Here is a 71579-nt window from a genome sequence, read left to right as displayed (position 1 = left end):
TCAGCAAGATACACCGTGCCAATGTCTCCGCAACCAAGCTTCTTCAATAAATTGAAGTGACTTAATCCTAAGAATCCATAGTGTTTTCTCACCTGATTGATAGCCTCCCACCTGCCATCTTTGGACATGTGTGGTCTATTCCCCGAAAAAGAGCCGCTTAGGTTGCTCTCTTCACTGATGGTTGTGCTAGTACTATAATCACCAATACTACTCTTTGAGCTCTGAGAAAATTCGCCTTGCTCCCTAGATTTTGATGTCTTGTTGAATTTCAAGACAGGGGGACCACTATTGTTATAACCATTAGCAGCACAGCTAGTGCTATTTTCACTAGCTCCAATGGTCATACATCCAGAGGTTTCCTTTGCAGGTTCCTCACTAGATTCCTTCCCCGCACCCTCGAGAGTGCACTGACATCTCTGGCAGATAAGTTGACTAGGAGATTCTGTTGGACCATTTATTTCGTAGCATAGATTAAAAGTGCCAGCTGCTAGTGCTACCTCCTCTTTCAATTTCTTCTTGAGAAGATATTTGTTTTTGACTGGAGGCTTAATGGAACGACTGGTGCTTTTTCTCGATTTGGACTCCTTGTTGCCTTTTACTACATTCGACGAAGGCACTGTCTGCGATCTGCCTTTCCGTCTCAGCTTTAGAGATGCTTTATTTGCTACTCTAAATGATGTAACCACATTTCTCTTCTGATTATCTGGCGATCTTTTTGGTCCAGACACCAATACGACATTACTAGACTCACATGAAGATGAGGAAGGAACTGCAGTTTGGGTTTTTTCCTTAGTTAATGCAGTTCCCAGTGGTTTGATCTCATGATGGTTTGATGCTTGTGCATTCTTAGTTTCCTGGAGGCTTGAAGTTGTAAACTGTAGAGCTTGTGCAGCTACCAACCTAGGAGACGAAATGGCACCCTGGTGTGGAGACTTCATGTGCTCTTGGTAATCAGGTATCATGTTGAAAAAACCAGAAATGCTTTCAGCGCCCCCTGTCCTCTTATTTTGCGCTACAACTGATTCTGCTTGCTTAGTTACTGGTTTATCACCAATACGAGGTGAAGAGAGAGCACTTTGGCTGGTTGATCTCATGTTGGCTTCTGGAGGCTGTAGAAAATCTTTTTTATGGTAGCCTGGTACATTTTCTGCTGACATTATTCTCTCAGATTGCCTGGATATGGACTCTGTACTCTTAATACTCGGTTTACTAGCATATCGTGGAGAAGAAAGCGCACTTTGACCTGGTGACTTTAACCTGGATTCTTGGATGTGCTGAGGCACAGAGCTGGACATGCTCTCTGATGGCACTACTCTCCCATTTTGACTCATGTTGAATGGCTTAATGGCAAATCGTGGAGAAGAATGGGGACTATGGTTTGCTGACTTAACATACCGTTCATGAGGGTTGTGAGACAGCTTGTGGAGACCTCCTGAAATGCTTTCATCTTGTAATAATCTTTCTGATCGAAGAAAACCAGATTCACTAGGACCTGCAAATCGGGAGGAACATGTAATTCTTCCAGGTTCTGAACCACTAGGAGAGCCAGGTGGCTTTGATAATCGCCTCATTGCAGCCATTTCAGCTGCCTGAGATATGCATAGACCCCGAAATGCCTGCTTTAGAGAAACTGGATCAGAAAACCCTGTTACCGGAGAGTTAGATCCACCACTCCTCATTGGCCTTTTTGAGGCATCTCTTCTTACATGATCTGTCAAATCCAGACTCTTTGATGTTCTTACATTGATTGATTCGAAAAGCTGATTGATGTCATCTCCTAAGTATTTACCGGCTCCTTTTCTAGCCAAAGGAGGCTTCTGCTGCTTCCTGTCCGGTTCGAGTACTTGATTAAACCTTCTCGAATGCTGGAACAATTCAGCCTCATCCTTCGACTCAACAATTTCACAATTACCACGAAACGAACCCATCACAATGGGCCTTGGCAGTAAGTAGACTAATCGGCAAGCACTTCAAAGGTAAATGGCTGACTCATAAAAGCCAAACACCTCGCTGACTATGCCTGAAACAGCATACATCACACTGAACCAAAAATTTCTGAGTTCTATCGAGTCTGGTCCGATTCAGTCATTTTGAAATCCATACTTGCCCCTGAAATGATTAATTAGAATTCCATATCAGGAAACCAAGCAACACCTGCTATCTTCCTAATAATCAGACTCATACATATCCTAAACCATAATAAATAAAAATATAGAAGAGGCAAATACTACCTCTTTGACTACCAATAACACAACAATAAAGAGATGAACGAACAAGCATTTCATGAAACAGAACCACAAGGCCTCAAGTTCCAATCCCAGTAAGACAAAAGCACTAGGTGATTTCTTTCCATTTGTCCTAGCCTTGGTAGATAGAGTTACCTAGTACATGTTGAGGGTATGAGGTGACAAGTATCTCGTGGAATTAGTCGAGGTGCACGCAAGCTAGCCCAGACGCCACAGATATAAAAAGAGTTCAAACTCTAACTCAAGAGCCCTTACTCAAGAGGGCTTCTCTTCCTCTTATTGTCAGAAGTCAAATGGTTAAGTCCAGTTGGGGCAACTGGGCTAATTCATGAACAAGAGAATGCAATTGAAAATCTCAAAAACTCAAGTTAGGTGAAATTTTCCAATAAATTTTGTAAAGGAACATAATGTAATGACCTCAATAAAGCATTCACAATAGTTTGAGATCCAACATTGTATGAACAATAAAAGTAAATCTTTTGATGCCATGATATCTGTTTAAACAATGTAATGGATATTGTAAAGTACATATATTGCTTGATTTTTTAGTTGTCATCCTTTCTTCACTACCGTTTTTCCTTTCCATTACTACTTTGATTTGCTTCACTTGAGTCGAGAGTTTTTCAGAAACAACTTCTCTACCTCCACGAGTTAGGGGTAAGGTCTGCTTACACTCTACACCTCCCCAAACCTCACTTTGTGAGATTTCACCGAATATACTGTTGTTGTATATATTGCTTGATTTCCTATAAGAAGTATCCCATAAAATCACACAACCCTAAATGAGGTATATAAATCCACCCATTTTATTACCAAGCATCAACTTCTTGAACTTCATACCTTAAGCCAAACCCAACTATGGAGATACACTATGTTCAAACATAGATCCATTTCAATTAAAACAACCCCATTACTCATAAACATCAAAGATTCCAACTTCAAAGGAAAAACAAGAGATTTGAAGTGAGATATTTCAAATTTCTCCATTTCAATAAAAACAACCCCATTACTAAAAAATAACAAAGACTACAACTTCAAAGCAAAAACAAGAGATTTGAAGTGAGATTTTTCAAATTTCTCCATTTCAACTAAAACAATCCCATTTACTCAAAAATAACAAAGATTACAACTTTAAAGGAAAAGCAAGAGATTTGAAGTGGTATTTCCCAAATTCCTCCATCATATCTCCCAACTTCCTAAAAAGTTGCAATTTTTTTTAGTATAAACACAAAAAAAAAACCTTTAAAAAACAAATAAAAAACTCATGAAACTATAAACAACAAGAATAAGAGATTGAGTAACTTAAAAGTCATTGCAATGAAGTTAAGAAAAACCCCATTAAGATTGAACACATAGTGACCATCAATAATGAGCAAAACTTCACAGCAAAACACAACAGCAAATCAAGAAAATGTATAAAAGAAAAGCATATTTACCTTAAAAAAAAATGATGAAAACAGAGATCTAAAGCTCTGTATTTTCACAAACTATACTCTGAACAAATGCTTGAGAGAGAGAGAGAGAGTTTTTTCATTTCTCTGTATATTTTTTGTAACATCAATGGTTCTTTCTTGGATTGTATAGAGGACATGTGGGCTTCCACTCCATAGGAGTGAAATGGGTCCCACACTATATATTTTTCTAATTTAGAATTTCCTTATAAAGTGATTTTTCAAAATATAATTTTATAGCAAGAATAATAAAACACAATATTTTTATGTAGTGTAAAAATTATGAAAGTTGTAGAAAATACAACTACTAATGTTATAAAACAAATTTAGAAAAGTTAAGATAGACCAGGTAAATTAGGATAGCAAATATATAATTTTGGAAGGATTATGCTACTAAAAATATATATAATATAACTTTTTTAACGAGGATTCGCCCCTCATTGCATATTAAGAAAAAAAATCAAGAATAGCAAGATTTTGCTTAATCAAGAAACTTAGCAACAGTTTGATTCAAAATGTAGCATTTGTAGCTGAATAGATTATGTATGCATATGTAATGATAGTGAAATGCATTATTTATGCGCTTAATAAGTATATAATATCTCTAACTAATTATATTTGCGTGAGTCATAAGTGTATCTAATTAAGGGACTAAATTTATCGTGTCACATCATTTTTCCTTAAATAATTAACCTTTTTTTTTTATTGAAATTTAATTTATAAAATTGATATTTTTCTCATGCAATGTTGGGCTGGGGACAATGCACGTCTTTACAACGTGCTTAACCTGTAACATCTTGCCTAAAAAATTAATAACTACAAATCTTACTTGCTTTGGATTCTTCAATTGCTTTCTTTAACTTTTTTAAGTTAATTATTTATGTTATGTTCAATGTACTTTTTATGTTTATTTTGTTAACTAAAAATTAAGTCTTTTCTCAATCATTATCTATTAAGAAGTTTCATACAATTTTATTTTCTTTATTTCATATCATTATCAAATTTTGACTTTTCGTTAGGAGGTTTTACACCTGGATAGAACATTATTTAACTCGAGATCTCTTGTTAAAAATAAAATAAAATTATGACGTAAAAAAATTCATACTTTTTAGTGTTTTGATATTTTTATCAAACTTAATTTTTATAGGTTTAATAATGTATATTAGGTTCATGTTTTGAGTTTAATCTACTTTAAAAAAGAATGTCATTTTTTTTATTTAGTAACTATTTTATTCAAATATCTTACTTAATATGTTTAAATTCATAAGACTCAAGGATATTTTGATAAATTAAGTAACTCTTTAGTTTAAATTTGTAAATTTCAAAAGTTATTTTTACTTTTTAAAATTTCATATACACGGAGAAAGAAACCACCAAAGTATATATTAAAACTTACTAAAAAAATTTATTAGTTTCTTGCCTGACAATTACTTCTTTTCACAAGTAACAATTTTTTTAGTTTTTTAATTCAAAGAATTAATCAACTTTACTTTTGATGGGAAATATGATACTTTCACTTAAATAAGTGCAGAATAGACAATACTTTTACTCAGAGACCTAACAATTATTGGACTGAGAAAAAGCAATTATTGAGCATTTCAAAATATTACAATTATACTGTAGATTGAGACTACCCTCACATCTTTGGTTTTTTTTTTCTTCCCAGAATTTGAGAATACAAAAAATAATAATAGAAAAATAGAAAAAGTATAAGCTCAATAATAGAGAATAAATGGAGCTAGTAAACAATTCAATTATGAAAATGTACAAGAGCTTAAGCCTTTTTATTGTATATGTTTTTTTTTAGGGAATTGATATTGTTAAATTAAATTTCATTCTATTAGTATAAAATTTAGAAAATGGACGTAACATATCCTTGAGATGAAGGTAGGGAGGTCGAGAATTAGGATAATTAAGAGGTTAGCAAGTAGTCGAGTGTTGTCGCACTATATGTGGACTGGGTAAGGGGATAGCCTCCTCCTTCTTCCCGCTCTTCTCACTATTGGTAACATTGTTTAGTAATTGCGTTTTCTTTATCTTCTTATGTATATTACTATCTGTTATTTCATTTGCTTTTTATCTGGTTGTTATATTTTTCTTCTAATCATGCTTTGATAACATTTCATGACTTGAGCCGAGTCTATCCCATAAAGACAAAGGCAAAATTTACGTATATGTCTTATTTTTCTCAGATCTCGCATATGAAATAATACCGAATATTTCGGTGTTAGTAGTAGTAACATATCCTAGAGATATATTATTTTGGAGGATTAATTCGATTAAGATTAGTTTCTTGTTGAAATACTAGTTTTTTACTAAAAAGAAGTAGATTGAGTAATAATCACGTAGAATGTATAAAAAGGAAGAGTGCAAATCAATTGATAGCTACCTAAAATAACAACAATAATGATGATGAATGCTTTTGATTAATTAAGTTAATTAAAAAGATTAGGTGCTTAAGCTAGCACTGAAAAAATTAATTCTAAAAGTTGATAGATTGGAGCAATAGCATGGCAATATCTTCTATCAGGAGCAACATGATCATTTTAATACTAACTAACATTGTTCTTCGATTAATTCTGATTCGCGTTGAATAGATTCAGTAAGGAATGGAGGTGTAGAGTGCGGTCTTTACGAAAATAACATACCTCATCGCACAAGTACCGATATGCGTGGTGTAAAATGTTGCAATAAATTTTATAATATATAACTGAATTTTTAGAAAAATTTAGAATATTAACGAATAAACGACTTACGATATAGTGTCTTTTTTCCTCTTTTCTTTAACTCGAATCTTCACATTTATAAATAAATAAATAAATAAATAAATAAGAGATTTTAATATGTCACAATCACTTGACCTGAATTTAATTTCATATTAGGCCTTCTTTGACATTTATCTATCATTTTTTGAGACATGGAAAATGACCAAAACCTTACAATCACTTTAATTCAATAGAAAAAAAAAAAGACAACAATTTAAGAATGAAAGCTCAACTATGAACAAACTCTTTTCGACATTTTAATTTGTTTTAGTCGTGTAGGGAATTATGCATACATGAATACATAGGCCATTAAAAATATAAAAAAAAATAGACAGACAAAAGGAGTAAAGGTGCACTTATAATGACAGCTAAATATGATTATTTGAAGAAATACTTATCAAATCAATAATATTATAGCCTGCTTGACCAAATTTCTGAACGATATATATATACTTGTTAAGAAATTGAGGTGTTTGATTAAACTTTCAAGAAACAAATAGTGAATTTTAAATAGTAATAGAAGATATTTGTCTCTCTTTTTTTCGTTATGTTTGATTATTTTTTATTTATTTATTTTTTTAACTAAATACTTATTTTTGAGTCCAACTATTTAGGATTTAAATCTTAAAATCTCAATTTTGAAGTAAGATTCTTCTTATCAAAAACGTATTTCATTTACAAGGTTCGAACTGAGCAACCCAAACTTTTGATGTGATATATAAATGTCATTCAATGGACAATTATTTGACAAATAAGTTTTGGTATATTTGTCAAATTTGAAACTTTTAGTCTCACAGGATTGTCGGCAAAATGGGTCTGAAAAGAGGAAAAAACATTCCGTTACACAATTCATATTGTACAATTATTTTATTTTTTATTCTATTTATACCTTATTTTATGCAATTAAATGCAACAAACTGAAACTGGATTTCTTTAGTCATAAAATTTTCCAAATTTGTACTCCTATAATTTGCAAAATTACTATCATCATTTGTGAAGTAGTTGTTGGGTTCGAAAGTGATCTTGGCGTCATGCGTTAATTTATAATTGCAAATCATAGACATGATAAATCAGATAACAAAAGCTTATGGTAATGCTTTGATTTTTCTTCAAGAGAAAAATAAATTTCAAATAAAATAAAAAAATCAGGCAAAATCCTGGGATCGTTTGGTGTGAGAAATAAGAATATATAGTTCTGGGATAAAAAATTGGTGTCTTGTTTGGTTGACATGTTTGGAATAACTTATGCCACCATTTATACAATAATGATGGGATAAGTTATCCCATATACAGGGTGGGATAAGTTATCCCAAGATAACTAACCCCAGGATAATTAATCCAGGGATAACTAGTTCCCAACCAAACGACCCCTAACGGTAGTAATATCACAAACTAAAAAACCTGGAAATTATTATAGTTTTATAATAAAGTTAAACTTCACTGATATATTGAACATTTAATCAAATGTTTCGAATTTGAATTCTGAATTTTATTTTGTTTTTTGATACATAGCACTTTTTTTTGGCACAACGCGACTGAGTTTTCAAATCAAATTGTATGAATTATTAGTCTATGAGTCAATAATTTTAAAGGATTCAAATTTAAATGGCATAAACTTCAAATTCTAGCGTCGTCTCTGATTACTCACGTCTAATCCAATATTTGAACAGTTTTTAGGGACCTCTGGGATTCTGCTTGAGAAGGACATATACATTTATACATACCCTACTACTTTCAATTTACTGGCGCAGTGCGACTTTCCAATTTCATAATTATTTCAAACATTAAAAGAAAATATCTAACTTTAGAAAGAAAAAAACATGATTTAGAGTATTCTTTGTAAAGAGTCTGATTGAATCGACTTATTTTAGATATTTTAAATATTTTTATACTGTTTAAATAAGTCATAAGTTAACAAGTTCATCAAAATATACCCATATAGACAATAAATATATAAGCTTCATATAAATTCACGTAGAAATTCATATATGTTAAATGTTAATTTTTTTTAGTCCCATTCATATATGTTAAATGTTATCATTTGTATACGGACAACAACAATAATAACAATAACATATCTCGTGTAATTCCTTAAATAAAGTCGAAAAAAGATAGGATATTTACCTATTTTATCTTTACTTTTGTGTAATACAGAAGTTGTTTCCGATAGCATTTTTATAAGAGGACGAAATTTAATAATTCATTTTACTGTTTTTTTTTTTTGTTGGTACCTCATTGTCCAGGAGTATCATAATATAAAAATTTATGGGGAAAAAATCCCATACAAGTAATTTTAATGTAGTAAATGAGTGGTTCATAAAATTTAAATGAGTTTAATTTGACATAAATAAATATGAAAGGGACCATGTGGGAAGTAGCAGCTGAGGTGTCTGTCAGATTTCAGAAACAATTTATTTTTGGACTATTATTAGGCATTGAAAGTGACCTTTAGATGTGTATTCCCATAGACTCTCAAAAATCCAAAAGAATTAATAAATATTCAAACAAAAATTTATACAATATGATATCGATGTGCCATAATTCTGCAATACCATTTAAATATATATATATATATATATATTATTCATTTTGTCAACTAGTAAGTTAATAATATTCTAATTTAAGAGATCTATGAACATATATAGGCATGAATAAAATAAATAGAAAAAAGTAACATTTATAGTCTATTCTCCATAATAATATGTCTATGTTGTTACATTAGTGACTAAAGGATAATTTCTAGTCAGAAATGTATCTGCAAGGATATGAATGAGTTAAATTTTTATGGAAAAGATAAAATTAAACCTTTTTCACTCGTTTCAATAAGAATATATACAGATGATTCAAATTTTCAAAGAAGGATAAAATTAATTATTTTTTTCGTGAAATATTTTAACAAATTTGTACCTTTTCCTAAGCATGTGGAATTATGGACCAAAGGTAAGTTTTAAAATTAAAATTGCTTCCTACTACCAATAATGTTGTTGCCTCCTCCATATATATAATTCCTAACATACAAAAATCATGGGTTTTCTCATATACATAGCAAAATCAAAAACATCTTTTTATGATTTTGGTTTACTAAAATATCTTCTTTTCCATATCCAATTGGAGTCTACATTTGCTCCCTCACCTCTAAGTTTTGTTTCCATTTTTTGGGCATGTGTTAAAGTATGGGGAAGAACATGGCACTCAGGTTACACTTAAACAAAAAAGATTTTTTAGCGGTAATTAATTAACGACAATAACTTAATTATCATTAAATATATATTTTTAGCGGCAATTAGCACTCTTTGTAAATGTTCCCATAGCTCATAGCGATATTGAATCCAATGACAATTAACTAATGTCAATAAATTAAAGACTTTAGCACTCTTTATTAATGTGTGTACCATTAAAATACATTTCATGATTATTGTTATATGAGTTCAAATTTTGTGCACTAATAATGTACATATGTATGCCTTTTAGGCATATCATCAGGCCAAATTACCTGCAATATTGACAAGTATTTTTTGATAACCTGAAAAATAGAGTAAATTACATGTTATATCAAGTTATATTGTAGTGTCAGTGTAAAAAATCCTTATATTATCAGTAGGAGATGAACTACAACATTAAGTACGGATTCAGACAATTCAACATATTTTATTCAGATTCTGTATTTGTATTAAAAAATTCATCATAAATATTTAATTTGAGCCAAATAATAAGCAAAATTATGTGAAAATGCTATCTGTAGGCAATAAAGGTTAATTCCTTGTGACAAAAATAACAGCTTTCATCAAAACAAAAAGATATTGCAGGAGTAAATTCCCCTTTTAAGTCCAGTGACTACATATATACCTCTTTATAAAAAAAAGATAGGGGAACTTTTTGAGCCACTAGTTCAATAATAAGGACAATTTTAAAGAGTTGAAAAAAGAAAGGTAGACACCAATAAACCATAAGAAAAGCTTATCCCCTATAACATTTTTTCCCTTTTTTTGAGACTATAACAAGAAAAAGAATTACAATGAGTAAACAAAAATGAAAAAATAAAAAATAAGAGAAGAAGTTGAAACCCCTAAAAGAAAAGAAACAACAATAAAACAACGGAAAAGGCTCAAAAATATCCCTAAACTATCGAAAATAGCTCAAATTTATCCTTAAACTATATTCCGGCTCAAAACTACCTTTCTCATCAAAGTATTGGGTCACACTTACCCTTCTAGTTAACAGAAGTATGTTAAGTGTCACGTGAACGCCACATAAGCGCCAAACATTTCCCACTTCCACGTAGACTAATAAGATCCCTAATATCTAATTTTTCCCTCAATACTATTTCACCCATTTCCCCTCATTTTCGCGGCTAGGGTAAGAAACGATTTCACATATTTCTTCATATCGCGGCTGGGTTTCGAAGTTGATTTCGCGGCTGGATTTCAAAGTGGATCTTCGCGGTTGTAGGTTAATAAATCCTTGTTCTTATTTTATCGCGAAATCAACTTTGAAACCCAGCCACGAAATGAAAAAATCTGTGAAATCATTTCTTACCCTAGCTGTGAAATGAGGGGAAAGGGGTGGGGTGAAATCGTTTCTAAGGGAAATGGAGAAATGATGGGAAAATTAGGGGAAATTGGTGAAATCGTATCTTAAGAGAAATGAGGGGAAAATTAGATATTAGGGATCTTATTAGTCTATGTAAAAGTGGGAAATGTTTGGCGCTTATGTGGCATCCACGTAGCACTTAACATACTTCTATTAACTAGAAGGGTAAGTGTGGCCCAATACTTTGACGGGAAGGGTAGTTTTAAACCGAAATATAGTCTAAGGATAAATCTGAGCTATTTCCAATAGTTTAGAGGTATTTTTGAGTCTTTTTCGATAAAACAAATATATCATTCGTGGAGTCTGAAAGGGAAGTGTGTAGTAGAGTAGCATATCATGTTTCTGTCTTGAAAAAAATAAAGAAATTATTTCTGATAAACCCTTGATGATCAAAAAGAAAGAAAAACGAACAACAATAAAACTATTGAAAAAATCTTTTTGGCTAGAAAATTTGGCCAAAATGATATTTTATCTATGCTATTTTACCTTTTAAAACATTTTTACCCTTATAACTATATATTTTTTTAACTAAAAAATGGAAAAAAGATTAGTTTATTTTAAAATTAAAAAAATATTATAGTTTTTAAATTTTCTGGCCATTTAGCACTTCCCAAAACTATTTGCCAAAAAAAAAACTTAATTGTGGATTAGAAAATTAATAAGATGGTGTTTCTTTTACTTTTACTTTTAGGAGTAATATTTTCCTCATAATTTGTGATCCCAAGGGAAGTCCGCGGCGCGGTGGCACAAATTTTAATGGATTAAAAATCAAGGTCAAATGTACATAGTTTCAAAATTCAAAATTACAAAAGCTCTACAAGTATATATTTATATTGAATTTATGGGGCTATGATCCATAAAAATATAAGAATTACCCACTAGCTTGGCTGTTTTCGATTTCATATTATCTAGGTGGAGTAACTTTAAATTATTTTTACCATTAAAAGTTGTAGTAGAATGATACATACTCGACCTTCATTCTTAATCAAAAATTTTGAATTCAAATTCGTCTTTCATTTTTCTGTAGGGATTGCTTTACCTTACAAAATAAGACTTGTCGTCATGAATTCAATAGTGAGACTTCAAAGCGAGCAATGTATTGATTTAGAAGAAGAAAAAAACTAAGTTATTTTTTTTATATAAAAAAAGTAATTTTATAAAAGGCAATGAAAAAAAAGTAATTATCTTCAACATGATATAACAAAGATGGAAAAACACATTTTTTAAGAAAAAAAAACACAAGTGTTCCCCGTTTCAATTTGTTTGAACTACCTTTTTTTAGTCATTTTTACTAAAAACTAATTTTATAAAAACCAAAGAAAAAAAAGTATTTATCTTGAATATTATATAACGAAGATGGCAAAAAACATTTTTTTACAAAAAAAAGACATAAATATTCCTTCGTTTCAATTTGTTTGAACTACCTTTTTTTAATCTATTTTAAAAAATAATTTTTTCCCTTTTTAATTTCAACTTCCCACATGATATGTATAAAAACATAAGATTAACGAACATTTTGATACATTGAGCATATTTTTAATTTAAGAGCACAAGATTCAAAAGTCTTATGTTATACATCAAGTACATATGTGATTCTGCTCTAGCAGAAGTGCACGCACTATTCAGCTTTGGAAAAACTCCCTGAGGTCCAGAAAGAGATAAAGTTTATTTTCTTAAACTCCGTATCAAATCAAAATAGGACAAACAAATCGAAACAATTGAAGCATTTTAATTTATTACAAAGGTTGTTGCAAGTTGACCAAATATTTGGGGTGAAAAATGGAAAAAGTCATGGTTTGTGGTCCTAAATGTATCAATTGTCAAAAAGAAAAAGTATAACAACTATCACTTTCGTGTTAATTTCGCTAAGAAAGGGATGGTTTGTTTGTTCCCCTATATTTAATAATATTGTTGTTGGTCCCCCCTCAAGAAATATAAAATTCAAAAAAATATTTATAAGTTTAGTAACAAACCAAAATAATTTATTTTACCATTATATTTAAACAATTCACAGCTAATTAGAGGATAATGAAATCATTTGTAAATAATATTTTTTTTGATTCTGTAGGTAGGTACTTTGAGTAAAAAAAAATCTCAATATAATCAAATGAAAGATCTAACTAATTAAAGACTAAAAATATTTTTAAAATAACGTTTGTAGTATTTGATTTTTGGATAGTTTATTATAAACTTGGATTGTGTAATAATGTGTAATGATTAGCAGATTAATGTGAAATTTTAAAAAATTAGGATAGGAAAAGGGAATTCGAACTCTTGCCGATAAGATGAAGTTCAGATAGTTAATCAATTGAATTATTAAGATCTCAAGAGATTTGCGTCTATACATTAAAGAATCTTTGTAATATATTTGGTCTAGAATTGAGAAAACAAACAAGATTAGGGATAAACTTGATTAGTACTTATCACATAAAGAATATTTGTGGGCCATGGAAAGTAGTTAGAAATTGGTTTTGATATGCTTATTTGGTAAGTTTGATTCCCATAAATATATATTCTATGAAAATGGATTATTATAATTTTAACAATATGCTGTTTAAAGTTTAAATCAGATGATTACGTGTATTACAATTCTTGTTTGTGATTCTTTTCTTTGATCAATCATTAAAATTATTGGATAATAGCATTTCTAGTCCCTCAAATAGTAATTATTATTTTTTAGTCAGTATGATATTTGATTAAATATATTTAATCTTCAGTTAATTAAATATATTTTTGGGTCCCTTTATATTATATTTAATCTATTTTTAAGATATTATTGTTAAATATGAAGTAATAATTAGAAGCTTAACATAACACATGGATAATGCAAGTAAAATTATTGATATCAAAGGTAAATTTATGAAATTCAAAAGTGGATCAAAAGTGTATATTACAATTAATCTAAACTCAAATGTACTTGAGTAAATTTCACAAGGACTAAAATATGAATTTTCAATAATTGATTGACCAACATTAGTGCCATTCACACTTAAAATTATTAAATTGTTATTTCTAAATAATTTTCTTTTTTTCACTTTATTCTAGCATAATATCTACTTTCTCATTCAAAATGTTTGAAAATTCTGAAATCTATTTTGTCCCTTCCCATTCTAAAAGAATATAACTATTTCAGGAACAGTTACTAATGCCCCACTTTTATTTTAACTTTTGAAAACACTTAATATTTCATGAGTCTCAAAATAATTATGGTGTTTTTCATTTACATATTTTTTTATAAGAAAACAATAAAGTAAATGTAATGTTTAATCATTTTATGTTATTTATGTTATTTATGTCTTAAAATATAATTTGTATTTATTAAATATTTGCTCTATTTATGTGTCATAATTAAAGTATTTGTAGTCTTCAAAAACAATTACTACTAAGGATAAAAAGGAGAGAAAAAAAATAATGCTACTTTGTAATTCTAAAATGACAAGTAATCCATACGTCCATCTTTATTTGTTCAACATTGACTTGGCATATCCTTTCAAGAATAATAAATAAAATGATAATTTTACTATATCACCCTTGAATAATAATAAATTCAATACTTTTGAGAAATGACTATAGTTTATTATAAATTAAATCAGTAACTTAGGGGTTGTTTGGTTGGAAACAAGTTATTTCGAGATTAATTATCTCGAGATAAGTTATCCCACATACATATGAGATAACTTATCCACCACGGTAAAAGTGGTGGGATGAATAATTCAAGGGCCAACTGATACCTCCAACCAAATACATAATATAATAATTTTGCATTTTATTTTAAAGATAATTATGCCTTATACCTCACACCAAACAACTCATAATAAGTGATAAATTATTCCTTGATTTTCTAATCCGTTCAAGTAAAAGTGAACATCTATTTATAATAAAATAAACAAATAAAGATGGACAAAAAAAATATTTGAGAATAAAAACGACAAATATTTTGAGACTAGAGTATAGAATTGGATAAAGGGGAAAAAGATCAAGTTTAATATAGTATATAAATATGATTTCAACTATTTTCTAGGAACAATAAAGCACATTTATAATCAGAAGGTTAAAAATTAAAAGCCTCTACAATATTGAATTAAGACAATTTAATGTTTAGGGTTTGGTACTTTTGTACTTTTTAAGTTAGGTAATTTCTGTTTTCACTTTGCTAGGCAATCTGTCAAAAAAGGCTCAAAGAAAAAAATAAAGTTTAGCCAGTGGTCCATTTTTGCTAGAGAATTTAATATTTTTGTCTTGCGTTGCGACTTATGAGAACATTTAAAGTAAATGTAGGTAGTGAAAAGTGATATATAATACTGATAGGGACTGACTGGAAAATAAAATACAGAAGAATTTGTCCACAAATACCTACCTACTCAACATAAAGTTGTCATCACCTTTCTCTACATCTTTTTCTTTTTGATATTCATGTTGTCCAACCTAGCATCTCGATTAATTTTTTAGGATATCTATCTTTCATCGGGACAAAATTAGCTTACATGTATAACGATTATACCCATAGGAAATTACTAGCTTAGGTTTATAATTTTGTTACAAATGATACATAAAAAATCTTTCATAGCAGTTTTTACTTTTAATGACTGGCATATTTATGATTCTTTTTTTTTTCCGATGAAGCTACAATCATCGATATGTCGAACTTATAAAAAGAAGATGGTAGTGACATGCAACTATGTCATTAGGTTTGCGCGCAAAAGATGGGTCACATAGTCTTTCAAGCCTGCTATGGGGGTTTCATATGAACAGTGTGCATGTCCGAATATGTTTTCGCAGAGCTATAAGTATCACACATCGAGTTAGATAGAGCTTGACAAGTTGGTTCACTAACACCTTATTTTTCCATTTATAAGCCACAACCAACTTCGACATTTTCGATTTCCTGTATTTACTAGCTTCGACCAATATAAATATCAAATAATTCTATCTACCAAAGCTTAAACAAATAAAGAAAAATCACCTAATAATTCTGTCTCTATTGAAATTCGAACCTGAAGCATCATCAACTTAAGGATATTTTAGTTCTGATTTTTTCTCATTAAGCTGGAAAAGATTGTTTCAGCACAAATGTCAAAACTGGGGACAATATATTGCACTAGAAAGAGTGTAACATATCACTCATCGTTTTCACAAATACTGGTTTCTAATATCTCAACTTTGCAGTTCTGCCTACTGGCAAGAACATTGATAGGACGCGATTTGATGTCCCTTAACTGGATGGAAAACTGATCCTAAAACATGCATGAACACATACACACACACCCCGGACACAACATACATGTTAACGGTATACTGCATGTATGTCAAGGCTACCGACTCATCACGTTTCCATATCTTGCTGTAAAAAGCTCCAGCTTATAATCAATTGACTGCCAAAGAAGTAATATATACCAGGCATGACTAGTGAAAAACAGAACAAGTATCTATGCATTAAGAAAGGGCGTCAGGTAACACTTCCTCAGAGACTGAGTCACTATTTGAAGCATAAACCAAGATCCTGTACATAGAAGACATTATCATATTAGAAGATGAGGAAACAAATGACAATTGTATGAAGGGTGAAAGACTACTATACATAAAAGAAAAGCAAGGACTGACTTAAGCTCTAGGATAGCGAGAGCCTCCTTTCTTCCGGAGGAACTCGGGGATCTCTACTGAACCACCTTCCAGGAAGGATGAAGGCCGTCGGTTAATTCCAAGGTTGGCATCTCCTTGCACTAGTTGGTTTCCCTGTAACATCATGAAACAAATTATACAAGATGCCAACCAATACACAGGTTTTGCATGAAGAGTGAACATGCAAAGAGAAGTGGAAGAGAGGAATACCTGGAGGGACCTCCCATCACTTTCTTCTTGGCGCTTAAAACCGGTGGCAATCAGGGTTATACTGACCTGCATCATGATAATAATGACGCGAGTAAACATGATCCAAGATGAATATTGGTCAAGGGTTCGTGGAAAGAGAGCTTGAAACTAGTAGTAAATAGAAAGACTATGAGTAATGCAAACTAACAAGTGATACAATCCTCCCAATGCTGTAACATTACCAGAACCTTTTTGTGTTCACCATAGAACTAACATAAACAAGTATTTGACGTGGAAAAATAAAGGCAATGTCACAACAGATGCATCTATTCATTGGAGCACTAATTTTGCTTCATACCTATTTCTCCGTTCATATAAGAACTAAGAAGTAGTAGTATTATTCTCGTAGTTTCTTGTCCTATGATTTCTGTTACTACCCGTAGTTTCCTGTTCTTCGGTTATTGCATTATTTGGCTATTAATGTTCCTTGTTTTCTGGACTGTTTTCCTTATTATTAGTTATCTCCTCTTTACTTGTATATTTTTCTTTTTTAAACTGCTGTGATATGCGTTATTTGAAGTGAGGATCTTTCGGAAACAGCCTTTCTACCTCCACGAGGTAGGAGTGAGGTCTACATACACTATCTTCACCAGACCCCACCTATGGGATTACACTAGGTATGTTGTTGTTGTAAGAACAAGGCAATCTTGTATCTGTTCAATTTTAAACACTTGATTTACCAATTAGAGAGAAAGCCTTCCCTATACTTGGTCAATGTTGGACTTCTGACCTGATAAGCTGTTTCTTTGAAGTACATACTTTGCTGAGAAATTCTTTAAGAATTAGATTTGTTATGCAAGAGAAAGTGACTGCTAATGCTTTCTCGAAGTAAAGGAAACCAACCATTACTATCCCTCACAAGTTCGGGTTTTATGGTCAGACATACTTTTATGCTGTTTCAATTAGAAGTTACTGAGAGTCTATACCAGGCCCATTGTAATTATTAAACATATAGATCTTTGCTAGTTATTTCAACATAGTATCATCTTAACAAAAGCAATATTATCCTTGTGATAGGAGATATTAATGTACCTGTCCACTTAATGATGGGTCTATCACAGCTCCAAAAATGAGGTTGGCACTTGGATCGACAAGGTCATATATAACCTCTGCTGCAGCATTTACCTAGAGAAGTGCCAGATGAACATGCAAATGTAAGAGAAGACATCAAAAATTGGATAATCATGAATTAACATAATCCACAATGTGTCTACGAGCATAAGATATTGTGAATGCAGCTTTCTTTGAATCTGGAGGTTCAAAAACACTAATGGTGCATCTGAAGTAGGAATGCTTTGATTCAATAGTTGTGAGTAAATGACTCATCTGACCATCACTATGTATAACATGAAAAGGATGCAATGATGAAATGTGGCTATATGAAATTTCGATTGAAAAGCAGTCATCAAAGCTGAAGAGAGATAGCAAATAGGACAAACAGGTAGACCAAAAGTGTAGACCATTAAATTTTCTAGAGAAACCGCACTCATGCATCATTAGTTAAAGATTCTCTTTGTTCTTTTCCATTTCTAGAAACAATCACTCAGGGAAATTAATGAAAGGGGGTCATATAACTATCTATACATGCTATGTTCGACATAGAAAAGTTAATTTACTAAAAGCAGTAAAAACATTGGGGGTAGGGGTGGGAGCGGAGGGGAGCAGGGCAGGTACCTCAAATAATGTTAAATCATTACCACCGGTTATATTCCACACAATTCCAGTAGCTCTCTCTATGCCAATGTCCAGCAAAGGAGATTGAACAGCATTCAATGCAGCATCTCTGGCTCTGGTCTTCCCTGCAATATCAACTCAACAATATGACATGTCCTGTAATACATTCTCAACAGAAATAATTCGCTGAAAAAACGCAACTACTTGAGAGATGAGAAAAACTGTATGTGGCCATACATATATCTGTATCCCAATCTAAATATCATTCCATGTAGTCTGCTAGAACTCAAAACTTACTGATTTTTAATATGGATATGAAATACTTTCGGATCTTGGTCAAAACAAGGATGGAACATGCAAAAAAAATCTGCACTTTCAGAAAGAAGTAAAGGCTACAACATTGTGAAATTAATATAAACATGTCAAATGTACATTGTGGCATGACAGGGTGTGAAAGTTATGAGAGTGCATGTAAGCTTAGGTTAGTCCGTTATTATTGATAACAAAGAAATCCCAGAAAAGATTCATTTAACATCTGTGGAAAAGATACTATATTTATCTTCACAAAAGATTTGACTACAAAAATATTGTAGTCTAATGTTTGTCATCACAGCTGGAAAAGACATTGTTAGTATTGAAAGGGGAAGACAAAAAAAAATAATTAGATCAACAGAACTTTCATTTCATATTTCCAACATTGCAGCCCTCTAAGTTGTCAAGTATGTCATTTTTCTTTAATATGACCTGATTATAGGTTCCGTCATCGGCTAAAGCTATTAAGGGAATTTAATAGCTCGCTAACATCTCAGGAAACTTAACTCAAGGAACCATAAGAAAATGTTAGGATAAAAGTAAGCAAAACATGTGTTCGGTGGTTCAGAATTGGGATTGCTATTCATTTGGGAGGCTTCGCTCGTCCAAATATTGATAGGAAATAAGGAGAATGATGCATAAGTGATCTTATGATAATGTTCTGTTTTTTAATGACAAGGGGAACCCGCAACTGCTACCCTTTGAGTGCGCAAAGGGTAAAAATCCCACTCCTATGCAATAGCTCGAAAACCATACAGTCGACCAACTGATGGTTGTGTCATTCCATTCAAAAAGTATACAGCATATTAGGCAAGCATAAGCTTGCGCTGCAGTCTACTGTTGGGTAAGTTAGGTTTGTCCCAGAAAAATATATTTTATCTTGGTTAAAATGATGCTATCAGGGAACTCTTAGATGGGTGATTAGATTTAGAACTCTTATGATAATGCTCTTATCCACTTTTGTTTGTTTAATCCCTTTTGACTTTAGGAGTACTTAGAATATATCAGATATATAGGCCCCGAATGTATCACATAAGGCAACTTCATCACATTCATAGTCACCTTACATCTAACAAAATTATGAATTAAACAGTACCAACAAAAAGTGATAGCCCACAATTGAAAAATAGCTTCCTAAACTTACCTGTAGCAGTTCCTATTCCCATCAATGAGGAACCAGCATTTGCCATAATAGCACGCACATCAGCAAAATCCACATTTACCAGTCCAGGAATCTGAATTCATGTAGATATACTGAGAATAAATAATACAGACTAATATATTCACCCACTTAACAAGAGCACTGGTTTGAAAGTGAATTCAATTCATCCATAAGCAAAGAATATATGAAAATATCAAAAATGAGATCAAAGTTACATATTACACAGCCGGAACTCAGATGCATAAAAAGAAGATGAATGGACATTTGAGAACAAATCATCCTTGGGCAAGTTAACCGAAAATTTATCAGACTCATTGCTCTAAAAATCCATACAAAGATCATATGGTATGAAGCAGAAGCTTGTAGCAATAAATAAGCATAGAAAATTACGGTGTTGATAACAAACTGAATAGAGGGTATCCTTCATTTTTGGTGTAAAGAAAAGTATGTAGTCGTGGAAGAAACTTTTGTTGATTTTTCGGAATCCTTGTAACACTAATAAGGTCTTTTGTAATAGTACATATATCTGCCAGCCCTATTTTGTTGCTGATGAAACAAACTGATTGGCGGGCATCACATCATAATTTCTTCAGAAAACACCAAAGATGCTCCATAGTCTCTCCAAACATATCAAAACCAAGACCAGGATAAAATTAGTAGGGCGATTGATACTACTACGGATAAAGATTTGTGTGCAGCTGATGATCCCTACAGTCAATTTTGGAGTAGTATATGTAATGAGAGAAATAGGGAATGCTTTGATGAAACCTCAACTCCAAACCACTCTCTCAAAGCTAATTACTTATACAACCTTTTTTAATGGACTACGACACTACGTTAGCTACTGTAATAAGAACGGATTAGTCTTTGGACTTTGTTAGTTCCATTGTCTTATGACACTATTAAAGGGGCTAACAACTCTTTGTTTTGTAGTTATTTCCTGTAGCTATGCATCTTCTTGATGCCTTTCTGTGAATTAAATACCTTCATCAAAACAAAGATTTGTGTGCAGCTGATGATGTGGACTTCTGATGAGAAATCAGTTTATGGATTAGAAAAGAGGAAAACCTTGTGATAGAGGCAGGGAATGCCCTATCCACTCCCTAATACCAAAACAGGAAAAATGAAAGAAAGAAACATCAACATCGCTGGGCCAGCAAGGTTTCGTTGCATTCTTCCAGGTCAGACTAGAAACAGTTCTGCCAATTAACATTGACCGGGCACGAGAGTTTGTCATTCTTCCCTCCCTCCCTCCCTGTCTCTCCCTCTCTTTAGGGGCAGGTGGCAAATAATGCTAAATTCATCTCAAGTTTACAAAGCATGTATCCAAATTTGGATGTAAATGTCAATCTCTAAAGTTATATTTAACAGCTTATACGCGCTGCTGACTTATCAGCTACATGGTGTCACCAAATCAAAGCAAATTAAGATGCACTCCCCTGGTAACAGACAGGGATTGTTCAGATATAACTGAGTCAATGATCACCTAGTCTAGGTGAAACTACCGTGATTATTAACATAGAATTGACTATATGTTGATATTGCTAGCATAAAATTGAGTAAATGATGACCTTCCCTAGGTGAAAATGTTACTCCCTCCATTTCAATTTATTTTTCTAGTTTGACTTGACACAAAGCTTAAGAAAGTAAAAAGATGAATTTTGAATCTTGTGGTCTTAAATTAAAAATATGTAGAGAATGTACCAAAATGCCCTTTAATCTTGTGGCCTTAAACATATCCCGTGGAAAGTTGAAGTTAAGGAATTGCCAAAAAAGGAAAGAGGCATTCTTTTGATACAAACTACAAAGGAAAGTAAGACAAGCAAATTGAAAAAGATGGAGTAAATAGTACTCTTTCCGTCCCATATTAGTTGATCACTTTTCTTTTTACACGCATATTAAGAAATCATAAATAAGAAGATAATTTTACTAATTCACCCCTTTAAAAACTTCTAGGAAATTTTACAAACAAATGTGAACACTTTCAAAGAGAATTAATTGCAAGGGTAATATAGGAAAAATTTAATTAATGTTTTCTTGATTTAGTAAGGTGATCAACTAATATGAGACAACTATTTTTAATAAGATGATCAACTAATATGGGACGGAGGGAGTAACTGTTAAAAGAAAAGCAAAATCAAATGCACAAACATGAAGACTAGAGAGAAGTTAAGCGTGAATTCCCCGTGTGACCACGACAAGAACCTCTGCCCTCCCCCCCACACCAAAAAAACAGGGAATGAAAGGACCAGTTGCTAGATGTAAAGTAAGACTGAGAAAAGCAACTTAACTTCAAATTCTTGGCAAACAATGCAGAGAGCAGAATGGAAACAAAAGAGTGGGAGAACTCAGCATTCGTACCGTAATTATATCAGAAATACCACGAACCCCTTGCCGAAGAATATCATCAGCCAGGTTAAAAGCTTCAGTTACTGGGGTTGATAAGGAAACAGCAGTCAGTAACTTGTCATTAGGAATGACAATTAGCGTATCAACATTTTCTCTCAAAGCTGCAATTCCTTCTTGGGCTTGAACTGCTCTTCTTCGTCCCTCAAAAGAAAAGGGGGTTGTGACAATTCCAACAGTTAAGATACCCATTGATTTGGCAATTCCTGCAATTATAGGAGCCCCACCAGTCCCTGTTCCTCCGCCCATTCCAGCCTGCACATAAAATTTTGAGGCCCAGAAAGGGAGGAAATTAAACTAAGTACTCCCTTCTACAAGACCAAAAATGTAAAGGAACTTTAATTCTGAATACAGCAATATGCAGATCATCCATATTTAACTTTTACAAAGCATCTGGATAATATACATTGAGATGGATGGCATTAATCATCTTATATGTATATAGTTTCATAAGGATAACTTGTGAAGTTAAGAAGTCTCAGAATAAAAAATTGGAGGCAAAACAGAAAATGACACTTTATTCTCGAGTAAGATATTCCTTTTGATCAGTGCTCTAGATTAAATATGTTCAAGTTAAGAAACTTCACTGATTTCTGGACACCATTTAAACTCAATAAAATAAGGAAACAAATGCAGATCTATATTAAGACCCTAAGAGCAAAATTCATCATTTTATACCCCTGATAAATTTCAGTATCTCCCCTTCACTCAAGCCTTTCAACACCATATTTGGCGATTGTCGGTAAATTCCAGATGTCATACAACATTTAAGAAAATCCCCTCATGCATAGTTTGGTTGAAGTTAAAAACCTAAACATGTGGCAAAATGGCCCTATTTTGCACTTAAGCTAAAACTAAATATTTCTCTTTCTAGTAATGACTGAATTACCCTACCGATCATCAAGGCACCTTGAAGATATCAATCACGCTTCTTTGAAAGTTTCTTCCTCTCTTTGAATGGATGATCTAGTCAAAATTCATTCATTTCTCATCCTATTTAAGCAAGGGGAATCATATTCTTTTTTTTTTTAATGACAAGGGAAACCCGCAGCCGCTACCCTTTGGGTGCGCACAAGGTAAAACCCCCGCTACTATGCAATAGCTCGCAAACCACATAGGAGAGGTAACCCGCACTAGGCAAGCCCGGTGCGACGAGCTCGACCCAGAAGGCAAACCCCTTGCTTTCGCTAGCAAGGGGTTTCGAACTTGAGACCTCCAACATGGAAGTCCCAAGCCCAAACCACTGGGCCACCCCGAAGGGTAAGGGTAATCATATTCTTAAGGTGGTTAAAGGCTAAAATGCCAAATATCACAGATACTCTAGCTTCTCCAGCATCAAGTTCACCTAATTTACATTTCTGCCTGGTATCAACCTTGTCCCTGAAATTGAAACCTCAAACTAATGATTTGATGAAACGTCAGGTGTTCATCCTGAAAATTTATACTCCCTTGATTCACTACATAGAATATATAGTACTTCATTTATAGATATTTCTGATCTATATAGGGAGTGATGCGCAACATCAGATTATGACACTGTCTTTTGCCTACAACCTTTACAATCAGCATACTCAGCCCAAGCTTATGGTGTATGCAAGACGAAGACTAATTCTAGATGGCGACAAAATTTACAACAACTACATCTCATAGAAAGACACAATGCAAAATTATTTATAATGTTATGAAATTATTAGGATTTTGTAGTTGTGTAATCCGAGAGGCCTAAAGGGATGAAGTGGAACAATGTAATACAACTAGTGACAAGGAGAATAAACTATGCTCTTAAAGGTAGACCGCCTCATTTGTTTTCATTAAGATTAAGACGTCTGAATCTGAATATACATCTTAATATTAAGATGTGCATTAAGATTTAGATGTCTGAATACACATTTGAATTGTTAAGATGTTGTATTAAGATCGGAATACTAAATAATTAAGATTTTTAATTTTTTTCAACATATGAACATATAAAACTTGTCTTTATTTAAAAATGAATACAACAACAACAACGCAACCGGTGTAGTCCCACAAGTTATTTTTAAAAAAATGAATAAATATAAAATTCAATAAAGTACTAAATTAATTTAATGTTATATTTAAAAATATTACTAAACATTGTATGGCGATTGGTGGTAGTGTTGACTAGCGGCGGTGGTTATGAGTGCCGATTGGGAATGGTGTTGGTTAATGGCCATGTTGTGAATAGTAGCTAGTTGCTGATGGTGGTTGACAGTAGTGGTTGATGGTGGCAGATGATAGTTGTGGTGGATTGATAGTGACGAATGATATTAGTGGTTGATGATATATAATGTCAATCAATGGTGGGGATACTGATACTAAGTAGTGATTGCTGGTTGTTATGGTAATGGTGGTTAATGGTGATGATTGTAATAGTGGCTAGTGGTGGTGATAGTTCATTATAATGATTTACATCGGCGGTGATTGTGGTTGCGGATGGTAGTAATTGATAATGGTGGGTGATGGCGGTAGCGGTGAATAGATGGAAATGGTGAGCTTGCATCTTTATAGAATTAAATTTTCCAATAGACATCTTAATAATATTAGGACTTTGTTACAGATTTTAATCATTCATTATGTGGTTGTGACATGAAATAAAAAAGAGCACCAAATTTTTAAGACCTGAATGATTAAGATTCAAATCTAAATAACAAACTTAATGATTGATATCTAAATGATTGAGATTAAGACCTTCATTAAGTGCAAACAAATGAGGCCTAAATGGAAATCCCTTCAACCACCACTTTTTCCCATTTCCAGATGCTTTTAAGGGGTTAGGAGCCATATGTTAAGAAAAAGTATTTGGAGTTTGGTTATAGTGTTGCAATTAGCTTGTCTTTAATGGATGGTTGTTACATATAGTTTCATAATGTATAGTTTTTTATTGTATTGTGTTGTATTGTTTTGATGAATATAATGTTTGAGTAAATATTATCGTTTCCCTAATTACATAATACAACTCATTAGCAATTTGAAAGACAAACCTACAAGAAAAGTAGGGTACTAGGTAAAACTATTATAAGAAGGCAGTGTAAAGGTTAAAATAAGATTATTATTGGAAATAAACAAAGACAAAATGAGAAGAAAAAAATAAGGTAACGACGCGATCACACCAAATCGGTCGTTACTTAAAATGAGACTTTTGATGGTTACATAACAATGAATTGAACGATACGATACAATATAATTTAAATAACAATAAAAAGAACATGGTATTTAAACTAACAATACAATATTTAACTATCATCCAAACAAGCTGCAATTATATGAAGATCATTTGGTGATTCTGCATGTTATCACCAATTAACTCTGATAGATGTGAATTAAGAGAATCTATTTCAGATGAATATATCCAGAATATCTCTTATGAGTTTCATATATTCCTGACAGCTAGAAAGGAAGCACTGTATCGCAGTATCTGTTATCGAAGAATGAAAAAACAAAGAATCTTGTACAACACCATATGAAACCGAGAAACTGAGAACACAAAAAAAGATATGACAAAGCATCAAAGTAAAGTTAGCATAAAGCTAAACAACTTAAACTAATAGTCCTAAACAAAAGCTGAACTTACAGTCACAAAAACCATATCTGCACCGCGAACTGCTTCTTCAATGGCCTCCTTGCTTTCTTTGGCAGCATTCATCCCTATATCTGGATTACCACCTGCACCTAGTCCTCTCGTGAGCTCTTGGCCTATTGGCAATCGATTCTCAGGAAACACAGGTGACATCCTAATTGCCTGAATATCAGTATTCACAATCCAAAACTCCACACCATTCATAGAGCTCTCAATCATACGATTAACTGCATTTGATCCACCACCTCCTACACCAACCACCTTAATCTTAGCCTCATTGAAATTCTTCAAACTAGATGAGTCCATTAAGCTCTCGGCAACACCTCCACTCGAGCTTTCCTGTCTAGAGGTAGTGAAAGTATGGTTTCCTTCACCTTGAAGCATCGAAATTTCAGGATGCAGATTTAGAAACGAGTCCTTACTTTGATAATTATTGAACCTATGTGAATTAGCTGAACACTTGAACTGTGGACAACTTGAAATACCCTTTTGGTTAACACCCAAGAATCCAACTTTCTCATCCTGCATTTTCAAAGGACAAACTCTTCTTGCAAGAACAGTTAATACCCCGTTCCGCAATTGAGTATCCAGAGGCACAAACACAGCTGATGTACAACTAGCCATACCCAAACTCAAAAAACCCAGAATCAAAAATCAACTTAATCTACTAATTCCCCAAAAATATCACAACCCCACTTGATTATAACTGAATTTCAACCCCAAAACTTTCTTTCAGCACCTGTCAATTGAAAAAAAAGCAAGAAACAGGCAATCAGGGGAAATTTGTGAAAGGGCTCCAATACCCATAACCCCCCACCCCCAATGAACAAACCCATTAAAACTTGCAATAAAAAGATAACATAAACCAGAAATGCAACAGATAAAGCTCAAAACTTCATACATTTCTACCATCTTTTCCCCTAAACAAAGCAAGATAGAATTGAAAACCTTAAAATTGCAGAAATTGTAGCAAGATTGTAACTTCAGCAAGAAAAAGAAAGAAAATGCCATAAGAGTAGAGAGATTCTTGGAAACAAATACTTACAGAAAAACTCGCAGCATTTGCAGTGAGAGAGGCGAAGTTTTCAGTGAGATAAAAAAGAATGGATTTTTCTCTATTTTGTTATTATAGTGTATAAGCTATACTAAGAAACTGAATTTTAGCAATTTCAGTGTCCATTTGATATAAATATCAAGAATTGCTTGAGAATCACCCTAACTTAAGTTACTTTTTTAAAAATAAAAAAAATATTACGAAAAATGTGATAATTAAAAGAGGGTAAAAATTTGTTTATATTAGGTAAAAATATGGAAATTGCTTTTTTTCTTATAAATTTTCATAGAAGTGAATGACAGAATGAGATATTGACATTGTGAAAAAACTTGTTGGGTTTGAAGTAAAGGTGATTAGGTAGATTTCGTTAAGTATTATGTCGTGAGAAACTATTTGAATGGGGCATTGAGATAGCAAAAAAATGTATTCTCATTATTTCTTGAAATACTTAACCTTTTTTATGGTCTTTGAGAGGATTATTATCGGTTTGTAATTAATTGATGAAGTAAAGCATAATTCTCTCAGTGGTCTGTCCTTAATGTTTCCACGATGTCTAGCAATTCTTCGTGAAGCAGGTGTATGCAAAACTTAGAGGTACCTATCAGAAAGTACAGTGGAAGAGACCGGTATGCAATAATTTTGGAGCTCCCAAATGGATTTACATACTCTATCTAGCAATTCTCAACAGTCTTTACACTAGAGATCGACTGTTGAGTGGAATTTGATTGATCAGAATATCTATCATTTGTTCTTTAAATGTTTCTTTTTGGCTGTTGTAGGAACAAGCTTTTGCGTTGGCAAGTACTTAATAGGAACGCAATGAAATGGACAAAGAAGGTGTGTTGGATTGAGACTCATGCTAATGGGAAGAATACACGGGTTAAACTACTTAGGATCACTGTAGCTGATACAATGTATACGATATGATAAGAAAGGAACAATTGAGTCTTTCAGATCAAGAAGAAAAACCCTGCAATTTTCACAGGACAAATTATTCACATTGTGGTAATGCGAGGTAGTTTAAAGGCCAGGTTAGCTAATTGGATCGCAAAACTTAATTACTATTCTTAAACTATAGCTCTTGTATAGTTGCTTGGCTGCAATATGTTGGGACTATGTCCAACAATTGAATCATTATTCATTACTCGATGGAATGCATTACTCCAAAAACAATGTTCCAACAAATTGGCAACATGAAATTTTTTATTTATTTATTAAAAATATAAATAAATAAAACACTGAAAATTGCGTATTTAAAAGGTTCAATATAACTGGCCACTTGACGTGGGTCTCACCTGTATTCCAAATTGCTCACAGCACACCACTCACTGTGTGTGCTGTGCTGCCTTTCTTCCACCATCTTGTCTGAACATTTTTCTCCTAAAATTTTATCAGATTTCCACCCCTTTTGATCGACGGGGCTTATAATTTACCTCCATCGATCTATTTCTGGTTCTGGGTCGTGATCTCTTATTTGATTCTTGTTGTAAGTTGGACAAATTCTTGATTTTTTTGGTTTAATTTTGCTGCATCATCCATGTTATGTATCGCTTTTCTATATGAATGTGTGTGGGGTTTCTTAAAGTTTTGATTTTTTTTGGTTGCAGGATGGGAAATTGATGAGGTGTTAATGGGATTGTTGCCTTTGCCCAAAAAGGTGAAATATTTTGAGTTTTTTTTAATTTGGGGTTTTGAAGTAGATGGTTGTGGAATCAAGAAATCTATCATTGGTTGATTATATAATTTGATGGGTCATTGATTGGGTTGCCTGATATTTTATCTTTTGGTCTACTTTCCCCTGAAGATTGGTCTGTGATTTACTGTTACTCTCAGTTTGAACAGTAATGTAGCTGTGAAGTTTGGAGGTTTTAGTTTGGTCTACTTTTTAGTTGTGAAGCTGTAAGATTGGTCTACTTTTAGTTTTTTTTTTCCATCTGATTTTGGATTTCATTTGGTTGCTGAGAATAAGCTGGTTCTTGACTTTAAACATGCCTAATGTAGCTGTGAAGTTTGGAGGTTTTAGTGGCTCAGTTGGATTTATTAGGTTGTAGCATTTTTTTTTCTTTACTTCTGGTGGCCTTTTGATTTGTTATTCTGTATGAAGGCTATGGAGCACCTTCCTGTTGAGGTTATTGGCAACATATTGTCTCGGTTAGGAGCTGCACGAGATGTTGTGATTGCATCTTCTACTTGCCGGAAATGGCGAGAGGCTTGGAGAAATCATCTTCACACACTCACATTTAATTCGAATGACTGGCCTCTTTATCATGAGCTTACAAGGAGCAGACTAGAGATAATTGTGACACAGACAATATTCCAGACTAATGGATTGCAGTGTCTGTCAATTATGATGGATGATGTGGATGAGTTCTCTGCTGCTCCGGTGATTGCTTGGCTAATGTACACGAGAGAAACTTTGCGTGAGTTACACTATAATGTCAGGACTACACCAAACATTAATATTCTTGAGATATGTGGTCGCCAGAGACTGGAAGTATTGGCTCTGGCACACAATACGATTACGGGTGTTGAACCTAGTTACCAAAAATTTCCTTGCTTGAGGTCTCTTTCACTGAGCTATGTCAGTGTATCAGCTTTGGACCTCAGTATTTTTCTCACAGCCTGCCCGAAAGTTGAGGTCTTGAGCCTTGTAAGTCTGGATATTGTTTTGTCTGATCCACATGCCTCAATGGAGCTGAGTACTAACTCTTTGAAAGATATCTATGTTGAAGCCATTAGTTTGAATAAAATCATTCTGGAGGCAGATGGCCTTGAGAAGTTGCAGTTAAAAGATTGTACACTTGAGGTCTTTGAGCTTGTCAGCAAGGGGAAGTTAAGACTCCTTAAGATTGATGATGTTAGTGTCATCCATCTTGATATTGGTGAGAGCGCTGAGAATCTTGAGATTGTGGACGTCAGCAATTTCACAATCATGTGGTCCAAGTTCCATCATATGATAGCAAAGTCATCAAAACTGAGAAGACTGAGGCTATGGGCAGTTGTGTTTGATGACGACGATGAGGTTGTTGATATTGAGACAATTTCTGCTTGCTTTCCGCAACTAACTCATCTCTCCTTGAGCTATGAACTAAGAGAGGCAGTAATTCAGTATGGATTGCAGGGTTCTTTTCAATTGGAAAATGTGGTTGTATTGGAGCTTGGTTGGACGGTGATCAGTGACCTCTTTTCACCGTGGGTAGCAGGGCTATTGGAAAGATGCCCTAATCTAAGGAAGTTGGTGATTCATGGGGTTGTTTCAGAAACCAAAACACACGAAGAATGCCAAACATTAGCAAAATTCACTTCCTTTATTGTCAGGCTAATGAAGAAGTATTTGAAGATAGATGTTCAGTTTGAATATGAATAGATTTGAGCAACTGTACCCTGCCTTGGAATTCACATTTTTGTTCAAATGTCATTAGCTCAAGGAGGTACACGATCCTTTGTGGTGATTGTTTCTGTTTTTACGTGGTTACCATGCTCCGTTCCTGTTTTAGTTAAAGTTGTGCTTCAGCATTGTAACTTACCCTATTCTTTCAACTCAAGTTCGCATAGTGTTCACAGTTGTGGTATTCTTGTTGTAACTTCTCATTTTCTTTATTTTTTCTGCTTGTCTGTTTTATTTCTTGTTGTAATGAAGTTTAGTCTTTTGTTCCATGTTTTAGCTTTTCTAATATATACTGCATAAATTCAACTACATACTTGCTGAAGAAACGAGGAAAAAAACTGTCATCTAATTGCCATGTAAAGGGAGTGAATCCCCCTTCACAAGAAGTAGAAATTAGCAGACTGTATGTTATGTACTGCTTTCCATAACGTTCTATTTTGGTATTGTTACTGCTTTCATTTATGTATTCTCATTTATAAACTGCTTTGAGATGTGATACTTGAGTTGATGGTCTATCGGAAATAACCTCTCTATCTCTACGAGGTAGGGGTATGGTCTACGTACACTCTACCTTCTCCAGACCCCACTTGTGGGATTACACTAGGTATGTTGTTGTAGATACAACCCTGGTTCCGATTGATGGAACCCTATTCACCTTCTCCTTTGTTACTCGTTTGTTTTGCAGCCCTGTTTAGTGAAGATGAGAAGTGGTATTCCTATTATTGTCATGCGAATTGTCAATCCAAGCAGGCTCTAGTCCTTTAAGTTGTCAATAGTAAGCATTTTTCCTCATCGTCATATATATTATGACGATTTATTTATCAAAAACTCATATCTTAGAAGTGCAATTTTTATAGTTGATATTATTTTTGATTTATATATAGCGTCTAGCGTAGATTTTAAAGGTTGCATAGTTCTTATTATTTTATCCTCGCACTTCATTCTATCTACACTTGTATACACTCTAAAGAGTCAGCATGAACATTTCTTTGTCTTTAAGTATATGATCTACAGTCACATTAAGTGACTTTTTCTTAACACTTTTTACAAAGGGGTCTCTATCTTTTAAAGCAATTCTAATAGAGACATGATTTATTAAATACTTAAGAAGACTAAACTTTCACTTTTACAAACTTAAAAGACTTAAAACGGTTTTAAAATATATTAAAGGGACTAATTTTTTAATTTTTACTTATTCCATATTTGTCTTCCCACAGCTTTAAATGAACTTTTCCCCTCACCTTTTTCACACTCCACATCCATTTCTCAAACAGTCTCTCCTGAGTTCCTATCGATCGATTCAGCGTTAAGATGAATCGGATTCATTTCTTTGTCCGTTTATTTTCTGGTGGAAAAACCCTAGTTGTTCAAGCCGATTCCACGAATAGAGTGGAAGTAATTCACCAGAAAATCAGTTTGATCACCGGAATTCCCATATCTGTCCAGAGCTTAATCTACAGGGGCAAACAGCTTCAATCAGACCAAACAATATCGGATTGTGGAATTGAAATGGAATCCAACTTGCAACTCGTTGGCCGATTGAGGAGCACAAAGCATTCTCACGCTTGGAAGCTCATGAATGAATTGTCTTCACTAATTTGGGGATTCCGCAAAACTGAATTCCGTTCGGTTCGGTATGACAAGGATCATATAGAAGATGTGCTTATAGAGATTTTGATTATGATTCCTCATGACATTGATGAAGCCTCTGAATACCTCGAAATATTTATTTCATCCTCTGTTCCAGCAGCTCTGGTAATGCTTTATATGTCTTCACGTGTAGACTATAAAACTCTTGCTGATAAATGTATTCGTCAAATTATAAATTCATTTAAGAGTGAGTCCCTTACACCAATGTATAGTACATGTGCTATCATGTTAGAATTTTGTAAGATTTTGAGAGAGGCTGGGATTGAAGATGATTTGTATATCTTTTGTCGGAGTAGTTTCTGTGATATCATAGAGCTCGTAGGAATTGCGAGGTGCAAGGCTGATACGAAGAAGTTCATATCATTGCAGGATGTTTTACCATTTGTTCGTGAGATAGCTGCTCAATTACACCATAACTTAAATTTGACTATGGAATCAACTGATTTGTCATTACCGTGTAGCCTTGTGCATGATTTTGCTGCTTTTATGCTTCCAGTGCGGAATGCCATATTGTTTCAAGTACCATTTGGCTTTACAATAACTTTTCCGTTGATGGAGAATGACACCGGTGAAGCAGAGTATTACAGAGAGAGTATTGAGTGTTTACATTGTTCTTTCCATGGTTTGCTAGAAGCAACGTTGTTGTCTTTAGGGCTTTTGGAAACCCGGTTGGGCTTGAAAGAGGAAGTAGAAGATGCGCGAGTTGTACAATGGTGGTCTTTGTATCTTACAATTCTAAAGGAGTTAAACAATATATCAAAAGTGTATACGGGCCTGGAGAAAGTGTTTTGGCAAAAGATGAGGCAAGTAAAGGCTTCATTGTGCTTTCTGGTAGTTAAGTTTGCAACTAAATCAGAAGATTATGGATGGCTTTTCGAGCACAAGGAGGTAATGAGTTTTGAGGTACGGAGACATTTGGCAATAATGATGCTTCCAGAAGTTGGAGACGGCGGGGGGCTGTACTGCATGTTCATTGACAGGTCTCGATTGCTGGAAAATTCGTTTGAGTACATTGGTAATGCCACTCCTAAGAATCTGCAAGGTTGTTTGTTTATTAAATTCAAACATGAAGAAGCTACTGGGCCTGGTGTGTTGAGGGAGTGGTTTTTATTGGTATGCCAAGCGATGTTCAACCCTCAGAATGCTCTCTTTGTTGCTTGCCCAAATGATCGTAGAAGGTTTTTTCCAAATTCAGGTAAGCTTTTATTTCATTTATGCACTTTGACATTTTGCTAGTATTTGGTTCTAATTTTGCTATTTGGTTCAATATGAATGGATGTCGATAAGGATAAGCGTAAAGTCACTTGACTGAAAGGAAATGGAGCAACCACAAACCCCCGGTTGTAACATCCCTCCAAATGCACCTTTCTTATAAAGATAAATGTGGTTTTACATCTTCTAGTATTTGAGGATATTCAAGAAGCTATAATAAATCTCGTCGCTAATATTAACACACATCTACAATTTGTGTTTGCAGCATCTAAGGTTAATCCATTACACCTTAATTACTTCTGCTTCTCTGGTAGGATGATTGCATTGACTTTAATGCATAAAGTACAAATCGGTGTTGTGTTTGATCGCACTTTCTTTTTGCAATTGGCTGGGAAAGACATAACATTGGAAGATGTTAGGGATGCGGATCCACCCTTTTACAAGAGCTGTAAGGAAATACTAGAAATGGATCCAGAGATGGTGGATGGAGATAATCTAGGCTTGAGGTTCATTTGTGATGTTGAGTCGATGGGCTCTAGGAAAGGGATCGAGCTTTGTCCCAATGGGAAAGATACGATCGTGGACAGTAAGAATCGGGAGAAATATATTAATCTTCTTATAAAACATTACTTTGTAACATCAGTTGCAGAGCAGGTTGCGTGTTTTGCCAAAGGTTTTGCTGATATTACAACCACTTCAAGGCACCAGCCCTTTTTCCGGTGTCTTAATCTTGAGGATCTCGACTTAATGCTTGATGGTAGTGGAAATGATATTTCTGTTGAAGATTGGAAAGCACATACTGATTACTCTGGCTACAAGAGAAGTGATCGTCAAATATCCTGGTTCTGGAAGGTACATGATTCTTGTCTCTACTAATAGTTTGAATTACTTGTAAAAGTAGTAAATTTTTCACTCAAGACATATTTTACATGATTAATTAACTAATATATGTGATGAACGTTTGAGCATACGTGTAGAAATTCTATATAATATGAGCTGAAAAAGTGTCTAATAGGAACAGTTAAGGACACAATTGAAGCATGATTCGTGAAACTATGCTTAGCAAATGAGTCCATTATTCAGGACGTTCTGTCATGTTTGTTATCTTTCTTTACGTGCAGATAGTCGAGTGTATGTCTGTTGAGCAGAGAAACGCGCTCCTCTTCTTCTGGACTTCAATTAAGTTTCTGCCTCCAAATGGTTTTGCTGGTTTGAGCTCAAGGCTTTACATCCACAAAAGCTCGACACCTTATGATCACTTGCCTACTTCACAAACCTGCTTCAACTGCTTGCGTTTTCCTCCTTATAAGTCCGAGTCTATCATGCAAGATCGACTCCACATAATTACTCAAGAACACATTGGTTGCAGCTTTGGTACCTCGTGATCGATCAGAGGCAAATTCAACATTTGAAGCTTATAATGTTTAGTCTACAATGTAGGTAAACTCTTGCTAAACAAGAAACAAAAATTAATACAGTCAGATCTTTCTATAACTTTCTATAGAATCGTTCTCTCAAGTCATGTTATATTATACTCCTATGTTTTCTATAACAATATTCTACTATAGTAGAACAAACAATGTTGTTAGCATCATGGGTGAATCGCTATATGTTCGGTAGAATTCAATAATTTTGGTTCAAATTCAATATTTTGTATTACGATTCACTCAATACACATAAATCACTCATTAAGAACCAAGTAAATACGTCTATGTTTTAGAACTCATAATTCATAAACTTAAAATCTTGAAAATGGTGAATCACCACTTGGTGGTAATGAAATGAAGGCATCACAAGCTTTAGTTGTGATAGGAATAGCACATGAAACATCAGCTATAGGCAACAAACAATTAGCTAGAAGAGTACAAGTACTAGTTGTTGTTGCTCTAAAATAGCTTTCCCAATTATAATTATTGGGTGTTGAAAAATAATTATTCACTAATTCCAAATCTATCTCAAAAAATTCTTCTTCATCTTCTTCTTCTTTTGGCAATTGATCAATAAGAATTTTGATTTCTTCTTTGAGTTCTTGATTAGAGACTAGAGCCATATTGTTGTGTCTTAATTTTGGTGATTTAGGAGTATTATAGTTATTTATATTAAGATTTGTGTGGTTGGTTGGTGGAAAATGGGTTAATTAGTAGAACGCTCTTCAACAAATCTTCAACTATCTTCTAAACTAATTAGATATTTGTAGTTATTTATTTCTTAAAGCAACTAATTAGATACTACTCTCTCATTTCATATCAATTGTTCACGTTAATTTAGAAATTGCCAATTTATTTAGAAAATCAATATACAATCAATTTTTTTTAAAAATATTTTATCCTTACCATTAATTTTTTTTGAAAGTATAAACAAGTTTATAAAGTTAAAATTCATTGATCATGCGAAAATAATCATTGATAGAATAAATAATTTTTATGTGATTAGTACATTTTTTTAATCGGTGATATGTTGTTTTACATACTTTTTGATTCGTATATTGCACATATTTAGTTTTTAAGATCCTAAATTTTTTTTTTTTGAAAAAAACTTTATAACAAATTATACGAAGATATATAAATTGAAACGAACGGAGTAATTTGCTTCCACCTAAACCAACAAAAGAAAGGTCAGTAGAAGTAGAGCTAACAGTAACAACCACATGGGAGGATTTTTATCACACATTTCCTAATTATTAATATATTAATTAGTTATATTAATAAATTAGCAGCCTGATACGTCAGAGTCACGCCACAAGTAATTTATTTTATAATTTTTCCACCTATTTTATTGCATGATTATAAAGTACATAATAAGTTAACTATGAAGATGCTAGGAAGATAGTGAGGATTGAACTCACATTTATGTTACAAATATTTTTCATTGATATCACTAAACTATAAGTTTTGATAGTATGTTACGAGAATTTCACTCGTACCTCGCCATCTAACTCCTAAGTATTAACCAAATTGTTTGATTAGTATATACTCATAACTCAATACAACGACGATAATATAAGAAATATTTATGTGATAAATAATATTTACTATCTTTAAAAGAAGTCGATAGAATTGAAAATTCGTTCGACAAATAATGAATGGGTATCCATAAATTCAAAGAAGAAAGAACGTTTCCTCATATATACTATATGATTAGATGCATCCATTTAAGACTATGTAAATGTATTTTATTTCTTTGGCCATTGGTTTGAATTGGTCAAAAGGCTTTTTAGCTCATCCTATGAAGGAAATGACGCGTGATGACTTTATAAAAGAGTTCGATCTTGAAGTTTGTCATTATTTAAAAATATAATCTTAATTTGAGAAAGAACTTTTATTGTTTATATTCGGTATAAGTTTTAATTTTTATTTAATTTATAGTTAATTGAGTAAGTTCACTCTTTTGAAATATCTTGAACTTCTTTCTACCTTATAGTTAGAAATAATTTATTTCCACTATTTATATCTGATGAGCAACAAAAAAATTATCTAACAATTTTTTTTAAAGCAACTACATTTTTAAATGATTGTTAAGCGAGGTCATGTATGACTTTCTAAGATTCTGTGGTTACTAATATATTTTGAAAGTGCACAAATATCTATTTTTGAGATCGTTATTTAATTTATATTTATGTTTTTGTTATTGTTGCAAGTTTACATATTCTAACTTTATATGTACATGATTGAAGTTGAAAATTTATGACTTTAAATATTTTTGTCTGAAGTATATATATCCTTGTAAATGACAAATATCAGAAACTTTTATCCGAAGTTTAATATAATAAAATTAACGTCGAAGGATTTTAATTTAAATTTTGAACTAGTTGACAAAACCAAATTTCAAACTTAATCAATAAAATTTTATCTGAACTTACCAAGACTAACTTCGGATAAGTTTAGTCAAAGCAATAATCATAACAAGGTAAAACTTTAAATATTTTTGCCTAAAATTATAAAAATTAATGCTATTTAAAAATCATTTTTTTCTCAAAATAAGTGAAAGCAAAATTATAAGTGAATGAAGTACACAACTGATAGTGAATTAGAAGTACCAACATGGGTTGTGGTGCACTGGTGGGAGTATTTCACCCTTAATCAGAGGTCTCGGGTTTGAGCCCTGGGTATAGAGAAAATCATGTTGGGAGCGCCACCCTTGAATGGACCCTGCAGAGCGCGATTCGAATTTAGTCGGAGCTCCAATGTGGATTTCGGACACCGAATGAAAAATAAAATAAAAAATAGTGAATTAGAAGTGCAAATGTGCAATAATAATATACACGCATTCATTCTACACCTACTTATAATTAATTATTTTAGGTTTATCCTGCTTCGCACTCACACATATCTAAATTTAGACCGTCTCACACATGTTTAAAATTGGTTCATTCCATCTAGGTCATCCCTATATACCATTAAAAATAATTTTAAAGCATACTCAAATAAAGGATCGTAATTGAACACATATTCAAACAAAAGGTATTTTAAATTTATTTCTAATATAATGAGGATATATTTGATTTTATTTTCGTATTTTTTGTTTTTTACTTAGCATGAGAAGATACTAGCTACGTGTTATGTTTGTGCTTCTTTATTCTTATCTTTTATTGATCATAGCCACAAAAGATGAACCACATAAGGCCATCACCAAATAGAACTTTGAGAAAACCATAAATAAAAATGCTACCAATTGATAAATGCCAAAAAAAATAAAAAATTAGTCATTTTCATTCCTCTACCATTTGAATATATACCAATTTATCTTCTTTTTTTCTCTGTCACATGGAATAGGAAGTACTCACCTCATACTAGCATATGACCACTTAAGAAAGGTTTTATCCTAAATCTTTGATTATATTTTTCTTTGGCAAAGGATAAGGACATGTGTCATAAATACGTCATGCATATGTCGACACCATAAATTGTATGTTAGGTACTCAATTGTTATTAATTAAAATAAATAAATAATTTTTTAATATATCCTTATAGTGAAAGTGAAAGCAATACCCTAATGTGTAGGACAAAGTAATTTACGATTGGTCTCAAGGTTGTAGTAATCTTTTGTTTCTTTTCTACGGCTAAGCGGAGAATTCGAACTTCATCACTAATCTAGTATTTCCACTTCCTTCTTGTCAAATTTATCTAAAGTTCTAAATTATGAAAAGTAGAGATGTAAATCGCAGCTTAAAAATCGTTGTTTTTATTAAATTTTAAGAAATTGCGATCTATTTTTTCCCTTCATTTGAAACTACCAAAATTCTTATTGAGTAAAAGAATGGTATTCACAAAGCAAGTGACAGATACAATATAGTAGTATAGTACCAATTAAAAAAGTCTTGAACTTTAAAACTTTCTTTTTGGATGAAGACAAAAAAAAGGGAGACGAATAATCTATCAAAATTTTGTTAGGATTAATTATGTATTCTCTCCGTTTCACTTAATTATGTGGACTACTAAAATTATAACTATATTTTGATAATGTGGGCGAGTAAGGTTGATTATTACTCAATTGAATCACTTAATTGTCATGTTTACTGATTAAAACAACAAAACATACAAATGTAAATGTTTTTTTAGGATCAAATTGGTAATAATTTTATATACAACTTTAGAGGATTTTTTGGCATGCAAAGTGTCGAAGTTCCAATTTTTACATTTTTAACGAATCACACGTCAACTACAATTTTGACATATTCATCAAAAAATATTTAGTAGCTCTAAATTACGTTGCAATTAATTCTTTGTTCATCTTTTTACCATATGTATTTTTTGTCCTTTGATCACTTTCATTTTTATATCTTTTTTTCATAGTATAAGGTGTTATACTTGAGCCAAAAATATAGAGGAAATAAGTTGAAGTAAATATAAGATCTACGTACATTTTTTCCTCTTCAGACTTTACTTATAAAAGCACAGTAAATATTATGTTGTTTAACTAAATTATCCTAGAAAAAGTAACAATGTATTAAAAGACTTTAGAAAATTAGTTCATAAAGTAACATTGACAAATAAGAAAATTGGGAAATTTGACATTTAAAATAAAATTTGTATAACTTTCATCATCTTTATTTATTTAACCAATAATGCATGGTGAAAACCTCAATGGAGAGGGAATATCCAAATTCGAAAGATAGTAAAGTTGAAATCTAAAAAACAAGCCAAACCATAAATTATTTTCCAAGCAAAAGATAAAAAATAACCAAAAAAAAAAATACACTAATTAATTCACATTTTTTTTGGTCAACAATGGGACACACCCCCATTTTCTCTATTTCCATATTGGTCCCCATAATTGATAATATTAATTCACATGACGTCATTTTCCGACGAGATTTCATCATCTAAATCCAACGGCTGTGATTATATCTTCCCCAATTTCTCTGCTTTAACCACCGGATTTGCCTTAGCAATGGCTTCTCTCCCCATAGATTTGAAATCAAACGAGCATCCATGGATCTCCGGGTACCGATGGGTCCCACAAAACGTGGTCCCACATCTACACTTGAACCCGGTCAATCCCACCTTCTTCCTGCAGGCCGAACACCTGTTCGGTTGTGCAGGCATCGGTTGGACCGCGGCCGTCACGGTCGCGATCACAACCTCCGGTTTTTCCTCAACAGCTGCCGGTTCCGGACGCACCAGTACCGATGATGAGCTGGGAGATGGAATCGGCAGCTGCGGAGGAAAGAGGGAATCAATAGGTTTTTGTTGTCCCCCTTTTATATAAACTTCATTGTAACATTTGGAGCAGAAATTTTGTGTTGTTGGGCTGCCGAAGAAACCACAGTTATTAGCGCATAATATATGTCCTTCTGGTGCTTCAAATCCATGCTCTTCCGCCATAATTATATCGATTTCTCTTCGATATCAAAGAAAAAAAATTAATTCAATTGTGGAAAGCAAATAGAGAAAAAATGGGGGTGAAGGGAGAATAGATAAATAGAGAAGGGGGAAGGAGACAAAAGAAAAAAATGAAAAAGGGAATTTAATAATGAAAATGGTGGCAAATCATTAGAGAAGGATATAATATAATATAATATAATATAATAAAATAAAGAATATGAAAAGAACAGGCTGGAAGAGGCAAAAAAGAGGATGAAGATGGTTTTTGTTTTTATTTTTTATTTTTAAATTGGGGAGGAAGCTTAGCAAATGAAGGGAAGCCAAGAAATTTGGTTATGAGGAGTAATTGGATGGTTGGGGAGGACATGTGGCTAAAGAATTGTGGTTTGAGGTGAGAGGTAATTCAAAGTCTAAAATACTTTTTTTTTTCCCGATATTTGAATTTATGACATATTTTAATTGATATATAATAAAGAAGTTCTATATGAATAATCAATTCGTTTGCCAAGTAGAGTTTGATAAAAAAACAAGAATTTATTTGTCTTAGATTACATTAAAAAATGGATGACAAACTTTATTTTGATAATTCTTCATTGGTTATTTTTAAATTTTAGTTTTGTAAATTCATTGTTAAGACAGTTCTAATAATATTTATATTTTTGATGTAATATTTATATATAATTGACTATCATCCTCTAGAAACTTCTCTTAATGTACTTATTGAAAGTTTTTTTTTAGATATCCAAATATGACATATTTTAAGTGATATATGATAAATAAGTTCTATATGAATAATCGATTCGTTTGCTAAGTAGAGTTTGATAAAAAAAATAATCTATTTGTCTTAGATTACATTAAAAAATGAATGACAAACTTTATTTTAATCATTCATCATTGATTATTTTTAAATTTTATTTTTGTGAATTCATTATTAAGATAGTCCTTATAAAGGATCAGATTAATGACATATAATATTTATATTTTTTATGTAATTACTATATATATTTGATTAAAAGGGGAGGGTTTAATAAAGGAGCTGTCCGGTCTTCAAAATCCTGTCTTTGAGGAAGTTCCCTGACTTGGATTTAGGGGGCTCACTTGCCCAATGGATGTTCCAATTACTCCCCCGCTCGTATGACTAGCTCGCTTACTTTACTTTCACTCAACAGCCTAGCTTGTTATCATCCTCTAGAGTACTTATTAGGCTATATAAAAAGATAAAGAGAAAAGACATAAAATTACCACTGAAGTTGTCTCGATTTTTTTTTCCAAAAAGACACATTAACTTTGCAGGCGTATTATTACCCCATAAGAGTATTAAATATCTTTATAAATAGACCATTCTGACCCATTTTCGCCTAATGTTTGTGAACACGCAAATATCAGCGCGTGAATGAGTCAGTTTACATCCCAAAATCAATTTTAAAATGCCACATTTCGGTTGATTTCTCTATTAATTAATTAAATCTTTAAATACACCGTCATCCCCAAATTTTCAATAGAGTTTATTCTTCATATTTGTTATCAAACTCGCTGTAAATTGTAATTTTATCCCAAAAAAAATGAACATGACAGTTTCACAATACAAGATACCATTGTACAAGAGAGAACACAAATTCCGATAATGACGCAAATCAGAATTAGAATCTTTGTACTGAATTTCGACAACAATGCCGACCCCATTCTACCATTAATTAAGACACTAGCTTCCCCAGACTTTCAATTGAATTTATTTTTCAAGTTAACTATCAAACTTACTGTAAATTACAATTTCATCTGAAAAAGACGAACACAAAACGCCGGTGAAATATAAATTGGATACAACGACGACCTATCTTTATTTTTCTAGTGGTGGATGGGTAAATCAACTTACATTGTTGCCAGAGCTCAAAAAACCGTATCCCTAAACATGTGTTTCCCCAACAAATCATAAACACATGAAGAAAATAACATGATTTTTATCAAATACAAGATAAATATGAAATCTTAACCTATTAACCTTCAATCCCTTGTTTATTTAGTTAAAATGCTGTGCAAGTTTTAATGGAAAAGAAAAGAGAATCTGAAAAATGAAAAAGAAAAGAGATGGAAGTGCTTTTGTTGAGATTGGGGTTGGGTTATCCTCACTTTTATTTATTTTTAAATTTAATTAAAATGGATCAAAGGGGTGACCATCACGTGCCCTTCATAGATGAGAAAATGAGTCAAAATGGTATATTTATAAAGGTAGTTAATATTTTTATGGGGTAATAGAACGTCTGCAAAGTTAAGGTGTCTTTTTGAAAATTCAGAATAACTTTAGTGGTGATTTTATGTCTTTTCTCAAAGATTAAATGTGAAACTCGGATTGAAATTGCTAGCTTTAAATCTGGTTTGAAAAAAATAAATCAAATGATATTATCATTTAATAAACAAAAAATGATCAAAACTACCCTTCAACTTTCGAAATAGATTAAGTATACCCTTAAACTATCTCTCGGTTCAAAAGTACCCTTCCCGTCTTACTATTGGACCAGACTTACCCTTCTATTTAACGGAAGAGCATGTGGCATCCCATGTGTGTATTAATATGCCACATAGATCTCCACATGTGCACGCCCACCCCACCCACCTCCACATAGACGTTCTAAGAGCCCTAATTTCACCATTTTCCCACATTTCGTCATTTTCTTAAAAAAAAACCTAAAGAAGCTTCCTTTCACCATATCTAATTTCACTCTGAAGATTTACGCAACAACATTATTTAAAGAATAGTGAGTGCAACAGATCGAATCTAGTAGATTAGAGGAAAACCAAACTATTGATTTCTTTGTTACATTCCATTATTAACAAAAAGCAAAAAGATTTTGAGAATCAACCTGATTGGACTCGATCACCCTTTGTAAACTCTACCAAAACCTCCTTCTCCAAGAAGATAATCACCTCGGAATTTTTTTGTTGCAGCTGCTAAATCATGAAATATAGAAGTCTTGACTACAATTTGGTTGGACCCTGCCTCCTTATCAACTTTCTTTGTGCGTAATGAATTCTTTGCTCTCAACTTATCCGAAGACGAGAACAAAAATTATAAAGTAAACAAAAGCATGGCACTGAAGTGAGGCAACTAGTGTTCAGAAATAAGAAGGATGTTTGACAAGCAAGGAAAATGACATCTAATTTTTTTTATTGGTTCAACTTAGGAATGTGGGAGGTTGTTTGAAGTTTGAACTATGGAGTATTTAACCATAAAAGATTGCTTGAAATTGAAATTTGATCTATGAAACTTCACTAGCTGATGTTGGAGTTTTTGACCAAAATAAGCCATTGTTTAAATCAGTTCACCAAAATAGTATGTTTTTAAATTTTTTTACGAAACTAGTATAAACGTAGTCCACAGTAACGTTTTATGCTTTATTTTATTTTAAAAAATTTAATGAGAAAAAGACGGACTGCTAACGGCATTAAATAATAATACGTAACTGGGAATCACGTTTTAACTCTAATACGTTATTGGGAATAACGTTTTAAGCATATATCTTTTAATCCTATACTAGAATAAAAAACCCCCAATTTAGTTGTACTAATTACAGAAGAAAAAAAGGGGAGATTCACGGAAGACCCAAAAAACCCATCTTCTTTCTCCTAATCCATTCAGGTTGCAATTATGGTGATAAACAAAAACACTTCTTCTTGCTCTTACAGAATTGACGCTTAATCTTTACTCGATTTGAAACCCTTTTGTTCTATACAAGAGATTTGAGAGTTTTGTTCGACTACTGAAGATTAGACACACTACAAGAGATTGGAGGTGAAACTTTCAAAAAGTTGAAGGACGTCTGCAGATTTGCTTAAAAAATGGTCAAAAACCTTTGAAAAAGAAGAAATTTTTTGTGATTGAGGTAATTTTGTCATACACTGATATAGTTTATCTTATAATTGATGAATTTGTTGTTTACCTTTTTGTTAAAAAATGACATTTTAGTTTCTGTTTTTTCCCCTTTTTATGAGAATAATATGTACTTGAAACTATTTGAGTGATGATATTCAATTTCCTCAACAGTTGCGACTCTTATAGAAAAGCTTATATTTTAATTGATATGATTGAAAATGTTCGTGGTGAAGCATTTGAGGAAAGTTTCTAAGTTACATTACACTTGTGTTTGATTTTCTTTGTTAGTTTGGTTCATTATTTTAAAAATAATTACTTATGTATAGGTATTTCTTCTATGGCTGCTAATAATGCATACCAATTGGATCCCGATCCACTTGATCCGTGTGTATTAACTGAACAGCTTACTCATAGGTCACGAGATATATGGATAGGAAATGATAATATGATTTTGAACACAAGGAAATGTGATGGGAAGTTTTGGGACTTAGTAAATAAACATCCTATCCATCCACGAGTTCTAGATGTGATTAAATTAACCGGATTATATGGTGTTTATAGATCTCATAGGCCTGTTATAGATCGTAGTTTAATCACTGCACTAGTTGAAAGATGGCGTCCTGAGACTCATACATTCCACTTTAGGACGGGTGAGGCTACGATCACCTTACAGGACGTGGAGATATTGTATGACTTACCCGTGAAAGGTAATCCAGTAGTTGGGTATGAGCCACAAAGGTCCGTAGTTGATTGGCAAAATATTTGTCAAAGATTATTAGGTTTTACTCCACACCCTCAAGACTTTAAACATAGTAGTCTCAAGGTCTCTGCGCTTAATGCACACTTGCGACTTCAGCCACGGTTGCCTAACTTGGCAACACATGATATGGTCAACGAGAAGGCTAGGTGTTATATGTTTTGGATGATTGCTGGTTTAATGTTGGCAGACACATCTGGCGGTCTTTTAAAGCTTATGTACTTGCCTATGCTGGAATATATCACTGCAGTAGGGTCTTACAGTTGGGGTAGTGCAACCCTAGCATACTTGTATCGCTTTCTTTGTAAAGCCTCCCAAAGTACCCAAAATGAGATTGCTGGATTCCTACCACTACTTCAGGTATACCCAATAATTACACTTAGTATTTATTGAAATTTTATCTAGTTTATAATTATCTATTATGTTTAGATTTGGGCATGGGAGAGAGTTACCGTCCTTAGGCCTCAGATTGTAGCACAAAGAGACACGAGGAATATTTTCCCTGTTGGTTTACCTAGGGGTCCACATGCTGCTAGATGGTTTGCACATTTTAGTTGGACCGACACTACCAAACATGTGTTAAGAGTTTTCAGGGATGCGCTTGATTCCATGACAGAAGATCAAGTAAGATGTTGTATTAGTTTTCTCTTAACTTTCATATATATTGTAATTGTGAACACTTCTTTTTGTTATAGTTTATTTGGGAGCCATATTCTTCTGACATAATTGAGAGTCTTCCTGAATATTGCCGCTTTGGAAGAGATATATGGCGTGCTAGAGTTTCAATTTTTTGTTGGGATGTTGTGGAGGTTCATTTACCTGATCGAGTTATGAGGCAATTTGGATTGGTACAGGCGATACCATCTCCATTTCCATTTGATGCTACGCATTTTCACCATGATCGTTGAGGAAGACCAAACACAAATTGGGAGTTAGAGCATGCACAATGGTTGCATTTTTGGAACCATATTGACCAATATGTATGTAATGCACCAATCCTTCATGGATCACTTCGGTATGATGATCCCTACCTTATTTGGTTTAGACGTATTACTCGTTTTATCATTGGTAATCCTATTTCGAGTCCTCAACAACAACAAGGTTATGTGCCTAATGCGACGGCATACGAAACAATGGTAAGTTTGATAACTTAATTTTTCTTTACTTTAACTTGTCCAGTTAGCATATTAAATTAGTACAATAGGGTTTATTAGCATTCTATCAAAGTTTGTACATTATATTTGTGGATATGATTTGTCCAGTTAGCATATATATCAAAGTTTTCCTCATATGTTTTACTTGTACTTCATATTTGTGATTTGAAGATATGATTTCATTCTCTCCATGGTGTCCTAATTTACTGGTCTGTCACATTTTTTATGAAAATTGACTCAACATGTTAAAAATCTGATTCCCTCATTAATTTTGCGTGGTTTACAAACTTGGTCAACTTGGCTAGCATGTTTCTTAATTAATTATTTTGGCCAGGCATGTCATATTCATTTGATGGTTAATAAAGCAATATCACTCGGTGATAACCCATCAATGGAGGAATTTTACGAGTTTCGTGCAATGGTGCAGGATGAAGGATCTAATTGTTTGGCATATGTGCAAGAGGTAGATAGGATTCATGTGCAAGCCAACTATAGAAGAGATGAGCAAATGTCTGACCATTTGCATCCCCCTATTCGTCGGCGAGGAAAAGGTGGTGTTGCGGGTAGGAAGGTACGTGCTGTTGAGAGAGGTCGAGCGCCTATTGAAATGGGTGAAGATGATCAAGCCACATAAGATTTCCAAGCAGCCTCGGATTATGAACCAACAAACACTGAGATTATGCCATACATGACACCACAGACTCCACAAATTTCAAGGGATCCAAATCTTACATCACTTGAAAATGTATTTGGTAGTAATCAACCTCTACATTTTGACAACGCCCCAAACTTTTCCTCATCGCATGTCGAAGGTAATGAGTTGAATGATTCTAACAATGAAGTGGATGGTGATGAGTTGGAGGATGCAAATCAAGGTGCAAGCCAAGGTGTTGAACCATCGATGAAGAATAAGCGTAAAAATTTTCCTAAGCTTTGTGGGACTGGTACTTTAAAATCTTCACATTATTCTTTGACATAAGTGTTCCTTTTTAGTTGAATAATTGAAAAATTGTTCTTACTTTTCAGGGAGTCATCATCTTAATCAGCACGGCCAAAAGAAAAAAACAAAAGATAACAAAGTTTCTGTGTTAACAAAGAAAAAAGGCAAAGGATGAATCATATGGTTCCAAGTAAGCTTATAATTCTTAGTCTTTCAATTGTTGCATCCGTATCGGATTCTTTATAAACTCGTTCTAAATGGATTGACCTTTGGGGGTCATGTAAGTGAATGGACTTTAAATGGATTTTATATTGAACAACTGACCTGCTATATGTTATGTTTATGTTTATGTTTATGTTTATGTTTATATCTATTGGCCTTTTGTATCCAGCACGTTAGGACAATTTTCTCCATAAATGGGACTGAAACATATAGTTAATTCAATATTGAAGTTACACTAGTTAAAGCTCTAATAAAAGATTGTATATTTGTGTTAGGTGGTATTAGAAAGATTGTATATTTGTATTAGGTGGTATTAGAAAGATTTTTTTGTCTTTTCAGTCTCATTCAATTGTTTTTGTTGTCTGCATCACTTTGTTTCTCGGCTGGTTGTTTGAATCATGGATAAGCAATGCATTTCAGTTGTAATACCCCAGAATTTTCAGGCCTTATCAAAGTTAAACACAAGAATAAAAATGAGTTTCTTTTGATTTTTTTTTATTATTTGCCGTTCATTTTCATATCAAAATTGATCAATGCAGCGTCTAATCTTGAGTTAGTATTGATAAGATAACGTGGTTTAAGTGATCACTCTCGCTCACTGTTAGCCTAGTCATGATAGTGGTATGACTTAGGAAAACATTGAATATGAGGGATTGAGATGATCTTTCTAAGAATTGTTTTCAGTAAAACCAAACTTACTCACTTGAGTTCATTTTCTCTGTTTTCCGGTAATGAGATAGTACATTTTAGTCATTCAGTGGTACTTCTCAAATGTTTTATTCTAGCTTGATATTAGAAAAGGTTATTGACTATTCCTAAGTTCATAAATCAGCATCAATTTATCTATTTATGTCTTTTGTAGAAGTCTAAGCATGGACAACATAAAACCTTAGAAATGTTTTGATCCATAATTTATGTCCTTAAGCTTTGGCCTCGCAAAAATATGTAACCTGAGCCTAACTCAACAACAAAAGATAGTTCATGAGGCGAGAATTACTCAAGTCCATATAAGTAGACCACCAGTTCATTCCCCAACGAAAAGTGGAGTTTAAACCATTTCCAATCGTGTCATAGCTATATTTAATTCATATTAACTACTTATTATTTATAAATTCTATGGTTCAAATGCTTTGACTGAGTTATTTTATTTTTTCATGCAATAAAATGAGTATTAACTTGATCTTTTGAATGCCAAATAGCTTAGTTTCTAAAAGTTGTTGCGCTTTTTGAGACCTACGAGTGTATCGTTCAATAGTTTGCTCTAATGAAAGTCTAACCATAACAGTGACTAGCAAGCCTCGTGCTTTTTTCAACACTCCATTGAATGACTCTGAAAGATTTGTTATCAACACTCCCCATCTTTTTTCACCATTATGACTAACAGTCCATTTGTCCAAGGGGATTTCCATGAGATATTCATATGCTTCTTCATTTTCTTCTCTAATTTGTCAAATCAAGGATTCAAATTTTCTTACTTGATGGGCTGAAGCAGCCCTCCACATCAGCCTACTAAGATCCTTGTTTGGAAATCGAGATTGAAAGTTGCTCTTAAGATGCCTTATACAATATCGATGGAAGACTCGAGGCTCCTGAAATCGGCGTAACTCCTGCAAACTAGTCAAAATTCCTTTTGCCCTATCAAATATAACACAAATATCTTCTCTATCTTTTATCACATGTGCACTCAAATTCCTAAAAAACTATTTTCATGCCTCTTTCGATTCTTTGTCTACAATAGCAAACGCTAGAGGAAGAATGTTATCATTTCCATCAATTCCAACAGCAATCAATAATTTGAACTCATATTTTCCATACATATGAGTTCCATCTACTGAAATAACAGGACGACATGTTCGAAATCCATCAATGCATGACTTGAAAGCCCAAAACACAAATTTAAAAGTTTTTATCTCTAATGAACTAATAGACTCTTCGTGTTTCCATTCCACAACTGTTCCATGGTTAAAGTGTTGAAAAGCTGCAAAAAAATTGGGTAGGTCACTAAACGATTTCTTAAAGTCACCATACACCAATTCAAACGCGCGTTGACGTCCAAGCCACGCTTTTCTGTATGTTATTTGATGACTAAATTTTTCGTGAACCTTGGAAATGACATCTACCACCAAAACCTTAGGATTTTTTTGAATTTGATTTAGAATCAAAGATGCAATTAAATTGGTATTTAGGTTGGCATGACCTCTAGAAAGCCCCTCAGTCTCACATCTATGATTTTCAATATATTTTCCTATTTTCCAAAGGTTATCTCCAACCTTTCGTCCTCGGAGAAACCACAAGCAACCCAATAAAGTATGAAACTTGCATCGTACAACCCATAAACTCTTGTTTGATGTCACCACCTTGAACTCTTTATTTTTTTTCAAACTCCAAATTGTCACAGCTCGTTTTAATTTTTCTTTACTACTAAAAAACATGCCTTTTTTCAAATCTTTTGTGGCATCTTCAGACCAGACCGAACAATACTCCATCTCAGATTCACATGTAGACATGAAAACGTCTTCCTCATTATCCAATGTTCTAAAATAGGGTACATCATGATTTTGCACTTCAGACACATCTCGTTCAAATTGATTAGGAAGATTTATACCAATGTCATTTTGAGAAAAATCTCTAGCATCATTGATATCTTCATCAGATTCACTTTCACCATCATCTTTTGAAGGTTCATCTTCCTCCGAACTTTCTTCACTAATTTCAGCATTTACATCACTATATGGATCAACGTTGGTCTCATTTTCTCTGTGGAAAAAGAAATTTAATTAAATTCTAGAAAAATTATGAGACATAGAAGCTTGTTTTAAAATCAGTAATTTATACTCTAAAAGGCTATTTCTTAAAAAAGAAATTAAGGTAATTAATCACAAAAAATATCACTATCTATCTATGTATGCATATTTATAATGTGTAAAATTATGTTATCAACTACTTATATTAAAATTCAGTAAAAACATAAATTTGTTGTTTTACCTGTCCTCATATTCCCTCGGGCTATTGTCAACATGTCTTTGGCTACTTGAACCTTCACCAAATGATCGTTGGTCACACATTAACAATTGTTGGAATTGTGGTTGAGCAATCGGTTCTGCATAATGAGGCTGACTAACCATGGCAAATCCGTGATTTTGAGCCAATAAATTCATGTGATAACTATGTTGACCACTAATTTGAAATATATCATTTTGATTTGTTGATTTGGTCTTTACATACATTTCCAAAACATTTATGTCAATCTTATCCGCAAAGTTTTGAGGTATAAAAAAAAATTGTAGCAAAGATTGATCATCCTCAATTTTAAACTCAATGAACCTTGTATGGTTACCTTGAATCGAACAAGGATATTTTTCCGAAATATCCATTTGAATATTTTCACTAGTTGTACCCATTTTGTCATGCAATAATTCAACCAATTCAACATACTTCATTGAAGTATACATGCTAATAATCATTCTAGCACATTCAGTATACCTGAATCCGTTCATTTCAGTAATTATTTCGCCACCCCAATACAAAGCAACCATCACATTATGTTCAAAATTCGCCATTTTTATTCCTACACATAAAAATAAGTCATCTTTTTAATTAATAAATCAGAAAAATAATTTGAAAGCTATGGTAAAATAATAACATAATATGATATATTGACTTGACTTATTTAATTCATACCTTTGTGAATATTGTTTCAAAATTGGGCTACACAAACAAAAGCTTGATTGAATATTGTTGGAATGTGTTCTGTTACAACAAGGTTTATTTTATAACCATATGTGTGGTCAGTTTAAAAAATGAAAAAGTTGACTTTAACATAGTGTCGTAATTGATAGTCACGATTTAATGTAAAAACGTGATCTACAGTAACGTTTTATGATCTGTAAGATTCCAACACAGTAGGATTTGATTCTTAATTTGCAGAATTCGATGACCCGTGATTAAATCTACATAAAACGTTACTGACAGTCACGTTTTATATATAAAACGTGACTGCCAGTAACGTTTTATAATCTGTAAAATTTGCAAGATTCGATTCTTTAATTGCAGAGCCCGTGACTCTCACTTTAGTTGTAAAACGTGATCTACAGTAACAAAATATAAAATGTTACTTTGAGTAACGTTTTAGCTCTAAAACGTGATTCAAGATAACGAAGTATAAAACGTTATTGACAATAACGTTTTATTTCTGTTTGCTCCGTGAACTTTTGCCTTTTTCCCATTAAATTTTTTAAAATAAAATAAAGTATAAAACGTTACTGTGAACCACGTTTATACTAGTTTTGTAAAAAAAATTTAAAACATACTATTTTGGTGAATTGATTTAAACAATGGCTTATTTTGGTCAAAACTTCCTGATGTTGGTTACATTAAAAATTTTAATATGACATACGCTACCAAAAACAACAAGACTTGACAAGCTCATGAATAATGTTGCACTCACTATTCTCTGAATAATGTTGTTGTGTAAATCTTCAAGGTGAAATTAGGGTTGGTGAAAGGAACCTTCTTTGGGTCTTTTTTTAGATAATGATGAAATGTGGGAAAATAGTGAAATTAGGGCTCTTAAAACATCTATGTGGAGGTGGGTGGGGTGGGCGTGCACATGTGGTGATCGATGTGGCATATCAATACACACATGTACTTTTGAACCGAGAGATAGTTTAAGAGTATACTTAATCTATTTCGAAAGTTAAAGGGTAGTTTTGATCCTTTTCCGTTTAAAATATTAAATGAATTAATATACTACTAGTTGAATGAGTTATTAAGTATATCCGGCAAATATTTATAGAACTTTTGTGGTCATTCTTAAGCTCAATGCATAAATAATTTCATTAGTCAAAATATATCGCTTCTTTAATTATATACGATAACTTTAATAAGTTACAAAACTCAAATATATTCTAATTGATATTGATGTATATGACAAAACATAAATGATATGTCGTATGTAAATTTACATATGTAATGAATGCTGAAATAAATACATAAATTTTTTTCAAAATTTAAATTAAAAATATCAAATAAATATATTTTTCACATTATCTAAATGCTCAATTAAAATAAATTATATGTCAAACATCTAAATAAATTTTATTTATAAATTTAATGACGGCCAATATATTATTATTATTATTATTATTATTATTTTGGAGACAACAATTAGGATGTCCTATTGTGGGTTAGGTGGTAGGATAAGTTAAATGGGTTAAGTTATGGAGATGAATGTGATTATTGTCATATTCCTATTGGGTATTCTCCTCCAATTACGTGTGTGCTGAGCTGCATTAATATGTTTAACTTTAATCAATTTTTTAACAACCTCAAATAATTATCATACGACTTTCTATTTAAAAAATATTTTAAATGGGAAAATTACTCGATTGACAAACACTATTAGTTTATTATTTAACAAAGTTATAGTTTTAGTTAATTACTGTGCATGATTTTAGTTTGATATGATTTTTTATTAATTATGGGACCCACCAACAGTTTGTATACCAACAAGAAAAAAACCTTTTCCCGAATTTGTATACTCATGTATATATACAAATCTAATTTTATCTCTCCATTCCCTAATTCTCTCCTAACATCACTCATCCACATCAAATTTGAATTCTAAAATCTACTAATATGGTTTTACAATTCAAGGTAACCGCCCAAAGTTTTATATTTTATTTTTTTGTTTGTATATGATTTACGATTGTGTTATTTTTCACAATATCTTCCTTCAGTCTTTAAAATTTCAAAAAAAATTCGGAGGATGATGGAACTCCATCCTAGAGGGTTTAACACAAGATTTTAATGATCACTTTAAAATACCTAAAGAAACCTAACACAAATAAATACATAAAAGAAATTTCATTCTAAATTTGAAATCTCAAAATTCAAATTGTTTTTATTATAAATTTCAATATATGTACCACACACCAAGTAATAAATAAATAAACAAACAAAAAATTAACAAGGTGTACATCTTTGGGTTTTGACTTTTTTTATTACGTACTAACTAAAATATTCAATTAATTTTTGCTTAAGAGTAGACCAGTTTGTTCTTTTTCTTCTTTTTTTCAAAAGGTCCCTACTTTGTCATTTACATTTCTACATAAAAAAGTTAGAAAACGTCAATATTAATATTACAATAATTATACTCCATTCGATTTAATTTGTCTGTTCAAGTTGATTTAATATGCATTTTTAAAAAATATATATTTTATAATTTTTTTTATAATTTTAAACTAAAAATATGTAAAATATATTAAAACAATTTAATTTTATGAAACTTAAATATATAACATAAAAAATTACAATTTAAAAAAGAAAATTTCTTTAATAATAAATTATTTTTTTAAAAGAAGAAAAAGGACAGATTGAAACGGAGGAAATATTTTAATGGAATACTTTGAAATAAAAATTAGAAAAAGGGATCTAGCTAAATCATTAATCTTTTTGAAGAAACACTGAAAATGGGAGTCACTATCCATTTATACATTTTTCATCCCTTTTTTTCTTTTGGTATAAATTTTGACTTTCATTTTCTTTGTGGCAATGGGGTTGGGGTTGGGGTAGGGGTAAGGGGGGAGGGTGGGGTCTTCTAGAAAGTGAAAAAATGTATTGCAATAGCCAATAGGGGTGTGTGAAAATTAAATTGATCGATAAATTCGATCGAAGAAAATGTAATTGGTTTACTCCTATTGAGTTATTGGGATAAGGTATCTTTAAAAATTTTATCAGAAAAAATTATATGGTTATCAGTTTGGTTTCGATTAATTTATTACTTATCCCTACATAAATATTAGATTTTAAGAACAATCCTATGCTTCTTAGTTCTTACAATCTCTTGGTGTTGCACTCATATAGTTCTTTCATGTAATTAGTTGTCACTGTTTCAATTTTATGAGCATTTGTTAAGTTATATTTTTGTTTTGTCGCGTCAAATTGTTAGAGAAGTCATATATTTATTTTATAAGTATTTTCTTATTGGAATATATTATTGATTTAGTATATTTAAAAACTGAAATTCAATAAACGAATCAATAATATATAGAATCGAATCAAACCGATCGATGCATGGAAAAGATAAAACTTTTAATAATGATGTCAATCGATCGAAAAACAACAGGAAATAAAATGAAGGAAAACATTAACATATAAATAAAGTTCTTTTTATCAACTTATTTATAGAAATATTTTTTTTTAGCTATTAAAAAGTTTAGAAAAAAGTTTCTTCTCGCACCATCGTTATCGCTCTACTCGACTTCAAATTTGGTCAAGATATATATTTAAGATCAATTTTCATTATTTTTTAATTCAAAATTTACATAATTGTTTAAGAAAGTAAAAATAATTAATTAAAAGATAACCATGTTTTTTTTTCTTCAAATTTATATCTTTTAACTAACTAGTATCAACTAGATAGGATCAAATATCTTGCAAAATATTTACCGCAACAATATTTATCTTCTAAAGATTTCATTCAAAACAAATTTTATAATATTTTAAAAACTTATTTATATAATTAAATGAATTATATATAAGAGTCCATGAGCTATAAATTTGTCAAACAGTTTCTTGTTACGTAGAAGTCTGTCAATGGAGTCATATGAGAAAAACATGGCATTAATCAACTCCAATTCTCAAAACCCTAACCCTATAATGCAAGATCAAAATCAAATAATTTTCAATGATAATTATGTTTTTCCAGTGGGTTATCGTTTTTGTCCACATGATGACGAACTTATCGTTCATTACCTCCTGAAAAGAATCAGGAATGAAGTTTTACCCCATGATAAGATCAAGGACGTTAATCTTTATAAGTATAGTCCTTATGATCTTGCAGGTAATTTTTTATCTCTTCTCATCGCGTTAAGTTAAAGAAATCTTTTCTTGTAGTTTCACTTGTTCTAAAGTCGATCAAGTCATAGTCCTTTCTCATGTTAATTTTTTTTTTCTTTCTTGATCTCGATCGTAGTTTTATGTATATGTTAAAAGAGATCTTTTCTTGTAGTTTTACTTGTTCTAAAGTCACGATTTAGATCAAGGTTTTTTTTTTTTTTTTAATATTTAGTTTTACTTGTTCTCTAAACTATATAGTATATAGTAATGAATTCAGTAATTAAAGTGGTCGATTATGTTCTTTATATATATGTATTGTTCTTTTGACTTGCTAATGTACATTACTGATATAAGATTTGAATTACACAGTTTGTTTCTTTTTAATCTCTTTTCATTAATCGCAATAGTTAGGGTTTTTTTATAACTTAAATCATTAGGTTTTATTTATATGTTAAATAGATCTTTTCTTACCGTTTCACTTGTTCTAAATTATTGTTGAGATAGATTTTTATTTTTTTTGGCACTCTAATCTACATTCTTAATCTAATCTACATTATTTATAAAAAGTTTGAAAAGTTTGAGTCACACATTTAATGAATTCGATACAAATTGTTATATGATTCCATCATAATATGTGGTTATGATTTTTTAAAATTGATCGTGAGTTCCCTTTAACTTGCTATTGTTCTTATATATTTTATATAGTTTTGAGTTACTCTAGATCCACCATTAGGATTTTTAGTTCCCTTAACTTATATGGTTTTGAGTTATCTAAGGTTTAATAGCAGATTTGGATTTTAATAGAAATGTTAATTAACCTTATTTGTCATCTTTGTTATTTATTTATTTATAATTTAAAGGTTTCTTAGTATGATTCCGTATCCTTTTTTATTAATTATAATTTAAGATTTTTTGTATGATTTCTTTGGATTTATGCATTTTTGTTATTCACATATATAATCCGTTTGAATTTTTCTGTTTCCATAAGCCTATATATTATATATTTGTTACTTTATTTTTCTGTTTTTTTTTTTAACTTTTCCTATTTGTTACTATTAAAAGTTAGAACTTAAGTTTTCTTTGAATAAAGAACTGTATTTTTTGGACCCAAAACTAATAAAATAGATTATTTGTCAAAAAATTATAATTTTTTTTTATGAAAAGTTGTCAAATTAATCGCCTTGGCCAGTGTATAAACTTTTTAGCGGTAGACTATTGCATTAGTAAATTTAACTCTTCATCATTACTTATTTATTAAAAAAATAAATTATTTTTACTACATTTTTTATCTAACGTGATCTTTTTCTCTATTTGTAAATTAAAAATATTGTTTGTTTTGTCTTAAATATGTACTAGGGATTTATCCTGAGCTGGGAGAAAAAGAATGGTATTTCTTCACTCCAAGGGATAGGAAATATCCTAACGGTCATAGGCCAAATCGTGCTGCGGGAAGAGGCTATTGGAAGGCTACTGGAGCTGATAAACATATACAACATAATAATGTTGAAGTTGGATTTCGAAAGGCTTTGGTTTTCTATGAAGGTAAACCTCCCAAAGGAATTAAAACGAATTGGATTATGCACGAATATAGGGTGGATGAGTCGCGCAGAATCAAAATGCATGCATCTGATATGAAGGTACTGTGTTTTCAATATAACTATTAGTTGAGTTTACAAAGAATTTTTCAAACTTTTCTCTTATTTTTTGTTTGGTCTATTACTATCAATATGATTTAGGTAATAATCATATCAGTGTATCTAGTTACATGTTATTGCATGTAACTTAAATTGATATATAAACTATTATACTATGTTGGTATATATAACTAACTTTTTCATTTTACTATCATCCAAATATATGGATATAATTCATACAAATCATTTTTTGTTATTGTAGCTCGACGATTGGGTTCTATGTATGATTTACAAGAGATCTACCAAGTCCAAAGGTAATAAGAAGAAGGAGCATGAGCAAGAAGATGACAAGCACGAGTTAGAAGATGCTAACAAAATCAATTATCTGCAGAATTATGGAGAGACTATGGATTCATGTGTAGAATTTGCTATACGACAGTTCGAGATGCCTTATCAGTACCTTCCATCATCATTTGGAAACATGTCTACAGGTTACAACAACACTTTCCCAAATGTCGATTTCAACAATTTGTACCAGGATCCTCTCAACAATTTGTACCAGGATCCTTATTACAACATAGGTACGATTGAATCTCAGAATAACATAGATTCGACTGAATCTCAAAATGGTCATGATGATGATTCTCTTGATGAGAGCACAGATCAATAAGGATTGATCATTCCATATCGAGCAGGCAGGTTTATGTATATTGATGATAGCTAGTTATTTGATAATAGATTGTTGGTTTAATGTATATTTAATTAAAAAACTTATGAAGTTCAAGACTGAGTCTAGTTTATTGATTGATATATCACTACTACAAGCAGAAAATTTACTCTTCTGCTGACAAAATGTATTTGACCAAGAGAAGTATGGAGGTGGCTCCATAATTATTTTATAAGATGTGTCATAATTTCCCCTACTATATAAATCTTTTTTTTTTTGGTCTTATTTTTAAATAAGTCTTTCGAGATAACTTTGTTAATGCGAGAATTTATATATCCAATTTCAACTTATTTGGAATTGATACATGAGTAATCATATATTCAACTTCAATTTATTTGAAACTGAGACAATGTTGTTGTTTAACAACTAAGAGACGGACTTTCTTAGAGTTTTCACTACTTCTATTGCATAAACGAGCATGATATATATAAATATTGAACATGTTTTTAAGAGTCAGTATTTTTGAGAAGGATTAAAAAGAAAACAGGTCAAAAAAGTTGAAATGAAAAACAAGATCCAATAATACAACAAGAATTTACTCTACAATACACTTGAAGCTTGAAGGAAAGTTCTAGATGAACATACTTAGTAAATCACCTAATTGCAATTATTAACATACTTAGTACAAATCAAGTGGGCTTGTGACATTTAACTAGCTCAACTAGAACCTTGAAATTTTCTATTGAACTCCCATTATCTAATTTCACAGCTTCTAATGCCTTTTCTTTTAGCCCTTCAACATTTTTCCTTAATACTTTCCCTTTTTCCTCATTAAAAAAAGTATCCAATGCACTAATTGTTCCACTTTTAGTAAAATTCCCACCTTCAATTTGCAAACCAATTTCCCAAACACTTTCCACCATTCTACTATTCAATTTTTGGTCACCAAAAAAAGGCCTACATATCATAGGCACACCATATGATATGCCTTCCAGAATCGAGTTCCATCCACAATGCGTTACAAAAACACCAACACTCCTATGTGCCAAGATTTCCAATTGGGGTGCCCAAGAAATTATTTTCCCATATTCCTTTGTTCTTTCAAGAAACCCCTTAGGCAAAATCTTGACTCCGTTATCTCTTAATGACCAAATAAATGGCATCTTTTTATCTTCCAACGCTTCTGCTATCGCGATAATTTCATTAGGAGGTAATGTTGTAACAGTACCAAAACTTAGATACACAACCGATCTTTCCTTTTGATTATCAAGCCATTGGATACATCCACTTTCATCAGAATTCGCGTCTAGAAATACATTATTTGATGATAATATTACTAAAGGGCCAATGTTAAGTACCTTTTGGAGCTTTGATTTGAGGTCTTTGTTGATAATTGGATCCAATTCTTCAAAGGAATTCAATACAACAGCATTAGCTTTGTGTAAATTTATTGCCATGTTGTATAGCATAGATGGCATTGGCCCTTTTAAACTCTCTGCTATAACTTCAGGTGGCATGTCACTCATTTTCAAAGTTGATGAAAATCCTGGGATTTTCAACAATGTTTCATCATTCGATCGAATTAAATCAGTGTACAAATGGATAGACAATGAACATGAGCCAGCAGTCCAAAATGCAATCCAAGGGATATTCATTTTGTTAGCAAATTCAGAAGAAAACCATAAAAATGCATCACTAATAATGCAAGAAAATTTCACCCCTGTTTCCTCCTCTGCTTCTTTCATTGATTTTTCGAAATTTGTAGGTGTTGAATGTATGAAGAGTTCAATTGCTTCGCGCCCAATAGGTGTGTCATTGCCTTGTTTGACACCATCCCAAATATTGTAGATCTTGATGTTTTCTTGATTTGGAGTTTTTGAGAAAATTGATGTGTTGGAAATTGATGTGTTGAAGAAGGAAAAAATTGTGTTTGATGGTAAAAATGGAGTGATTTTTTGAACAAGTGTTAGTAAAGGAGCTGCATGACTTCCAAAAGGGAAAGCAAGAAGTGCAATATGAAGTTGAGAAGTTGTCATTCTTTTGTTGTTGTTGTTGTTGTTTTGTTTGTTCCAAGTGTATTAGGCTCTTTACAAGTTTGTTTATATATTTTTGTTGTAGGTTGATTGTGGGGGTGGGGGTGGGTGTGGGGTTGGGGGTTGGGGGTAGATATGAATCATATGATTGACTAGTTGTTGTACTTTGCTAGTTTTTGGTGGTGGTTGAAGATACCATCTATCATTTATTTTGGGGGTTGATAGCATGAGGATTTTGTTTCTTTTTGAAGGGTGGATGAACTCTACATATAATTTAATCTCAAAAGTTAGCTTATGTAATAAAATTTTCAAGTTGTATAAGATGATTACAATTTAATTTCTCAATTAATGTGAGACATTATTAACATTTCTTAACACATTGAGCGTTAAATATATAGAACGTGAATAATATAATTTAGAGGTTTCATATTGAGTTAAGTAAATCAAAATAAGAATGAGTCCAACTCTGTTATCTAAGAAATAAATAAACCTCGAGTTTAACTAATGCAATGTTATGCGAGTATAAAATAAGGAGTTCAACGAGGGTGAAAGTAGTGTTATGCCATTGAGTTCATCCGAATTCGGTATGATATCAATATAAATTTATGTATAAAAATATGGGAAAAAGAATAAATATATTTCCGAACTATCGTAAATGATATGAGGATACCCTCTGTCATACTTTTGGGACATTGATACCACTGCCGTCTAAAAACTAGAGCATATATACCCTTTATACTAACAAACATACACGTGTCATAATCTTATCCACCGACCCGATGATAAGATTGCATCATGTGTCCCTATTTAATCTTCCGTTAGAGTGAAGAGTATATATACTCTAATTTTTTAACAACAGGGGCAATGTCCTAAAAATATATTGCTCAAGGAACTGTGACATGCATAAATGAGCTTAGGTAAGATCAACGGTAGATATTGGTTCAGTGTAAGCTATTAGGTAGAATGAACGGTAGATATCGCGGACACGATGCTCTACATGTTGCCTCTTATTTTGTAAGTGGAAACTTGGCTGTCACTAATCTAAAAAGAGAGATTTTTTTCAAGGTTATTTGTCAACTTATCCCATTACCATCGCAAATTAAATATATATATAAAAATATACCAATTATGTATTATATATAGGAGTATAAAATATACATTTCCAAATTATTTGATGGATGGTTGTATGAATTATAGAAACCACAATAATTTGGGCGTTATTAACTTGTGGATATATTGTTTCTTCACCCGATACATAGGAAGCGATACATAGTTATAAATTAGGTTTGAAATAATTGAAGTTTATGTATCAGTAATAATATTTGTATCAGATACATTATACACAAACAAAGTTGTAATGTATGTAGGGTTGTGCATTCGGTTTTTCAATTTGGATTTTTCGGTTTTTGGTTTTGTAAAAGTGTAACCCAATCCGATACAAAATAAATTTGGTTTGGTTTGGTTTTCCTCTATTCGGTTTGGCTTTTTTTGGTTTGGTTATTCGGTTATTTCAATAATTAATAACATAACCAAAGTAATAATATTTAATCCCTCAAATATACTTTTTAATATAAATCATAAGTAAAACTTAAAATACAATGCTTATAAGTATACCTATTATAGATGTAATTCAAACATAAAATATAGTAAACGTAATCATCATGAAAGACAATAACCAAAAAGGGACAAAAGTGGTTAACTCCAGCTTAATTCTAAACCTAAACATTATACATATAAATTTGTTTTTTTTTTAAATTTTTTGATTTTTATATTTTAAAACCCGAAACCAAACCAAAAAACCAAACAAAGTAATTTATTAATCCAAAACCAATCCGAAAAACCAAAAAACCAATTCAAATAAAAATTCGGTTTGATTTGGTTTGGTTATTCGGTTTAATCCGAATAGTGCACACCCCTTAATGTATGTGATAGAGATGGAGTGATATATCCGGAGTAGAGCTGTCAATATGAGCTGGCCCACCCCATTCGGGCTAACCCATACAAGCTTTGCAGTTTGACGGGTCAGGCCGGGATAGCCCATTTTTGGTGTGGGCCAGAAAATAGTCGGTCCAGCCCACAAGTACGTGGGCTAAGGGCTTGCCGGCCAGCCCTCTTTTCGTAAAAATATATTTTTTATAATTTTTCAAATTAAATTATAATTTAAAAATATTATCATAAATATCGACAAGATAATATTACATGGTGTTAGTGTTACTACTTGTTAATCAAATCCACAAATAAAATTATTTTTATAATATTTATTAAGTTTGATTTCAAGTAAAAGCATAAATAGCTAAATAAAAAATATAAACATAATTGTTTTCCAATGATCATAATAAAACACAAAACTATGACACTATTCCATATGCTACGGCCTATGTAGTGATTCCTAGAAATTTTAGGGAATTTTTATTTTACGTAATACATATTTTATAAACATAATTTGTATTTAAATCGTAATATTTCAAACTTTAAACTGATTTTGAGTTAAGACTCTTGTTATTTTTAATACTCTATTTTATTTTTTATTTTTTAATTAGTTTTTATTTGGGCCACAGGCCGGCCCTATCCATATTTTTCAAGCCCCACAAATCGGCAGACTTATTCAAGTCAGGTTAAAAATCCCTTTTCTTAAATGGGCTCCAAAAATCATAGTCCAGCCCTATCAAATCCCGGGTTAGACCAGATTGGCCCAATGTGCCTAGCCCATATTGACGGCTCTAATCCGGACGTTAAGAGAGAGAACACAATTTTTTCTAAAAATATCTACCATTTAAATTAATTACAAAATTCCCATTTTTCCAACAATAAATGTGCAAGTGGGTTAGTTAGGCCCATGAATTAGCATAGACGAGCCCGTTAATGACGGCCCATAGCTAGCCCAAAACTAGACTACAGTGGACTGGGCCTTGTTCATTTCATACTGAGCGGCCTGGACTAATGGTTGGCCTATTAACTGGATTGAGACTCTGCGGTCATTTTTTCAACTTATCTTTGAAAGATAGTCAAATAATATATCGGAGTTTCACTTATCACTCGTGGAGTTTTTCAAGCTCTCAATGTCTATTTTTCAATTACAAAAGGCTAAAACAATAGTTATTTGTGAATTTTACTCGCTAAAGCTACAAAGAAATTGTTTTTTTAAGTCTCAAAACATTTTTATTGTTTTGTTAATATTCGAAAGTTTCTCGAGATTTTATTTGAAAATAAGTTTTTGCCAAAAAAAGAAAAGAGTAGACATGGTTATATAATACAATATTTTATCATTTATAGTTAATTAAACTTCATAAACAATCACTAATTTTTATTTTTTAAAAACAAGAAAACAATACCTTTTGGAGCATCAGAGCAATGTCAATTTATTATAAATAATGTTCAACTGTAAATGAAAAAGAAAATATAACAAGAGCAATTTTGAGCTTTTTTCTTAAAATGAAAAAATAAAATATTTTTTCTTGATGAGAACAAATGGCATATTTCACGTGTGTTCACGTGATAGGTGGGGGAAATTATGAGTGGATAAATTTAAAATAATTTTTCCTAGCCTTTAGATAAAAGCCTACGTGCCTTTATGTGCTTGCTAATATAAGTTATAATCTATGTTCCTTAGCTTATTCCTTAAGCTTAGGATTAGTATATATATATATATATAACAACTGTGGCGAAGAAGGTCATAAAAGTTACGAATATAATAAGAAAAGAGTACAAATATCCAGAATTGATAGACTAGAAATTGATTCATATATATATATATAAGTTAGGTATTTTTTGCTTCCTTTTTTCACTTATCTTATCACTTCTCATATTAAATTTACTTCTATTATTTCTTTGTGATTGTCATGTATATTAAAAATACGTATTTTAAAATAATTGTCAATTTAAACTGTCAAGAGAGGATTACTTATTCTTTTTACCTTTGCCTTTAACATTAATTATTCTAGAATTAAGATGCACAAATACAGATAAATATTAAAGAATTAATAACAAATATATTGGTCAAACAACACTCTTTATTACTACTAATTTTTTCTTAAGGATTACGTCAAATCATATCATGACAACTAAAAAGAAACGAATGGAATACTTTTTAATTGATAAATGAATAGTTGTTGATTTATAAATAGCATGTTGTTGATATGCTTTTAAGGAGAAGGTTACATTAATTTACACATTGAGAACTTTGAAAGATTTTTTAAAATTATATATATACCCATGATTAGATGATAAGGATCTAATCCATTATTGCCTTGGGAATACAACATAATCATAACTGAATAAAATTAGGATACTTAATTATTATTTGATCATAAATATTGAATCAGATTTTGAAAATGATTAATTTTTAGAAGAAATTTCATTCACTCATAAGATTTCAATTTTCCCCCAAATAAATGTATGTCTAATATGGAAAAAGATACTTAATTATTATTTGATCATAAATATTGAATCAGATTTTGAAAATGATTGATTTTTAGAAGAAATTTCATTCACTTATAAGATTTCAATTTTCCCCCAAATAAATTTATGTCTAATATGGAAAAAATATAATATCCATATTAAACTTTAAACAATGAAAAAAAACGTCAAAAATTAACTTAATATGGAATAGATTAAACATATCCATATAATACCAATATTACTACTAGTATATTTTTGTAATGCACATAGACAATACCCATCAGCAAGTTTAAATCGACGATACAAAGGAGAGAACAATTGAATCGAGGGGTTCATCTGAACTTGTTACAATAAAAAAGTATAAACTATTTATATATGACATATATATATATATATAAAATAAATTTTGAATCTCTCAATTTATTTGTGTATTTATTATATCATATTTTGAACCGCTCAGCGAAAATACTAATTGTGCCAACCACTGATTGGTGGGAGGGAGAATAGAGTTATAAAATATTCAGCTAATAGTGAGAGCTGTCTTATATTGTTTGGAATAATACTCATTTTTCAAAGTTCCTTCATTTATCTTATACTAATTTCAATCTTTCTTTTGTAATCTGTGGAGTATTCAACAAGAAAAAGATGTCGATTTCTGGTAGTTTGGCTGATGGATTGGAGGCGAAAAACCGTGAAAAAATCATCATAGATACTGATCCTGGCATTGGTAATATTTTCCTCTGTTTAAAGTTGTGTTCTTTACCATTTCTGAGCAACTTTTTGTTACCTTGCTAGTGTGATTCAGTTTTCTCGTACTACATAGCTTTTGGAGGATCCAACATATATATCTGTCAATATTTTTAAAGAGTTCGTGCAACATATATATATATATAGCTTGTTTATGATACAGAGATGATCAGTTCATATCTTCTGGATTTCTTTGAGTTTTGAGATTCGATCCTGAGACCTTTGTCTGCTCTGATATCATGTTAAAGTGTTAGAGACAGCATACTTTTATTAATTAATTATATTCTCAACAGTGTCTGCATTTCTCTAAAGAGATGATTGAAAAAGTTAATACTGCAAGAACAATCGTTTATTTTCGTTATTTATGTTTTGATCTTTACTGATCCTTCTTAGATTTGAAGAATTCCATATAGTCGATTTTAGTATCAAACATTTGGTAATTTCTATGTAAAGAGATATGATTTGCCTTCATAATAAAGAAAAGATATATTGCAGAGATGTAAGCAAATTACCAAAATTGGTTGAGACATCAGATTTTTGTTCTTTTATGATTTCTGTAATTGTGTGGCAACAGTTCTAGGAGAAGTTCTTGTTAACTTTGATTATGTTCGATTCAAGGTCTTTCCTGAAAGAAGAAATGTGAAACTTCTGTCATTTTCGCGATAAATTTTGATCTAGTTGGGTTGTGTTGCTGTTTCTTTGGCCGATTACAGTCCTGTTCCACGTGTTCTCATCGATCTAATTGAGTTTTGTTGATATCTAGATGATAGCATGGCGATATTAATGGCATTCCAGACACCAGAAGTTGAGATATTAGGCTTAACAACCATATTTGGAAATGCTACTACAAAAGCTGCTACGCGAAATGCATTAATTTTGGTATGTAATGTTTCATTTATCCAGAATTTCAGCATTTCGATGTTTTCTAGAACAAAATCTTGATCAATCATACAGTGTGAGACTGCAGGATATCCAGATACCCCGGTGGCAGAAGGTAGCCTTGAAACTTTGAAGGTAATTATTCGTAGCTCCTAAGTTTACTTATGTTATCCATCCTGGAGAAATATATTATCATAAGTACTCGCAATATATGCAATCATATTTTTCTCGTCGCCTGTTCCATCATTTGACGGAGTAGATATTGTTATGTAGAGAGGGGAGCCACATATTGCAGACTTTGTTCATGGTTCAGATGGATTAGGCAACTTATTCTTACCTTCTCCAAATTCTAAGAAAATCGAGAAATCTGCATCTGAGTTTCTGGTGGATAAAGTATCCGAATATCCTGGTGAAGTATCTATACTTGCACTCGGACCATTGACAAATCTAGCTTTGGTAAGTTGTAATATCAAAAGTTTCTTATTTTTCAAGTTCTAATTACTTGAATTCGTAACATTTTTCATTGTTATGTTTCGAGTTTAGGCTGTTAAACGAGACTCAAACTTTGCAAGTAAGGTGAAGAGAGTGGTAATACTTGGCGGATCCTTCTTTGCTTTGGGAAATGCTAATCCTGCTGCAGAAGCAAATGTGTGTGATCGTCTTTCCCTTGGGGTTCGATTTCATAGAAATCAGTATATTGATTCGCTTAACATCGACAATGTGCATGTATATATGTTTAATGGTTGTTTGGCCCCTAATATCTCCGCGTAGGACTATTCCAAAATGATTGTTTTTTCCTTGGAAACATCCTCTTTACCTTTGAAGTAGGGATAAGGTCTACGTATACTCTCTGTATGATTTGATTATATCATTTAGAAAGTTTTCGATGATGCAGATATATGGAGATCCAGAGGCTGCAGACATTGTATTCACCTCAGGAGCAAATATTGATGTTGTTGGCATCAACATTACCACACAAGTTAAAATGACAGGTGCTTATTAGACCGAATTTTTCAAAACTTTTTCAATTTTCCCCCCTTTTACGTATGCATGTAGTAGTTCAGACTTGATATTTTTCTTTGTTACTTGTCTTAGATGCTGACCTTGATGAACTAAGACAATCTGAAGGAAAACATGCTAAACTTTTGTGCAATATGTGCAAATTTTATCGCAATTTTCATGTAAAGTCAGAAGGCGTATATGGTATTCTTCTGTTGTTCTTACATTGTTTTTATACGCGAAATCTGTTCTTGACCTTCCTTACCTTGTTAACGCTTTAGCATTTCTAAGCTCATGACTTTTGTTTTCAGGAGTTTTTCCTCATGATCCTGTCACTTTTGTGGCACTAGTTCGTCCTGACCTCTTCACGTACAAAAAAGGCGTTGTGAGGGTTGAGACACAGGGCATTTGCGTTGGGCATACGCTCTTGGATCAAGGGCTAAAGAAGTAAGCATATCGTAAACTGATCATTTCGTGCAAATCTTAGAGTAGTCTGATTTCATTTCTTCGGATTGTAAGGATAAATCTTGTAATGTAGATGGAATACGAGCAATCCGTGGACAGATTTTTCTCCAGTTTCAGTTGCATGGACAGTTGATGTGGATGAAGTTCTGAATTATATCAAGAAAATGTTAATGCAACCATGAATGTTTTCATTGTTTCATAGAAAACTTATTCTTGAAATTGAGGAATACATTTTCTCATAATTTCTGATGAGAGTCATTTAAACTCTGTGTGTACTGAAGTTTGAGGATCAGATGTCCTCATGTGTTGCACTTAACGAAAACAACTTTTAGCAGCAATAAATATGCACATTAATAAAGAGCGCTAAAGCCTTTATCGGCATTAGTTAACTATTATTGGATCTAATGTCGCTATAAATTTTAGGTACATTTACAAATAGTGCCATTGTCTCTAAAAAATAAATAGATTTAGCGACAATTAAGCTATTGCCGCTAAAGATCATTTTTTGATGTAGTGATGTTTATGTTGATGATGAAAGCAAACGACTCTGCCTTTATGATCTTGCATTGGTCATTCACTATAAGGACTCAACGGCGACTTTCGCGCATCTGTTGTGCCCTTGATTTTTGGACACTTCCATCATACTATGTGCGGACAATTCCAAAAAAATATAAGATACGGGTAAGAGTTCTAGAAAGGGGTGACTATCATACGGAAATGAATCTAGTAAAATATATAAGATGTTGAACTCTTGCTTTCGTCTCGTCTTTCCTCTTCCGCCATCCTTCCATTGCCTAATATAGACTTTGTGATGGGAAATTAGTCCATTCTTGGGAGTTGGGATAGGTAAAAGAAATTAAAAGGAATAATGGGGTTTAACTCATAAAAGATAGTGAGAAGAGATATATTTTACATTCCAAAGGGCGTTTTATTTGTGAGGTGTGGATAAACGATATTGGATTAGGTTTGAATCTTTATATCTATGGGCCGTCCGTCCGACCTCAACCATTTACATAAGCATCAAAAATCTATACTCGAGCGTTTCACTTTGATCTTGACAGGATAGGCGAGGAATCACTCTTGATTTTTTTGGGTGTGTAACTGCTTGAGTATTATTAAGGAAGGACAAAAAAAGAAAAAAAAGTATTCACTACTTTTAAGTTTTTAATGAATGCCACACAAAACAACATTTGACTGTAAAATATGTATGCCCTCTAGGCTCTAACATATGGACTATATTGAGTTATAGACTAAGGAGAAGAGTCACTTATATAACTTAACTTTATATGAAAGTGGATGTGTAATTTTAGTTATGATGGTCGTGCTCGTTTTGAGTCATTTATATAACTTCGATATTTATATGGAAAGTGAATGTGTTATTTTAGTTATGATAAAATATATTTACTAATTAACTATAACGTTTTTTTTTTCAGAATTATATTTTTCAATCAAATTTCCACATATGCTTTTAGGTATCATGTCGTAAGTTGAAATCGTACCTAAAGAAAAGAATAATGCATGAAAGACTAAAAAAATATCTTAATTAGGAAAAAAAATAACATATCTATACCTTAATTGCATTTTCAAGAAAGTAAAGTCTTAACTTTATGACAAAAGTACTATTCTTTCTTCGTCAAAATATAACAAAGAGATACACGAGTTGTTTAAAATTGATAGATGAACAACAAATGTTAATAATCTTTTTAAGAAAATCAAGATTCTTTTAAAATCCTACACTTTGTGTTTGATATTCATATAGGGGTCCAGCCAAATTTGGATTCACATCATGAAGTCCACATTTAGAGTACACTTCTATAACAATTACGACTTCATTTCAGGGTTTGAACTCAAAATCTCTTGTTAAGAATGACATAGACGCATATTACTTACCCCAATCCTTGTTGGTAAATTAAGAAACTTAATGCGGTTGTTTTTGTATAATATTTAATAGAATAAACTGTCCGGTTGAAAGTTCTTATTTTCACTTTTTTCACAACTTAAATTTCATATGAAGAGAATTTTAGAAAAAAAAAAGAGCTTCTATTTGATGAATCCCACGTAACGTGAATCTAATTGAATCAGATCAATAAATTAATTGTGAATATGGGATAATTACCTAAAAAACAATGCACATATCAAACACAATCAATAAGTTTAGTAAAGGAGAAACGAAAAAAATAGAGAAAAAAAAAAGTCAAGTAAGTAGCGGCAAACGTCAAAAGACTCATTCAGAAAGGGACTTGTTGACCTACCACATACTACAATTTTTTTATATTTTTTTTTGGATGATTTAATAATTAAAATTTCTTTATTTTATCGGTATATATGTATATAAACTTTTCATAATTGATTAGTAAGGTAATTAGTAGTCTTATTTAGCTATCAAAGGTTGTTAGACTAAATTGAAATGTCTAGTACTACTATCAATTGTTTGTAGTTATAATAAAGTTTTTTACAACAATGGAACATAAATTTTTTGTCCACGTAATATTATAGAATAGACATGTCAAAATTTCAAAAGTTACAAGATAGTAGTAAAAGATGTATAAAACATCAAATATTTCGAAATGTCAAGATTTTTATCTTTGAAAAATACTGATGAAGACAAGATTTTCACGAAAAAAATTTAACGTGTATTATATAAACATAAAAAAACTTATTAATTTTATTAAATATACAATGTAATTTTTTATCGATCTCTCTCGACTTGTCCTCTAATGCTAGACCCTCTTAATCAAGAACAAGGTTATTTATTACTCTCAACGACAAAAAAACAAAAGTAGAAAGAAAACAAAGTCAAAACTATAAATTGTGTTGTTGAATTTTGATTGACTTTGTTAAAATTAACTTGCACCACCAAAAATAATAAAGACAACTTTCTCACTTCACTTTGTTTGGTTTGACAAATAACTGAAATGTGTTAGTGAAGGAGTGGTAATTATAAGTACTTATTCATCCTTAATTGGAAGTCTGAGTTTGAGTCTCTTTGGATACATAATCATCTTTGTCAGGGAACATGATTTATCCCTCAGTATAGGACTTTTCAACGCGAATCTGAATTTAGTTAGACTCTAATGTAGGTATCAAATATCGAGTGGAAAATTAAAAAAAAAATGTATAGTACCATTATCCTACATATCTTTTATGTGACACTTTTTTTTCAATTCGTCTAAAAAAATGCTATATTTACATAATTGGAAACAATTTCTTTTTTTTTTCTATCCTTGATAAAATGGTTTACAATCATACAAATAGTCAAGAAATGTTCTAGACCACAAGTTTTAAATGTCTCCATTTTTTTTCTTTAACTTCGTATCAAGTCAAATAACGTGATCACATAAATTGAAACATGAAGAGTATTTGAAAAAAAAAAAGCAGTTGAACAAACATATAAATTTTCCCTCTTATCTCATACATAATTCTTGATCCCCCCTGACATTTACCTACCCTCCCACACCCCTTGAATGAACCCTTTCAACTCCCAACAATTTCACATTACCCACTCCACCTACAACTACTTCAATTCCATTTAAACAAACACAAACACACACACACACACACACACCCCTTCTTCCTAATCCTCTTACAAAACACCCCTACAAATATCCTCAAAAATTACAACATTTTCAACAACATTTCCATATAATGTCTAGTGTTCATTCATCGACGGTTTTAGCGGAGACGATTTCATGGTATTGTGCATTGTTCTTGGCAATTATGTTAGTGTTGAGTTGTTGTGAATCAAGTGAGAGTGATCATAATGAATTCATAGTACAAATGCAAGGGAATTATAAGAAGATGGCATGTGATGAAATATATATAGTAAAAGAAGGAGAAACATTACATACAATTAGTGAAAAATGTAATGATCCTTTTATTGTTGAAGAGAATCCACATATTCATGATCCTGATGATGTTTTCCCTGGTTTAGTTATCAAGATTACTCCTTACAAGAATCTCTAGAAAAAAGGGGCAGTTAAATATTTGGTCGCTCGATCAAAATTAAAATATCTACACATTTGCTAGTCGATATACGTAATATATACATTGTATTATGTATATATTGGTTTGGTTATCTTGAAGTTCACTTCATATGTGCATGAGCTCTCTTTGTAATTTAATTTCCTTCTTTTTTTTGTTGATTTTACAAGAAATTTTACTAGGCTCAATGGCATGAACATTATGGACAATCCTCTATTTTTTCTTCTTCTTCTTTTTTGGGCCCTTTTCCTAGAGTTTTGTTTTTATTTGTTATTATTGGTGCATGTGTTCTCAGTTTATGTGGCAACATTTTCTTTTTAGTTTGTCCCAAAAAAAATGATAGCTTGCTAAATTATGAAATGATTTAATTTAACCTTCTCCTTTTTCTTAATGATAAGTTTTTATAACCACACGATATTGGAATATTAAAAAACACAAGTTTCAATTTTTTATATATATAACCGTACAAATATTATAACATATTTATTATATCCATGTATTTTAAAGCCCTTCATTTTTTTTCTTCTTAAATTTTATGTCTCTTTCAATATTTGTCACATCAATTGAAATGGAGAATATATCTTGTGGTACTACTTGTTTCTCTATAAGCATCTCTTTTTTTTTCCATTTATCGTAACTTCCTTTTTGGAGGGGTGTATGTTTAAATTTTTTACGTAAATGTATCGTTCGATCATCTAATTTACTAATATGACTGGAGTATATACATATAAAATAGGTATGTATATTTCTTATATACAATATATTGTATATGTGTATTTACCATAAAGTATACACT

General features: G+C 31.9%; 9 protein-coding genes and 1 pseudogene across 11 annotated transcripts in view; 5 read left to right on the top strand and 5 right to left on the bottom strand.

Moving 5' to 3' along the window:
- LOC125865669 (serine/threonine-protein kinase KIPK1-like) overlaps window positions 1-3795 on the bottom strand; it is a 6204-nt gene extending 2409 nt beyond the window's left edge. Inside the window, exons 1-2 of the mRNA XM_049545875.1 lie at window positions 3683-3795; window positions 1-2109 (exon numbers count right to left, since the gene is read on the bottom strand). The exon at window positions 1-2109 is cut by the window's left edge and continues 255 nt beyond it. Of these exons, the coding sequence (XP_049401832.1) occupies window positions 1-1928 (1928 nt within the window). The 5' untranslated portion in view covers window positions 1929-2109; window positions 3683-3795. The remainder of the gene's footprint in view (window positions 2110-3682) is intronic.
- Window positions 3796-16062: 12267 nt separating this feature from the next.
- LOC125864962 (cell division protein FtsZ homolog 2-1, chloroplastic) lies at window positions 16063-27243 on the bottom strand. Of its 2 annotated transcripts, none has more exons than XM_049545110.1 (9): window positions 27118-27243; window positions 26067-26811; window positions 22430-22729; window positions 20051-20141; window positions 18595-18719; window positions 17953-18045; window positions 16882-16947; window positions 16654-16785; window positions 16063-16552 (listed from the first exon to the last, which is right to left on the bottom strand). In XM_049545110.1, the coding sequence occupies exons 2-8, from the start codon at window positions 26694-26696 to the stop codon at window positions 16654-16656; spliced, it is 1437 nt and encodes a 478-aa protein (XP_049401067.1). In that variant the 5' UTR covers window positions 26697-26811; window positions 27118-27243; the 3' UTR covers window positions 16063-16552. The 2 variants fall into 2 exon arrangements, with proteins under 2 accessions (XP_049401067.1, XP_049401068.1); XM_049545111.1 differs by lacking the exon at window positions 27118-27243 and adding an exon at window positions 26974-26993.
- A 1170-nt stretch (window positions 27244-28413) lies between these two features.
- LOC125864614 (F-box/LRR-repeat protein At1g67190-like) lies at window positions 28414-30749 on the top strand. Its single transcript, XM_049544637.1, has 3 exons — window positions 28414-28612; window positions 28734-28783; window positions 29231-30749. Exons 2-3 carry the CDS (start codon window positions 28757-28759, stop codon window positions 30491-30493), a joined length of 1290 nt encoding a protein of 429 aa, XP_049400594.1. The 5' UTR covers window positions 28414-28612; window positions 28734-28756; the 3' UTR covers window positions 30494-30749.
- A 144-nt stretch (window positions 30750-30893) lies between these two features.
- On the top strand, window positions 30894-34879 carry LOC125864613 (E3 ubiquitin-protein ligase UPL5-like). Of its 2 annotated transcripts, XM_049544636.1 has the most exons (4): window positions 30894-32269; window positions 32534-33359; window positions 33642-34228; window positions 34498-34879. In XM_049544636.1, the coding sequence occupies exons 1-4, from the start codon at window positions 31826-31828 to the stop codon at window positions 34759-34761; spliced, it is 2121 nt and encodes a 706-aa protein (XP_049400593.1). In that variant the 5' UTR covers window positions 30894-31825; the 3' UTR covers window positions 34762-34879. The 2 variants fall into 2 exon arrangements, with proteins under 2 accessions (XP_049400593.1, XP_049400592.1); XM_049544635.1 differs by having other exon boundaries at window positions 30894-33359.
- A 138-nt stretch (window positions 34880-35017) lies between these two features.
- Window positions 35018-35430, bottom strand: LOC125864615 (uncharacterized). Its single transcript, XM_049544638.1, has one exon. It carries the CDS (start codon window positions 35424-35426, stop codon window positions 35115-35117), a length of 312 nt encoding a protein of 103 aa, XP_049400595.1. The 5' UTR covers window positions 35427-35430; the 3' UTR covers window positions 35018-35114.
- Window positions 35431-39433: 4003 nt separating this feature from the next.
- LOC125865041 (zinc finger A20 and AN1 domain-containing stress-associated protein 4-like) lies at window positions 39434-40461 on the bottom strand. The gene has a single exon (XM_049545194.1). It carries the CDS (start codon window positions 40198-40200, stop codon window positions 39718-39720), a length of 483 nt encoding a protein of 160 aa, XP_049401151.1. The 5' UTR covers window positions 40201-40461; the 3' UTR covers window positions 39434-39717.
- A 4499-nt stretch (window positions 40462-44960) lies between these two features.
- LOC125865581 (uncharacterized) lies at window positions 44961-47094 on the top strand (annotated as a pseudogene).
- Window positions 47095-54737: 7643 nt separating this feature from the next.
- LOC125864232 (NAC transcription factor 32-like) lies at window positions 54738-57284 on the top strand. Its single transcript, XM_049544143.1, has 3 exons — window positions 54738-54984; window positions 56337-56617; window positions 56877-57284. The coding sequence occupies exons 1-3, from the start codon at window positions 54738-54740 to the stop codon at window positions 57282-57284; spliced, it is 936 nt and encodes a 311-aa protein (XP_049400100.1).
- Window positions 57285-57838: 554 nt separating this feature from the next.
- LOC125865949 (anthocyanidin 3-O-glucosyltransferase-like) lies at window positions 57839-59355 on the bottom strand. The gene has a single exon (XM_049546220.1). The coding sequence runs from the start codon at window positions 59315-59317 to the stop codon at window positions 57971-57973; it is 1347 nt and encodes a 448-aa protein (XP_049402177.1). The 5' UTR covers window positions 59318-59355; the 3' UTR covers window positions 57839-57970.
- A 4919-nt stretch (window positions 59356-64274) lies between these two features.
- LOC125865325 (uridine nucleosidase 1-like) lies at window positions 64275-67124 on the top strand. The gene is made up of 9 exons (XM_049545528.1): window positions 64275-64439; window positions 65223-65338; window positions 65414-65473; window positions 65612-65794; window positions 65882-65986; window positions 66234-66330; window positions 66434-66541; window positions 66649-66784; window positions 66876-67124. Exons 1-9 carry the CDS (start codon window positions 64358-64360, stop codon window positions 66982-66984), a joined length of 996 nt encoding a protein of 331 aa, XP_049401485.1. The 5' UTR covers window positions 64275-64357; the 3' UTR covers window positions 66985-67124.
- The last annotated feature ends 4455 nt before the right edge of the window (window positions 67125-71579 follow it).

This window comes from Solanum stenotomum, chromosome 5, assembly GCF_019186545.1.
Source record: "Solanum stenotomum isolate F172 chromosome 5, ASM1918654v1, whole genome shotgun sequence".
Classification (NCBI taxonomy): Eukaryota; Viridiplantae; Streptophyta; class Magnoliopsida; order Solanales; family Solanaceae; genus Solanum; species Solanum stenotomum.
The sequence above is the reverse complement of the archived record's forward strand: the minus strand, read 5'-3'. Positions and strand labels throughout refer to the sequence as shown.

Excerpts from the sequence above, each read along its gene's own strand:
- LOC125865325 (XM_049545528.1), top strand. The coding sequence starts at position 64,358 with ATGTCGATTTCTGGTAGTTTGGCTGATGGATTGGAGGCGAAAAACCGT. Across the intron at positions 65,795-65,881 it reads CATTGACAAATCTAGCTTTG|GCTGTTAAACGAGACTCAAA; the intron begins GTAAGTTGTAAT and ends TTTCGAGTTTAG. Across the intron at positions 66,331-66,433 it reads CACACAAGTTAAAATGACAG|ATGCTGACCTTGATGAACTA; the intron begins GTGCTTATTAGA and ends TACTTGTCTTAG.
- LOC125864615 (XM_049544638.1), bottom strand. The coding sequence starts at position 35,426 with ATGGCTCTAGTCTCTAATCAAGAACTCAAAGAAGAAATCAAAATTCTT.
- LOC125864614 (XM_049544637.1), top strand. The coding sequence starts at position 28,757 with ATGGGATTGTTGCCTTTGCCCAAAAAG. Across the intron at positions 28,784-29,230 it reads TGTTGCCTTTGCCCAAAAAG|GCTATGGAGCACCTTCCTGT; the intron begins GTGAAATATTTT and ends TTCTGTATGAAG.
- LOC125864613 (XM_049544635.1), top strand. The coding sequence starts at position 31,826 with ATGAATCGGATTCATTTCTTTGTCCGTTTATTTTCTGGTGGAAAAACC. Across the intron at positions 33,360-33,641 it reads AAGGTTTTTTCCAAATTCAG|CATCTAAGGTTAATCCATTA; the intron begins GTAAGCTTTTAT and ends TTGTGTTTGCAG. Across the intron at positions 34,229-34,497 it reads AAATATCCTGGTTCTGGAAG|ATAGTCGAGTGTATGTCTGT; the intron begins GTACATGATTCT and ends CTTTACGTGCAG.
- LOC125864962 (XM_049545110.1), bottom strand. The coding sequence starts at position 26,696 with ATGGCTAGTTGTACATCAGCTGTGTTTGTGCCTCTGGATACTCAATTG. Across the intron at positions 16,948-17,952 it reads ACCCATCATTAAGTGGACAG|GTCAGTATAACCCTGATTGC; the intron begins GTACATTAATAT and ends ATCATGATGCAG. Across the intron at positions 16,786-16,881 it reads GTGATGGGAGGTCCCTCCAG|GGAAACCAACTAGTGCAAGG; the intron begins GTATTCCTCTCT and ends ATGATGTTACAG.
- LOC125865949 (XM_049546220.1), bottom strand. The coding sequence starts at position 59,317 with ATGACAACTTCTCAACTTCATATTGCACTTCTTGCTTTCCCTTTTGGA.
- LOC125864232 (XM_049544143.1), top strand. The coding sequence starts at position 54,738 with ATGGAGTCATATGAGAAAAACATGGCATTAATCAACTCCAATTCTCAA. Across the intron at positions 54,985-56,336 it reads TAGTCCTTATGATCTTGCAG|GGATTTATCCTGAGCTGGGA; the intron begins GTAATTTTTTAT and ends AATATGTACTAG. Across the intron at positions 56,618-56,876 it reads TGCATGCATCTGATATGAAG|CTCGACGATTGGGTTCTATG; the intron begins GTACTGTGTTTT and ends TTGTTATTGTAG.
- LOC125865041 (XM_049545194.1), bottom strand. The coding sequence starts at position 40,200 with ATGGCGGAAGAGCATGGATTTGAAGCACCAGAAGGACATATATTATGC.